The sequence below is a fragment of the Oryza sativa genome, chromosome 9 (genome assembly GCF_034140825.1).
Source record: "Oryza sativa Japonica Group chromosome 9, ASM3414082v1".
Taxonomy (NCBI): domain Eukaryota; kingdom Viridiplantae; phylum Streptophyta; class Magnoliopsida; order Poales; family Poaceae; genus Oryza; species Oryza sativa.
Window position 1 is genome coordinate 6,582,679 of NC_089043.1, and position 67,526 is coordinate 6,650,204.

General features: G+C 45.7%; 3 protein-coding genes across 7 annotated transcripts; 1 reads left to right on the plus strand and 2 right to left on the minus strand.

The window, feature by feature from the left end:
* Positions 1–570: 570 nt before the first annotated feature.
* LOC4346462 (WPP domain-associated protein) lies at positions 571–4,145 on the minus strand. 2 transcript variants are annotated; one of them, XM_015757119.2, is made up of 5 exons: positions 3,934–4,145; positions 1,860–3,572; positions 1,611–1,737; positions 1,397–1,498; positions 571–1,072 (listed from the first exon to the last, which is right to left on the minus strand). In XM_015757119.2, exons 2-5 carry the CDS (start codon positions 3,563–3,565, stop codon positions 1,022–1,024), a joined length of 1,986 nt encoding a protein of 661 aa, XP_015612605.1. In that variant the 5' UTR covers positions 3,566–3,572; positions 3,934–4,145; the 3' UTR covers positions 571–1,021. The 2 variants fall into 2 exon arrangements, with proteins under 2 accessions (XP_015612605.1, XP_015612603.1); XM_015757117.3 differs by having other exon boundaries at positions 3,872–4,145.
* Positions 4,146–35,985: 31,840 nt separating this feature from the next.
* LOC4346463 (PRA1 family protein H) lies at positions 35,986–39,447 on the plus strand. 3 transcript variants are annotated; one of them, XR_010735076.1, is made up of 4 exons: positions 35,986–36,501; positions 36,613–36,752; positions 38,533–38,801; positions 38,882–39,447. XR_010735076.1 is itself a non-coding variant. In XM_015757146.2 (4 exons), exons 1-4 carry the CDS (start codon positions 36,035–36,037, stop codon positions 38,974–38,976), a joined length of 774 nt encoding a protein of 257 aa, XP_015612632.1. In that variant the 5' UTR covers positions 35,986–36,034; the 3' UTR covers positions 38,977–39,447. The 3 variants fall into 3 exon arrangements, 2 of the variants coding, with proteins under 2 accessions (XP_015612632.1, XP_015612631.1); XM_015757146.2 differs by having other exon boundaries at positions 38,730–38,801; XM_015757145.3 differs by having other exon boundaries at positions 35,986–36,752; positions 38,730–38,801.
* Positions 39,448–40,372: 925 nt separating this feature from the next.
* Positions 40,373–54,654, minus strand: LOC4346464 (histone-lysine N-methyltransferase TRX1-like). Of its 2 annotated transcripts, XR_010734806.1 has the most exons (26): positions 53,963–54,654; positions 53,787–53,838; positions 53,628–53,702; positions 53,129–53,342; positions 52,239–52,362; positions 52,051–52,155; positions 51,749–51,945; positions 50,332–50,424; positions 50,127–50,224; positions 48,968–49,126; positions 48,370–48,495; positions 48,233–48,280; positions 48,037–48,154; positions 47,902–47,967; positions 47,754–47,815; positions 47,621–47,677; positions 47,440–47,508; positions 47,065–47,254; positions 46,275–46,538; positions 45,842–45,905; positions 45,424–45,485; positions 44,575–44,652; positions 42,901–42,996; positions 42,001–42,104; positions 41,784–41,926; positions 40,424–40,678 (listed from the first exon to the last, which is right to left on the minus strand). XR_010734806.1 is itself a non-coding variant. In NM_001422703.1 (25 exons), exons 1-24 carry the CDS (start codon positions 54,439–54,441, stop codon positions 41,794–41,796), a joined length of 3,069 nt encoding a protein of 1,022 aa, NP_001409632.1. In that variant the 5' UTR covers positions 54,442–54,654; the 3' UTR covers positions 40,373–40,678; positions 41,784–41,793. The 2 variants fall into 2 exon arrangements, 1 of the variants encoding a protein (NP_001409632.1); NM_001422703.1 differs by lacking the exon at positions 45,842–45,905 and having other exon boundaries at positions 40,373–40,678.
* Positions 54,655–67,526: the final 12,872 nt, after the last annotated feature.

Here is a 67,526-nt window from a genome sequence, read left to right on the forward strand (position 1 = left end):
ATAGAAAAAACATAGCAACATTTTTAACACAGAACATAGTATCAAAACATATTCAATGTAACATTCAATAAGACTAATTCTGTGATGTGGATGTTGCTAAATTTTGTTATAAACTTGGTCAACTTAAAAAAAGTTTGACCATAAAAATGATGTCGTTTATTATGAAAGAGAGGGAGTAATTGCATTGTTGACCGTATGTGATTTTACTCCCTCCGTACTCGTAAAGGAAGTCGTTTATGACAATGTTTAAGTCAAACATTGAGAATATAAATCATGAATAACTCTCAGGTTGTTGAGTTTGAAAATGTAAAAATTATATGAATAGATTCGTCTTGAAAAATATTTTCATAAAAGTATACATATATTACTTTTTAATAAATATTTTTATAGAAATAAGAAGTCAAAGTTGTGTTTTGGAGACCGTGTCGCTGTCCAAAACGACTTCTTTTATGAGTATGGAGGGAGTATATTAGACTGCAAAGTTCTGCCTGTCATTATATTTTACATCAGGTTCCGTAGACTGCCAACTGCAGATTTGAATGGCTAAAGAATTGCATATCAAAACATCTCTTGAGACACACAGTTTGTCACATTGCTCAATAGAAATACAATGCTCAGGTCGTGACATCATTAGACCATGACCAGTAAACCACACTTGGTCAAACTCATACATTAATCCCATACATCTTTCTCAATGTGGTTCAAAAACTCCACCAACATTCTTCCTAGTCCATCAAGTGGAAAAGTATTTCAGAATTCATCTTTTCCAGACCCATAGGATCAATAGCGCAATACAAGGACTAACTAATGTTGGCTCATTTACAAGCTGCCAAAGGCTACCAAATCTACTATCTAAAATGGGGAGCAAACTACTTTGCATCACCTAACCCTTGATTTGACATCAAAAGAAGGGCATGATCTACAAAAGTCACCTCATACTACTATAAATGCAGAGTCAAACCGTCAAGCTGTCAAGCCTTTGCTAACACTGTAGTAGCAGATATAAGTATGAAGGATAAGTTTATTTCGACATGTTTAAATGTTTCTTGATCATGTTCAAGATCTCCATAACCTGTTAAAGAGATAACACAATTGAGAACAAAGATATCAACTTAAAACGATATAGTAATTAGTAAAGAATAGAAACATCATAATTTATAACGCTATATTTGGATGGATGCTAGCAATTCCTAATCCAATAGCATGCTACGACCAGTAGTTAGACCTCAACATACATAAAACTCAATGTAAAGAAGCAGTTTTCATAGTTGTGGAAACAAAATAATGAAGTTCGGATTGAAATTCCTATTAGAAATTATGTTATATCAATTTTGTTTCTTTAGAGAGATTTCACTTCACTATCAAAACAGAGATGTACTAAGAACAGTATACTTACACCAGTGTAGTACTGCAAGACAGGAGAATAGTGATCGAGTGCAATATAAATTTTTGCAAGAAGATCTGTTAATGCCTCAACCTCATCACCAAGTAAATCTACCTGCAAAAAACAAGAAATCACACTCCTAATCCTCCTCATTTAAAGGCACTATCTAGGTAACTGACTGGTGCAGTTTCTAGGATAAGCAGTTGTTTGGAAACCAAAGATGTACCTCGAGCTCAGCTTTCTGAAGATTGGAGGCTCTTGTTTCAGATATTTCCTTGTATCTCAATGCCTTCTTTCTTAAAGTATTGCCTTCTTTTGCAAGGATTTTACATTGTTCTTTCAATAGACTAAACCTGTTTTGCATAAGTTCAACAAAGAAAAGTCATAGACAATAAGAATTGTAAATATAAATACAGCATAAGCAAACCCAAAATAAAGACAAAAGAAACTACTGGATGAATGGAAATACAGGCACCTTGATTCATTGTGCTGAACTTTGTGTGCAATGATAGTTTGTTGGTCTGTAACAAGCTTTTCAAAACCTCTCATAGATTCAACAACACATCTCATGCATTCTGTAAACTCCTTTTCTTTAGAAATGGATGATGAAAATCCCTTCTCCTTTTCTTTAATGATGGCATGTAAAACTTTATTTTGTTTCTCTACCTCCTTTTGAGAATCTGATACAGTCCTAAATCTATCATTTAACTCCTTCAGAGCAATCTCATTACGATGAACATGCTGCAGAGCTTGCTCCAACCTGCTAACAATGACATCAAAATCCCTGCACTTATCAGAAATGCCGGAATCTTGCTTTGCAACTTTGCCTCTTAGTGAATCAAGTTCATGGCGTAGAAAATCCAAATGATCCTCTATTGCTTTGAATTCAATCTGTGACAAATATTCCTCCTTCTCCCTTATCACTAAATTGAAGGTATCCACATTTAGCTTTAATTTGTCCATCTCTTGCATATGTAGAGATTGTGCTTCAGCACAGCTGTTTTCCTCGCTGTATTTTAACAAAAATGAATTAATGTTTGAAGCTGCTTCAGCTATGGCCTCTTTCTGAATAATTGACCAAAAGTCCAGATTCATATTAAACTCCATCTCATAACCATGCAATCCCATTTTTATTTCACTAATAAACTCTGTTACTAAAATCTTTTCTGTCTCTTCTCTAACTATGGTTACAATGCTGGCATCTTCAATATCAGATTCTAACCTCCTAATCTGATTCAGGTAATTTGTCTCAATGGGTGTGAAATGTGAAGCCTTAATTAGAGTAGTGCATTCTTCCTCTTCATTGTCAGTTGGAGCACCTTGCAACTGATGGTTGTGAGAATCTACAACCTTGATTTTGTCTTGTTGACCAGGAAATACATCACTCTTGATGCGGATGGTTCTTTTATTCTCCACAAGGACCTCATCCAATTTTGTAATAACTTCCCAAATTTTCTTCCTCATGAGCTCAAATTCTTTATTATTGCGTAAATGCCAGGGGTTAGGTCCTTCTTTTTTTAGGTTCTCCCGCTTTAGTCTAAATATCTCTTCCGTCTTCTCTTGCAAAGTCGAATCATGCTGCCGTTTCATTTGATTCATCATTTTATTGAAATGGGCTACCAACTCATCCCTATCCATGTGCTTCAGAACTGTTGGATCAATAAAAATATCTTCATTGGAGCCTTTAGAACCATTTTCCTTAGTTATACCATCTTTAGAGGATTTTTCATTCCCTCTATGCTTACTTTCATCTTCTGCGCCTTCAAAGTTGTTATAGTGTGATACTGAAAGCCCCCACTCAGAATTCAAGAGTGACTTAGAAAGAGTCACAAGCTGTTGGCGAAGGTTATAAATTTCTTCATAGAGTTTATCTCGGCCCTCAGATAAACTCAGGCCACTATTTCTGAATTGATGCAGCTTTTCGTTCAAGAATGCTATCTCTGCATCCTTAGATGCAATCTGGCGAGCTGATTCTTGCTCTACAGCACTTATAGTTCCCTTCATAACAGAGTCAGTAACATATCTTGAAACATGAAGACTGGTATTTAATTCATTCCAAATGGCGTCCAAGTCATCTACAATCAACTCATTTTCATCTGAAGGTTCTCCCTGGACAGTGGAGCTTCCATTCATATCGCTATGTGCTAATGGTACATCCAGGGTCTCCAGGCTCTCCGCCATGTTCCCACTGCAAAAAAGGGAAAAACAGAAAGGAGGATGACTAAAGCATCTCACTTCAACAGTATCCTATTTTATTAGAGTAATAACATGCATTGCCTCACTGCATCCTTAGAAATAGAACACCTCATCACCAAAGCTTCTAACATTGTACTCATATCTAAACACGAATTTGCCTTAAGCATATCAGTGGCAGATCTAACATGAGAGATGGGGGTTCAGTTGAACCCCCAAACATTTTTGGGAACCATCAAAACTGTTACTATTATTAAGGTTAAGGCAAAGTTCTAGAACAGAAGCTAGGGTTACCGCAAATTCGAGAAAAAGCGCGTGAGTAGATTGAGACGGGAAAGAGGATGTGAGTAACGGACGCGGCGGAAGCAGCAGGACGAGCGACGGCGAACCCTGCTCGCTCGCTCGCGCGATGGATGGGAATTGGCGGAGGCGGCGGTGGCGGAGGATGTGCGTAACGGACGCGGCGGAAGCAGAAGGACGAGCGACGCTCGCTCCTGGGATGGATGGGGATCGGCGGAGGCGGAGGCGGCGGCGGTGGTCAAGGGCAAACTCAGGATAACTCCCGCACGACGGAGGCGTCAAAATGGCGAGGGTAACTTGGTAATTTCGCCTAGCAATCAATCGACCCGGATTTTTTTTTTGACAGCAACTTTAGAACTTCATTAACCCACTGCTCCAGGCAAGTCGCCGGAGACAAGTTCAGTAACAAAGGCCGGGGCTTGGTTCTAGAAACACGGGGAGACAGAGGCCGCGGTCAGGGTTTACCTTACCACTACCTTACTGCCGGTAACCGCGCGATTACTACGGTTACCGGGCTTACCGCGGGGGTACGGTAATATATACCGCGGTAACCTCCTTATATTCAAATAAATTTAAAAAATAATTTGAATTTTTGATAAATTTTGCACGGTTTTGTACGGTTTTTCGCGGTTACCGCGGTTACCGCGCGGTAACCGTGCTTACCGCCGGGGCGCGGTAACCCCGGCCCCGGCGGTTTGGGAAACCCTGGCCGCGGTACAAACACCATAGGCGGCTAAACAGTCTGCCACCTTGTTACACAATCTAGGGCAAACAGAAATATTGACATGATCAAAATTCACCCGTAGAAATGCCCTGATCTGCCTGAACAAAGCCCCGTTCGGGTTGCGGTCGAACTCTTTAGATGTTAAGGCTCGGTGCAGGTTAGTAGCATCCATTTCGACAATAATGTCAGTCATGCCCAGTTGTGCCACCTGTTGCAAGCTGTTCAACAGATCCAGAGCTTCCGCTTGCAACGCGCTTGTCACCCGGACCAGACTACCAGCCCCGGCTTCTAGAAATTGTCTTGATGCATCCCTGGCAACAAAGCCTCATCCTCCCGCTTCAGTATTTATGAAAGAAAGATGCATCAATATTCACCTTATACACATTCGCTGGCGGGATCTATCGCTGCACAGTAGGTTGTTTGGCCTGAGAGTTCTTCTTTGATATCCTCTCTTGCTCCCCCAGATGAAACTCGACAGACTGGCAAATGTCCCAAGTTGACGACATTTTCTCCCCCACATTAACCTTGTTGCGAGCCAACCACCATCTCCACATGAAGGTGAGGATTTTTTGCTGTGTAGTTTCAGCAAAAGTCCAAAGCTTAGACATAGCTTCTTTCCCCGATTGGCATTGGACCATTATCTTCCTCTCCCTCTCCAGATTCAGAGCTAGCCAGCACGCCCTTGCATTTTTGCACTTAAAAAACAGATGTCCGTTGTCTTCGTCAAAACGTTTGCAAACAGGGCAGATCTTATCAATTTCAACTCCTTTCCTGGCCAGATTGCAACGAACAGCAAGGCTATTATGAGTAAACCACCACACAAACATCTGCACCTTATGTGCTACCTTGCACCTCCAGATTTTCAACCAATCAAAAGTGTGAGTTCCGTATACACTGCCGCTGGAGGAACTTGCATCCCGCCCGCTGCCCATATCACGCTTCCTGACAGCAACCTTATAGGCTGACTTTACAGAGAAAACTCCTTTTGGATCATAGCGCCAGGCAGCCCAGTCGTCCACACCATCATGCAAGGGGATCTTTTTTATCTCTTCAGCATCAACATTCCAGAAATTATCATCAATTAGAGCTTCATCCTATTCACCCAGGACCGGATCGATTAGTTCAGACACTTTAGTAAGTATCGAGCCAGCCCGCGGAGTGATTGGCTTTCGAGTACTACTCCGTGGGATCCATGGATCCTTCCATATTTTGAGCGAGTTAACATCACCAACACGCCAGATCAATCCTTCCTTCAACAGCTCCACCCCCTTCAGGATACTTCGCCAGGAATAAGAGATGACGTCCTTAGCCGAGCTATGCAGCACATCAGTATGAGGGTAGTACTTCGCCTTGAGGACCCTAGCACATAGAGTTCCTGGATTGGTGAGGAGGCGCCATGCTTGGCGGGCTAACATGGCAATATTAAAGAGATGTAGATCTCTGAACCCTAAGCCCCCATTCTCCTTCGACATTGTTAGCTTCTCCCAACTTAGCCAGTGTATTTTATTAGTCTTGTCCTGCTGACTCCACCACCATCTCGCTATCATCGAGCTCAGTTCATCACACAACCCCTTAGTCAGGTCAAAGCACGACATCGCATATGTAGGTATAGCTTGGGCTACTGCCTTGATCAAAACTTCTTTCCCAACCTTTGATAGTAGCTTCTCCTGCCATCCTTGGATGCGAAGCCAGACTTTTTGCTTTATATACTCAAAGGCCTGCTTCCTGGATTTACTCACCGAGATCGGCAACCCAAGATACCTTTCTGTTGTCGAAACGACAACCGCATACGTCGAAATACGTGGTTACTCAACAGTGGTTGGAAAAGAAGTAAAGTGTATTAATTTGAGAATTTTTACTTGGGGATCCCCCCATTACATGGCCCTATGGGGCTATTTATAACCCCCATTACAGGTCTTACTACTAGGGCTTTGGTTATACAGGGGAATTTACATAGTTGCCCTTATGAAAGGGACATTTACATGGGTACATTGCGTAATTGCGGTCCATGGACCCTTAGCGGGCCGACGGGTTATTGTCGACCCAATTAACCCCTAGGCTAGATGGGCCAGGATAGCCTCTTCGGCCCTCCCGGGGCCGAACTTGCTACGGCGAAGTCGTCCCCCTTCGGCATATGCTCTTCGCCTTGCGCCCTTCGCCCTGGAGGCCTATAGCCTGGCTGCGATTCCCTGCCTCTCGCCGTCCTTGCTCCATAGTCTTCGCCATGGGGAGGGTTCGCCTTGACTAACCCTGACGTCTCGGGCTTGAATCTTCGCCGGTCGCATGCTTTCGGCAGGTTTGATCGAAAGGCCTCATGCCATATCGCCAACAAGCCCCTCACGGGCAAGGGTGAGATAGGAGCTTCGGCCGAGACCATGCAAACCATGTGATATGGTATGTGACGCCCCCTTTCAACCGGTGCTCCTGCCGAAACCTACATCGTTCCTGCAAGTAAAGCTTGTTTGTTTCTATACTTAGAGAAAATTTCTTTGAGAAAAAACTCCTCTTCGCATTCGTTGCAAAGCGTCGAAGGGGGGTTATTTAGTCTCTTTTATTACTATGAATAGTAATGGGCCCTGTGGGCTTTTCCTTCTCCGTATTCGGGCTTTTTACTTTTCGGCATCGTCCCGATGGGAATTTACCGTTTCGTCTGCCCTTTGACACGTGTCAGAGCTCGATTAGTTGGCAGGCGAACGGTCTCGCTACGGGGTTATATATACCCCCAAACCGGCCTGCCATTTTTCACTCTTCCCGTGCCCTCCCCTTTTTTACCGCTTGACACGCTTCGAGTTCTCTTCCCTCTCCTGTTTTTTAGCTTTTTTGCCATCATCGTGCTCCTAGCCTTTCGGCTTTTTACCTCTCTTTTCTGTGCTACGAGCCTAATGGCTCCCCGCAAGCCTACCCAGGACGGGTCAACTGGCAAAGATCCTGGAAGCCTTGGCGAAGGATGGTCGTGCTTCCTTGGCAAATCGCTTGTCAAAGAGGCCGACTTGGGCGAATTGGTATCATCCGGTTCTCTCACAGAGGGCCAAGGATCGTGCAGGGGCGAGGCCGTTGTTCCCTCGCCTGGGGATGGGCGAACGGTTGTCTTTGCCGCATACTTCGCTGTTGGGCTTCGCCTCCCGTGCGACAACTTCTTGCCTTCGGTGCTTTCGACGTATGAGGCTAGGCTTCCCCAGCTTAGCCCGTCGGCATTCCCGAAGCTGGCGGTTTTCGCTTGGATGTGCCGGACCTGTGGGTTCGCCCCTACCGCCGAGCTTTTCGCCACTCTGTTTACTGCATGCGCCTCAACCAAAGACGTGCAGACACCGGCGGGTCCGAGGAAAACCGTTTTCGGCTGCGTGAACTTCATGCTATGGCCAGAGCGTTCAGATGCTTGGCCAGTGCTTGCATCGATGGCGAAATGGGACAGGAACTAGATGCAGAAATGGTTCTACATCAGCAACCCCTACTTCGCCGAAGATGCTCAGGCGAACTGGCTGCTTTTTGAGCGTTCTGCCGTCTCCATCAACGCGAAGCCAAACGTGGAGATTGACGGGACTCTCGAGTCCCGGTTCATTCTCCTTCGCAAGGTTGCTCGGCGGCTGAGCACCCGGGACCTTTGCGAGGAGTTTTGCCTCCTTCGGATTTCCCCTCTTGCCCATGTATTGGACATTTCCGTGAACGAGGGCGAAGAAGTTCTTGGGCTTCCCCGCCTAGTTCTCCCCGCCGGGGCCGAAAGTAAGGTTTTTGTTTTTGACTTAGGCCGCGTACTTCCTTCATGAAAGCGCATTTTAGGCTAAACTGTTGTGTTCCTCTCTTTTCGCAGTGCGGACTTTGGAAAACGCTGAAATTGAGGCGTCGAAGATGATCGGGGCCCTAACCACAGCCGAGTTCGCCTGCTTGCTCCAGCGCCAAGCCGACGGCCGAGTGAATCGTGTCTATACCGGCGAATTGCTGAGCTGATCGAACCCCTCTCAAGCCAGCGATGACCAGGTTGGCACTTCGAAAAAGTGCAAGCGTACGGTCGCAAAAGGCGGCCAAGTCCGAACTCGCCGTAGCGCGAAGGCCGCCGTGAAAGTGATGGGGAGGAGGAAGAGGAGGAGGATGCTGATGCCGGTTTGGAGGAGGATGGCTCTCATGGTTATACCCCCAGCCCTACCCCTGCGAAATATGGGGCAGGCTCTCATGTTTCGCCTACGCGACCACAAGAAATCGTCATGGCGAACACCCTTTTGGCGATCTCCAGCACAGCCGCGAAACCGGTGATGGCTGTCAGAAGAAAAAAGAAGAAGGGGAAGGTTGTGCAGGTCGGCCATGGCTTTTCGGACAGCGAAGGGTCCGACGGGACCCCTACTTCGCCGGTGTTGCGGCGCGCAACTTCCCGTGGCAGGCGCATGTCTCTGCCGCCTGCTAGCGATGCCGAAGCGGCGACGGGTGGAAGTGCCTCAGCCCCGGCCACTGGGGCTAACGTTGCTGAAGACGAACGGGTCGATGTGGTCCCTTTACCTATTCGTCAACGAGAGGGGAAGGCCCCGGCGGTTGAAGCGAGCATTTCGGACGTGACGCTTACCGCCCCACATTTCGTCCCCGCCGACTTCGCCACATTGTCGGAGATCACTCCGTTCGTGGATGGGGTGTGCCAGGTCATAGCGCCGACTGAAGGCCTTGGGCTCTTCACCGAACTGAACAAGTTCGGCGAAAGTTGCGCAGCTGTGGAGAGCCTATTTGTGCGAGTATGACTTATTTTTGCGTGCTGAATTTTGCTCTTTCGCTAACTCTCTGAAGTAATGTATGTTTTTTTTATCAGGGCCTTGCCGCGCATCTAAGTGCCAAGAAGTCCGCCTTAGAACGACTAGATGGGTACCGCCTTCGTCTTCGCAAGTCCGAAGAAGATCTTCGCCACAAGGAAGACGAAAGGCGTGTAGTGGAGGAGACTTTGAAGAAGGCGAATGCTGAAAACAGGTCTCTCCGCTCTGACCTTGAAGCAGCACGCAAGCGAGATGCCGATCAAGACCGACAACTTGCTTCGGCCGAGGAAAAGATTAAATCCCTCAAAGCCCGTCTAGCGCCGGCCGAAGCTACCTCCGCGACCCTGGTACCGGCCACAGAGTCCGCCAAAGAGGCCTGTTACACTCTCCGGCTGGCCCTTAACGACCTTGGGGCGCGGGCGGAAGGTTCTCCGAATGGACGCAGGAGGCGGCCGGCTCGGTTGTCGAAGTGGCAGGCGCCTACGGGGACTGTTGTGCTCATGTTTCGGCGGGATTCGTTCTCAGCCTCTTGCACGCGCACGGCTGTGACCACATCGGGAATTTTCCCGATTTTGTGAAGGAAGAATGGCCTAGCAACACGCAGTGCTCCGGGGCTGCGTTAAGGGCCTTCCGAAAGGGGTTTTGGGAGGATGGCGGCCGGGATTGTGCAAAGATTCGACTCCGCGAGAACCTTGAAAGGATCGCGAGGAATGAGGAGGCCGCTGCTGCCAACTCCGAAAAGGATCCCGGGCCGTCGAAACGGTCCCCCGGGCACGAGGGTGAAGGCGACGGAGGCCCAGATCACCCTGAGGTGTGAGGCCCTTCGCCCTCGTGTCTTTTTATTATTTTTATTTTTTTTCTTGATCCTTGCTGACCTTCTTGTAGCCTAAGTTTTTGTACATAGACTTTTGGTCTGTTCGGCTTTAAGCCGCATTTGCCATGTACTTAATATAATCTCTATTCTACTAGCAAAGTATAACCCTTTCGCCTATTTAATTGTTTCTGTTTGAAATCGGGGCTGATCTTCATCTATATTCCCCTCCCTTTTTTTTGTACTTCTCTTTTTTGGCGCTTTTCCAATAGGTGTGCGGCCGAAAGGTTTGCGTTTGACCTCCCGCTAAAAATTGGCGAAACAGCAACGAGAAGTTCGTGGCGTTGAAGGGTTTGCCGAAGGTGCGATGCCCATTTCGGCCTGTTTATCGCGAAATCGTGATAAATGGCCGCAGCTATAAGGTGTTCCAGGTCGCCAGCTGGATGCGGGCGCACCCCGGGCGGACCTTAGAAGACTACGACCTTGTTCGCACAAGACGGCTGGAAGATATGGTTCGCTTTTGGCGAAACCATCAGAAGAAGCGTCGTTACAGTCTAATCTGTATTTCGCCTCCTTCTCCTCTTAGGGTCGTGTATGATATTAGTAGTGATGACGAACCTAGTTCGCCTGATCATTCCTTAGAGAGAGAGAGTGATCGCAGGGGCGAAGATGTAATTTATCTGTAAGCTGGGCTTTAACGCCATTGCTCTTTTCTTTTCACTTGTACCATTGTGATGGGTTTGTATTCTTCGATACATTTTTATTTAAAATCAATAAAGGTGCGTTTTATTTCCTTTTCGCTATTTTTGCATTTTCACTTCGTGTGCTTTTCGTTGGGTCGGATTGTGTCGGCCCCTTTGCATATATTAGCGAAATAGGTTTTGACTTTTCAGCTTTCGGCTTCCGTTTTCGATCAGTTTCGCTATGTGTTGTAAGGAGCACTTTGTGCTTTCCTTTTGATCGAGTGTAACGGTGTTCGGTGAGTTGTTCCCCGAAACAAGCTGTTGTGGTTTCAACGTTCGGCGAGCGATGCTTCGACCGATTCGTTTCGCCCCCCTGGCCTTTTTCGCTGATCAGGCATTTGCCTTGGGGTTTTTCCACAAATTATCAATCACACAAAAATAAAAAGAAGGCGGAGGACACGGAGATTTTATACTGGTTCGGGCCTCCGTGGTGGATAATAGCCCTACATCTAGTTTTTTTTTGTCTTTTCTCGTTTTCCTCTTTTTTTTCTCTTTTTTTTTCTTGCCGAAAGGATTACATAGTGCCGAAGGGCTTACATAGTGCTGAAGGGCTTACATGACAATATGTACATTTTTACAAGTTGGCGATTTTGGTGCCACCCGTTCTAGACATAGAAGCGCTTGAGAGAGGCAGCGTTTTAGGAATAGTCGAACTCTTCACCTTCTAGTGTTGCCAGTCGAAAGGATCCCGTCCTGGACTTGTGCTTGATGAGGTATGGTCTTTCCCACTTTGAATCAAGCTTGCTAACATCAATCGGGTTCGCCTTCTTCCTTAGGACAAGATGACCAGGCAACAGCTCCGTTGGTCGAACTTTTTTGTTGTAAGTTGTCGAAGTGCCTGTGGCATACTTGCGCATGTGTTCGAGTGCTTCGACTCTTACCCCTTCCAAGAGTTTGAGCGACACCTCGCGCCCCTCTTCGCCCCCAGAGAACGTCACCCTTGTTGAGTTAGCCCCTAGTTCTGTCAAGGTCATTGCTTCATCACCATAAAGTAGCATGAACGGGCTGAACTTGGTTGGTCTTGTGGGGGTCGTTCGAAGGGCCCAGAGAACAGATAGCATTTCCTCTAGCCATTTGCCCTTCGCTGCCCCCTCAAGCCTTTTCTTTAGTGCTTCTAGGATTTTACCATTTGTGCGTTCGGCTGCCCCATTTGACTGTGGTTGTGCGACCGACGCGAACCTGATTTCCAGGTTAAGCCCTTCGCACATTTCCCTAAACTTGTCAGAGTCGAACTGCTTGCCGTTGTCAGTGATGAACTCTTTTGGCACTTCGAAACGGCAAACAATGTTTTTCCATACGAACTTCTGTACTGCTGCCGAAGTGATCGCTCCGAGGGGTTCGGCCTCAATCCATCGAGAGAAGTATTCAACGGCCACAATTGTGAACTTGTACCCATTTCGCGCCACCGGGAATGGCCCAATGATGTCCAGTCCCCATCTGGCGAAGGGCCAGATTGGTGTGATGGGTTGCAACTCATACTGGGGCGCGGTTTGGCTTCGGCCATGGCGCTGGCAGCTTTCGCACTTCTTGACTTGCTCAACACAGACTTTCAACACAGTGGGCCAGTAAACTCCTTGTCGAAACACTTTGGAGGCAACTATTCTCGCGGCCTGGTGCGTGCCACAGAGCCCCTGGTGTATCTCTTTTGCTATTTCTTTGCCTTCGGCCAAAGAGATGCATCGGAGCAAGGGTTGAAGTACCCCGGAGCGATATAGCTGGCCTGAGACCATCTTATACCTTGTGGCTCTGAGTTGCAAGCGCTTTGCTTCTGCTTCATCTTCCGGAAGCCAGCCAGTTTCAAGGTATTTCACGAACGGTGTTCGCCAGTCACATGGATCTTCGCCCAGTTTCGCCTGGTCGATTGCCATGACCTCTAGGCTCTTCACAGGCACACTTGGTGCATATAGGACTTCAAAAAAGATGTCTGGCGAATGTGGGCCTCCACAGGCAGCAGATTTCGCCAGGGCGTCTGCTTCCTCGTTCTGGCCTCTAGATAAATGTTCGACCGTTATGCCGGTGAAGCACTTTTCCATGGACTGAACGTCCTCCAAATACCTCTTCATTCCTTCTTCTTTTCTCTCGAAGGATTTGTCAACATGGCCTGCCACCAGCTTGGAGTTGGTTTGGATTAGCAAGCGTCGAATCCCCAATGCTTTCGCCTTTCTTAGGCCCAAAAGAATGGCTTCGTATTCTGCTGCGTTGTTGGTCGTGTCGAATTGCAACCTTGCAGCATACCGAATCGGCACACCATTCGGCGAAGTGAGTACTGTCGCAATGCCTGCCCCCCTGTGCGACCACGAACCATTGGAGTACATCACCCAGGGTAGTTCGACAGGCTCGGGCTCGGGGGCGAATGCTGGTGTCCATTCGGCTACAAAGTCAGCTAGCACTTGAGACTTGACAGCAGTGCGGGCAACAAAATGCAAGTCGAAAGGGGATAGCTCTGCCGCCCACTTGCTGAGCCGGCCAGTAACTTCCTTGCCTCGGAGTATTTCGCCCAAAGGGTATTGCGATGGCACTATGACTTTGTGGGCCTGGAAATAATGCTTGAGCTTGCGCGAAGCCATCACCAGGGCGTAAGAGAGCTTTTCCATTTCAATGTATCTTGTCTTCGCTCCTTCCAATGCTTCGGAGACGAAATAGACCGGTTTCTGGCCTGAATCTGTTTCTTGGACGAGGGCAGCACTGTCTAGCACTGGCGAAGCTGCTAGGTATAGTAGCAGTTCGCTTCCTGGTGCTGGGCTGATTAAAGCTGGCGGGCTTTGCAGGTATTGCTTCAGCTCGTCGAACGCTGCTTGGTATTCGGGTGTCCAGTTGAATTTTCCCGCGCCCCGGAGGGTCTTGAAGAAGGGCAAACCCCTTTCGGCTGTCTTTGAGAGGAATCGACTGAGTGCCGCAATTTGGTCCGCGAGCTTTTGTACTTCACGTACGCTCGACGGAGGCTTCATTTGCTGAATGGCATCGATTTTCTCCGGATTCGCCTCGATGCCTCTTTTAGAAACAAGGAAGCCCAACAACTTGCCTGAGCGAATCCCGAAAAAGCACTTCTCAGGATTCAGTTTCATACTCGCGGCGTGCAAGTTGTCGAAGGTCTCCTGTAGGTCGGACGGGTGGTCGAAAGCCTTACGGCTTTTTACGAGGATGTCGTCGACATAAGCCTCCACGTTTCGCCCCAACTGTTTGTACAGGACCTTGTACACCAGCCTGGCGAAGGTTGCTCCGGCATTCCTCAGGCCGAAAGGCATCCTGAGGTGGCAAAAGGTACCAAATGGTGTGATGAAGGCTGTCTTGGGGATGTCGGCCGGGTTCATGTAGATCTGGTGATAGCCGGAATATGCATCCAGGAAGCTCATGAGTTCGCAGCCAGCTGTTGAATCCACGAGCTGGTCGATCCGTGGTAAGGGGAAATCATCCTTCGGACATGCTTTGTTTAGGTCTATGAAATCGACACACATGCGCCATTTGCCGTTTGACTTCCGGACTAGGACTGGATTCACCAGCCACTCAGGATGGTCGATCTCTTGGATGACCCCAGCCTTGAGCAATTTTTGGACTTCGGCTTTTGCTGCTTCTTGGCGATCAGCGGACATCTTGCGCAGCTTCTGTTACCTTGGCTTGGCATCCGGCTTAACTGCCAGGTGATGCATGATGAGATCTGTCAAAACACCTCTCACCTAATCGGGGCCCCAGGCGAAGATATCACTGTTTTTCTTGAGTACTTCTAGGATGCTTGCTGCCACTTCTTCGCCCATGTCACCCCCCAGCGATACGAGCTTTGCGGGGTCGGCCTCATCAATCTGCATCTTGATTATCTTAATGTGAGGGGCAGGCTTTGGCGCGTGTTTCGCCCGGTCATGCAGTTCGGCCTCAACATTATGTACTGTTCTGTTGATTATGGCAAGATCGCCTTTAGAAGCGGACGAAGGCTGAAGCACCTTGACCACTATCACTCCCGCCGGGCCGGGCATCTTGAGCTTGAGATAACTGTGGTGGGAAATAGCTTCGAACTTGTTCAAGGTTGCACGGCCGAAGTTCTTGCTCTTCGTGCCTGTTTTCACCTGTGCCGAAAGCTACCAACAACTGTGCTTGGCCAAGAACTTGAACTGCTTCTCCGCCGAAACCACGGAGCGAGGCTGGCGCTGGGGTAAGGGCTAGGGTGGGCAACCCCATCTTGGCATATGCTTCTGCGAAAATGACATCGACCGAACTCCCTCCGTCGACTAGGATTTGCTGGACCTCGAAACCAGCTATCTCGGCTGAGATCACCAGAGGATCTTGATGCGGGAACATTACTCCTTCGGCATCTTCTGGCCCAAAAGAGATTTGCTGGTTTAGATACTTCGGAGCCCCTTCGCCTGCCGAAGTGATATTGTGGACCGTTCGTAACTGCATCTTCTTTTGTCACTTCGATAGTTGGATCAGCGGGTCGGCCCTTGTAATCACTTGGATTACTCTGTGCTGCGCATCTTGGCGCTGTTCGGCCGGGGGTGCTTGTTCTTGAGCTACTTCACGAGGTGCTTCGACCGCTGCTCCCTGCTACGGCCTTGGATCTTGCGCGTTGCCATGTTGCCGAATGTTTCGGCATTGCTCCGTGGTGTGCGAAGAGCGTCCGTGGAAGGCGCAATAGAGGTCTTTTCGGACCTTCTTGCAGACAGGCTGTTGATGGTTGCTTGCCTGCTGGGCGTCGAACTCCTTGCGGAGGGCTTGCACTTCTTCGACAGCCATCGCAGCCTTGCCCGCACGGTCGGTTCGGAACTTCCTACAAGTCATGGGGGCTTGACCTTGCCTTGGCGGTTGTCCTTGGATCGCCCGCTGGGGCTGGCGAACTGCGAGAGGAGGTGGTTCGGCAACTTGAACTTGTGCTTGGGCTTAAGCAGCGGCGACGGAAGCCTTATCATACTCAGCTTGTATAGCTTGCCGTCGCTTGGAATACTCCTCGCCCCTTGCGAACCCGTCAATGATGCGAAGTAGGTGCTCAAGTGTCTATGGCTCCTTGTTGGCGATTTTTCTTATGAGTTCGCCCTCGAGTAGACGAGCCGAAGCGGCGTTTATGACAGACGCCTCGGTTATGTCTTGAACTTGGCACCGGGTTTGCGAGAAGCGACGCATGTACTCCCTTATTGACTCCCCCGGACTCTGGCGAATGCCGAGTAGATGCTGCTGCGTCTTCCGCTCCTCATAGGTACCTCGAAAGTTAAGGACAAAGACATCGCGCAATTGCTCCCATGAGTAAATGCTATTGGCTAGCAAATAGAAATACAAAGAATGGGCGATGCCGTCTAGAGCGAGATGTATTACCTTTGCCTTGGTATTTTCGTCGCCATGAGTCACTTCGATCGCGGATTCATAAATGGAGAGGAATTCCTTTGGGTCAGTTTCGCCTGAGTAGCGTGGGACAGGTGGGAACTTGAACTAGGGTGGGATTGGACGGGTCTTAATTCCCCTACTAATGCGAACCCACTAGGGTTTGTGGCCCGATCTTTCGATGAGAGGTAGGGGATAACTCGATTGGATGAAGACGACATTCACGGCCCGACTACAACCGTCCAAAGACGCTGCGCCTTAGCAACCGATACACCGTCTCCAATGGTCGCCGCAAACTTGTGGTGCGCGTCAACCCGGCCACGAGGGCACTCGTCCTGCAAGCAATCGAAGAACAAGCAAGAACAAGTAGAACAAGCACTGAAATTGCTAGATAAAGATGAAAGTTTCACTATCAAAACACAATATGGTGGGGTTCCGATTACAGGCAGACGGGCGGTTTAGCCAACACGCGCGCTGCGAGCCGGTAGCAAGTAGCTATCTCTATCATCAAAACCTGAGTGTTCTTGGTGGCGACTAGAGGTATAAGAAGAGGGAAAGAACGACCATAGGGTCGTGCTCCAACCCTAGGACGCGCCCTAATGGGCCCAACTTGGATACACAGCCCATTGGGCCAAAAGAGGTGACGCAACGCCATGGATAGAAAACAGTCAGGAGTAAAATGACAATTGCGGCCGCTCCAGAATAGATATGGACATGTGGTTGGATCCATTTGAAAGTAGACTTGATAACTTTCCATGAAGTATGTGCACGCCCAAATCGGAGTTCGCATGAAGTCGGGGCGGCCGTCAGAAGTTGGCGCTGCCCTGCAGTCCGAATCCACCCCGCGCGAATCCTCTCCCCTTTGGATCCTCTCCATCGTTCCTGAGTAAAACACGAGTGCACACGTCTCCGGGGTATAAAGAAGAGGAATATGAACTCAAGAAAGAACTCACCTGATAATTTAGTTGACATGCATGAGCGCGGGTAATAGGACCATCATGCTGTACTTGGGGGGATGTGGATGTATCGATGGTGTTGATGTCCTCATCACCCACTCAGCGGTAGCCCCTTTTCGCCCCCCGCCCTGTTCACAGCACCTTGCTGCGGGTACAGCGTGGCGAAAGGCGAAATCACGGCTTGTGCATGAGGTTGGGCCATGGCATTCGGCTGCCCGGCTCTGACTGGTGATGCTTGCTGAGCCGCCATGGATGGGTCGAAAGTTGGCTGTGACCATGTCATGGCGACCTGGTTTGGTGCTAGGTTTGCTCTGAAGCCTGGCGTTGGTGCTTGCGGTCGAATGGTTAGCGCCTAAGCAGCATTGATGAAGTTGAACTGTAGTCCTTGACTCCACGGCGAAGCCCCCAGACCTGGCTAATTCGACGACAACCAACTAGGCGCACCTTGACTTGTATTCCCCTCCGGGCCAGTCGAAGGGGCTGTACTTGAAATGTTGTGGGGTTGGCTGAGCTGCTGAAGGAAAGCTTGGAGCTGCGCCTGCAGAGCCGAAGCCCCTTCTGCCATTGTTTGTGGCACTTGGCCAGGTGGTTGAGGGTGTACTTGGGTAGCGACCGGTTGAGCTTGCAGTTGCACGTGAGGGGCCAGATGTGCTGCTGCGGTCGATGGCTGCCCGACGAAGTACATTGGTGCTTGCACGACTTGTGGCGGAAGGGGCTGGGTCATCACTTGTGGATAGACTTGGGGTGGGACCTAGCCTGCCGAATACTGGAGGATTGGGGCCGAAGTGACCTTGGTCCGCCTTGCTGCCTCGTATGCTTGCTGTTGTTCTTGCATTTGGCAAAGCATGTCTGGGAGTCGTGTCATGTTTTGTCGCATGGCTTCCATGTTGGCTTCGGTTTGTGTTTCGGGGTCAGGGTTGACTTGGGCTTGCACAGCAGCGAGTGTAGTTGGGGCCGCTGCCGACTGCGACGGAGCGGCTTGGGGCACCAGCAGTTGGCTTGTCGAAAGGATCTTCGCCCTGGTCTGGAGCGCCCTTGCCGCCGAAGTCACCTTAGCCATGTCAGCCGCGTTCGGCCCCTGCATAGAGGTGGCAGGTGCCGAAGGCGGTAATGATGGCGCAGGTGCGGAAGCAGATGGCACTCCTCCATCTTCGGCGACGGGCGCCGAAGGCTCTGCTCCCTCTTCGGCGGCCATATCCGCCCCGGCGTCGCTTTCCTTTCACCTTGTAACCTTCTCCTTCACAACCTTCTTTGGTGGCATTCGCTCTCAGTGGTTTCGCTCGGAGGTCCCCACGGTTGGTGCCAGCTGTTGTCGAAACCACAACCGCATACGTCGAAAGACGTGGTTACTCAACAGCGGTTGGAAAAGAAGTAAAGTGTATTAATTTGAGAATTTTTACTTGGGGATCCCCCCATTACATGGCCCTATGGGGCTATTTATAATCCCTATTACAGGTCTTACTACTAGGGCTTTGGTTATACAGGGGAATTTACATGGTTGCCCTTATGAAAGCGACATTTACATCGGTACATTGCGTAATTGCGGTCCATGGGCCTTTAGCGGGCCAACGGGTTATTGTCAACCCAATTGACCCCTAGGCTAGATGGGCCAGGATAGCCTCTTCGGCCCTCCCGGGGCCGAACCTGCTACGGCTAAGTCGTCCCCCTTCGGCATATGCTCTTCGCCTTGCGCCCTTCGCCCAGGAGGCCTCTAGCCTGGCTGCGATTCCCTGCCTCTCGCTGTCCTTGCTCCATAGTCTTCGCCATGGGGAGGGTTCGCCTTGACTAACCCTGACGTCTCGGGCTTGAATCTTCGCCGGTCGCATGCTTTCGGCAGGTTTGGTTGAAAGGCCTCATGCCATATCACCAACACTTTCATTTCAAGCTTCACTCACAATCTCCAGAATGTTTCGAATCTGGCTCCTTACCCTTGGGCCAGAGTTGGGGCTAAACAAAACAGACGACTTCTCTTTATTGATCATCTGGCCCGACGCAACTTCATACACTCTTAGGATCTGTCTCAGCTCCTGTGCGGCACTGTCCTGTGCTTTCATCAAAATGAGAGAATCATCCGCAAAGAAGAGATGGTTGACTCGCGGAGCATTCCTGCACACCCTAATCCCTTCTATCTTCCCTTCCCGTTCCGCTTTCTGGAGCAACGAGGACAACCCCTCTGCACATAGGATGAAAAGATACGGGGAAAGAGGATCATCTTGTCTCAAACCCCGTTGAGGAGTGATGCGCGCTGTGTATTCTGTGTTCACCTTGATCCTATAAGAAACCGAAGCAACACACTGCATGATTAATTGCACCCATCTCTCATGGAATCCCATCTGGAACATGATTTTCTCCAAAAACCCCCACTCCACCCTATCATATGCTTTGCTCATATCCAACTTAATAGCCGCAACCCCTTCCCTTCCTCGACGCCTGGCTTGCAGGTAATGAGTCATCTCATAGGCTAGCAACACATTATTAGTAATCAACCGTCCCGGCACAAAAGCACTCTGGGAAGGAGATATAATCTCCGGTAGGATCTTCTTAAGCCGGTTTGCCAGCACTTTTGAGACCAATTTATATAATACGGTGCACAAGCTAATGGGTCGTAGATCCTTCAGCTTGTCCGGTGACTTGACCTTCGGGATTAGCACTATCACCGTGTCATTCCATCCCTGTGGCATGTTCCCCCCCATTTAAAACACCCAGAACTTCTGATTTAACCCGTTCACCAACCAGCGACCAAAACTTCTTATAGAAGATTACTGGGATACCATCTGCACCCGTTGCCTTGAGATCCCCCATCTCCTGTAAGGCCTCCCAAACGTCCTCACCCATGAACGGCTCAAGCAACTCCTGATTCATTTCAGTAGTCACACACCTTGAAACACTCTCCAACACCTCCTGAGCTGAATCGTGTGCAGAGGACTGAAAGAGCTGTTGATATTGATTGGCAACAAAATTTTTCAACTGTTCTCCCGTCACCTCCCTACCATCTTCGTCTTTCAAGCCTCTCACATAGTTTCTTTTCTTTCTCTCCGTCGCTTGGGCGTGAAAAATTTTTGTATTTCTGTCCCCTTTTATAAGCCAGGAAGAATGTGCCTGTTGCTTCCAGTATATATGATGTTGCTCTTCCAACCGCTCCAGCTTGAAGCGTAAGATATGCTCCCTATTCACCTGTTCCTGCGAGACATTCCTCAGTCTACACCTTTCTAGATCCGCTTTGGCCCGTCGAATCCGTTTCTCCAAATCTCCCAGAACCATTTTATCCCATGCCCAGAGGTCGGTCAACACCTTCCTTTCTATTTCTACCAACCTTTCACAGCCATCCTCCAACGCCGCCGTCCATGCTTCCTCCACCTTCATCCCACAGTCCTCCTCCTCAAGCCACCGCGCTTCGAACTTCTTGAGGATCTCCATCGGTCTCACCCATTCCTCCCTACCCCGACCTCCTGTTTCAAGGATAACAGGCATGTGGTCTGATTGTCTAGGATCTCCATTGATCACCCTAACCAGCGGGAAGCGACTCCTCCAAAGTCCATTAGCTACCGCCCTATCCAGCCTTTCCTTGATATACATTTGCACATCATGATGGTTGTTTCTCCAGGTGAAAGCATCTCCCACAAAACCTAAATCATGTAGGTCACATTCCTCCAGCGCATCTCGAAAGTTGTGCATCAGAGACTCACTCCTCTGGGAACCTCCTACCTTCTCGCAACTAAACAATATCTCATTGAAATCGCCACTAACCACCCACGGGAGCGCCATCTGTGTTTTCAGTGAACGCAGGAGCTCCCATGTATTTTTTCTATCCTCCTGTCTAGGCTCACCGTACACCCCAGTGTAGCGCCAAATAAAGCCATCGGCCTCCTTTACCACCGCATCAATGTGGTTCATGGACATACTTTGTACTGTAAGATTGAGATTTTTCTTCCAGAACAAAGCAAGGCTGCCACTAGCCCCGTCACTATCCACCGCCACCATCATCGTCATACCCATACGCCACCTCAACCATTCCAGCCTTCTACCTGCCTGCTTTGTCTCAGATAAAAACAGCACATCGGGATCCTCCTTCTTCTGGATATCCAGAAGACCACGAACTGTCGGGCCATTTCCCAAACCCCGGCAGTTCTAGGCTATAATCCTCATTTATCTCGGCGGGGTTGACTGAACAATCCCGCCGTTTCAAGAGACAGAGTCTCAGCATCACCCCCGTCAGCTCCTTGTATCCCAAACTTCGCTTTCTTCTCAACCCCCTCCTCCCTAGCTACCACCTCCAAACTCCTCTTCTCCCCACTGTGAGGCCCGGTGTAAGAGCAGTGCTCTTAGCCGACCGTGGACGTTTTTTATATGTAGAACCTCCTGTCTTGTTTCCCACAACAGCAGTAGGAGAAACCCCCGGGGCCAGCCCAGTCGACGATGCCTGCATGGCACTGCGGATAAGGGCGGGCGGCCTGCCCACCGTACCAGCACCTGTGGCAGTCTTTTCGCCTTGGACAGGGGTGCAATCCACCCGGATTGCTTGCACATCCCATCCCCACACTCTCCTCCTCCTCTCCCCCAACCCCACCGTCATCGCCGTCCTCCCGGTGCACCCATCCCTTCCTCCTCCATGCCACACCGCCTCCCCATCGTTGTAGCTGCCCCGTTGCCTCTGCTCGCACCGCATCCACATTCCACTGTGCCGCTTCCCTCCCCGGGTGCCCTACCCCCTTCTTCCCCCCCAACCGCACCCCCTGCCTCCCTCCCCATAATGCATACCATCCCCCTCGCCCTTGCTGTGCCGCCGCCCCCACCCCCGCCCGCATCCATGTTTGGGAACACAGGATCTCAGCGGTCCGCGTCGGCCAAGTAGTTATCTGTATTAAGTTGCATGCACCCGCCAATTGCACCTAAAAGCCTAAGCTGATAGGGAAAGGCGGGCAATTCACTTTATACACTCCAACACTCCCCCTCACGCGAGAACCCCTTAAGTCTCAAGCGTGGAATATTGGAGTGGGCTGCAATTATTTTATTTAATTGCGCGCCAGCCAGGATTCGAACTCGAGACCTCTGGTTCTGATACCAAATGATAACAATCTAGCCCAGGTGGGGTTGGCCGTGGCCCAATAACTTAAGGTTGCTCGGACCCCAACAGTTCATAGGCACACCCACTCAGGGAAAGGCCCAATCTCCCTAAAAGACTAGTCCAATAGGGGAAGGATGGCCCTCCCTTTTAAGGTGGCTTCCTCCTCCCAAGCTAAGCAAGGTGGGATTATTCAAAGGCTCACACGGTCGCCGCCCGACTTTGGCGTCTTTGCCAGCGGGTAATAGTGGAGGATGTCCTCATAATTCCCCCCCTCTTAACAAGGGCCCAGCTCTAATACCATATTAAGTTGCATGCACCAGCCAGTTGCACCTAAAAGTCTAAGCTGATAGGGAAAGGCGGGCAATTAACTTTATACACTCCAACAGTCTGGCTGTGCCACCCCCTCACTGTCGTTCGTCTTCTCAGCACAAATCCGGCAGCCGAAGCAGCAACACAAGGTCGTGGGACGAGCAGCCGCTGCCAATCCGTATGTAAGTCCTGAATCGATCTTCTTCTCCATTGTTGTCATCCTTGCTTCTATCCTCTGCATTGGACAATTTGGGTCACATATGTTGTGAGTCTGAGGTTAGGGTTTCAATACATAATGGACAAAGTGTTCCAGCCACTGCCATCGTTGCCTTCCACAGGGCATGACCTCCTCTTTAGGGTTTCGGTACGGAGTGGAGAAAGTGTGTTCCGGCCATTGCCGTCATTGCCTTCCGTGGGGCAGTCAGCTCCAGCAAGTGGATATAGGTAAGCTTCTACGCCCCTGTTATCTTCTCTCTGGATTAGGCCATAAATCTTGATTCCGATGCGTGCCTGCACTCTTCCAATAGCTCCCGGTCCTAGATAAAGTTTGGCCACTTCTCCGCTGTTGAAGCATTATTAATTTCAGGTATTAACATCTAACATTTTATTCTTTTCCTTGCATATCTGTATTTTCATCCACAACAGCGCTTCATCTGGTCTGCCTCTATTTATTTTTGAAAGTACATCTAGGACCCCTCATTTATTTTGGTGTTAATGACAACACAATTAGAGGGTAACTAATGCTTTTTGTTGAGATGTATGCAAAGATGAAAAAGGAGTGGAACTTAAGCATAGAAAGCTTTGTGGCAACTTTTGTGGTAATCACCTCTCTAAACCTTGTGTATCCTGTGTTCTTGAGTATTACGATGCCGTATTATTAAGAGGGATACCACATGCATATAATTGGTAGAACATTAGTGCTCAAAATTCTTTATTAGAAGTGTTCCTGTTTTATTCCTGTCGGACTATCCGATCCGGATCAGACTATCCGATGCTCAGACTATCCAAAATTTCACAGAACTTTGCCCTCTGTCTTTGGTCTGAGTGTTGGCTAAAAAATATCGGGCTATCCAATATAAGGTCGGATTGTCCAATACATCGGACTATCTGAAATTTCTCAGAACTTCACTCTCTTTCTTGAATTGTTTTTTATTCCTCTTGAGTGATTTTTCAAATCAGACTATCCGATGTGATCAGAGTATCTGATGACCCAGAGACTCCGAAATTCAATGGAACTTGAGTCTCTGTGAGAGGATGAAATTCTTGCTTCATAAATAACAGAATATCCGATCGATCGGATTGTCCGAAATTCTCTAGAATTTCGTTCTCTATCTCTGGCTTGCTTGGGTGTCAAAAACATCAGACTATCTGATGTCGCCTCGGGCTTTCCGAGGTGGGATGAAAAGATTCTCTCCCAACGGCCACATTTTGGGGATCTATAAATATAAATACCCCCACCTAACCCTTTTCTAGGGTTACCCAACTCATTCATTCACATTCACTTTGGGTTGAGCTTGGTGCTAAGGTGCTTTAGATCTTTGAGCTCTTTCTCCCTCTCTCAAATCCCTCCTCATTCTTTGTGTGGTGGATCTTGCTGGTTGTGGATTTGGTGTTTGGGGGTCTAGTGTGTGTTTCTCTCGATCTTGAGCACTAGGGTTTGATCAAGAGTTGTGTGGTGTTTGTTACTCTTGGAGGTTGAGGACTCCTAGACGGCTAGGTGTCACTCCCGAGCCACCAATCTACGTGTGGTTGGCCGGAAAAGTTTGTGAAGGCCGGATCTCGCCTCCGCAAGGAAAGAGATACCCCTTAGTGGAAGGAGGAGTGCTTAGTGCAACCTCTTGAGGAAAGGGTTAGCAAAGACCCGGCTCTTAGTGAGCTCCTCAACGGAGAGTAGAATCCCCTCAAGGATTTGAACTCCGGGAACAACTCCGTGAACTTCATCGTTGGTGATATCTCTTCATCCTCTCTTTCGCTTTGCTCAATTGAGCCGCTATAGATCTAGTCGCTGTTTGCGCTTTACTCTTGTTTGTGTGATAGATCTACTTGTTGTGACTCTTTAGTGGATCAGACAGTCTGATCCAACATCAGACTATCTGATATTTTCGGATAGTCCGACAGTGGATCAGACTTTCCGACCCTAATTCAGTTTTAGCTTTTGCTTAAAGTTTTAAATTAGCCTATTCACTCCCCCCCAAGGCTTAATTGACCCTTTCAATTTTGTTGTCAATTGGTTGGTTTTGCCATCCTTTACTCTACAAAAGATGATTTACAAGGATATTGTTTCATACGCAGGAAATTCATGGACGGTTTACAACGTAAATTTGATGTTGAGTGGTGTCTTATCTCGATTAAAGTTTGTCAAATTCGCTTGCCTGCTGCTGCGTTGTATTACTTGCAAGCTATTTCTCTTATAGTCATGCCATAAGCTTAGATGCACCTTCTACCCCCTTGCCTCACGTATGCAGCTGTGTTTTGGTATATATGTTACAGTGACTCTGTGAGCAGCTCAGTTTAATAGAACCAAGGTATGTTGTGCTCTTCTTCTTTTGTTTAAATATATTTGCAGATTTTCAGAATTCTTCAGTAGCTTCATTTGATTTCCTTACAATCTTATAGGTACGATGGTTGATCTCGATCATTGTTTCAAATCGATTGCCTACAACTCTTTGAAATATAAGGTAAATTAACCTGACACTCAGTCTACTATATATGTTTGTGTATACTTGATTTAATGTCATATACTTGATGAAATGCTTGATGGACAAGACCCGTAGGTATGCATTATTGGTTAAGTACTCAAAACTGCACAAGCTATTACTTAATTTTAGATTTCTGATCACGTTCAGTTATATAAGAGTCAAGCTTTAAATGATAAGGCACCTATTAACTGTACAATATTTTGACCCAAATAGTTCAGTTCAAAAGCACTTGAAGATGTCTATTGTAGGTATTAGAGGCCAACACAAACGTTATCTATGCTTTGTACTCAAGCTTTGTTAGGTAGTATCAGATTAGGGAGCACTAAATAATCAACTATTTTTTATCTTCTACTGACAGCTACCAAGTGAAAGGATAGTTACTGCCCTGGTGTCCATGTTGAGTATGACCAACATCGGCATCCTTTACATAGTTGTCAAGTGCTCTTTTCGATAAAACTAATTATATGACATATATATCCTCCGTGGGTTCTTTTTTTCCCATGAATCTTTTCTTATTACAAATCTGGGCAACCCAGTAGGCAGTAGCCAAGACAGTCATCATTACCTATGGTAAACATCTGATGCTATCTAAACAATCAACTTAATTACTCCCAACTAATAGAACTTGAAAAGGAGGATTAATGGTTGTTACTTGCAGTTGCTGGAATGGTCTACTTCATTGTCAGGGAGAAGAAGGTGGTGGAGTTGTCTCGGAGGCACTCCCTCAAGGCTGTTGAGACCACCCCCTTCAAGGGGCTGAATGTGAATATACTCTTGAGAAATTTGCAGTAAATTGGCTGCCATGGCACCAAGGATCAGAGAAAATACTACCATATTTTTTGCCGAGTCCAAGTTATGGTTTAGCACTAAAGACACATTTTAATTTTATTTTTGCGATATGTATTCAGCGTGTGGGTTGAGAATTTAGAGAGCTCTAAAACGATAGCGGAAAATCAAACAAAAATCTTACTAGGCACAAGTGCGACATAATGACAGGTCTTTCCAAAGAGATGCAAGATTGGTCCAAATGGATTGAGGCAAAGTCATGTTTCTAGGGACATGCAAGATTGGAATTGATGCATACTTTTTTCCCTTGCAACAAAATTGTGACAAAATTATTTGTTTGTGTTCTATTAATTAAGGTTTTTTTACAATAAACTTGTACACAATGATTATTCAATATATTTTCACCTGGTATGATTTGAAATTAATGGATATCTTTTTCCCCACTGCAACGCACGGGCATCTAACTAGTACATCTATAATTTGATAGAGTTAGAGAATCCCCAACGGTGCTCCTAATCCACTCTCAATCCATATTTTTTGGGGGATTATAATCTAAAATTCTGGTCCAATAGTTCCCTTCTTCTTAATTTTCGCTCTGGGCATATGAGAACGAGGCCTCGCTTCCAATCTCAGGTTTATGTCGTTGTAATCTCCTTCCCATGCATAGAGTGAAATGTTGTCGCCTAGCGGTTCTTGGCAATCGCGTCCAGCGGCATCTCGCCGTGTCCTGGCGATGGTGTCTTCATCCCTGCAGATGGCCGGGAATCGATTAGCACTCCCACAAGCTTTGTTACCATATGAATTCGTCTTGCCAACGATCCATGATTGATGAGAAAACACAGCGGATTAGGAGTTCTGCTTAGCTCCAGTGCAGGTTTAAATCTCGCTTTTGGGTTTAGGGCATGCCAGTTAGTTTGATACTGCAACCAACAAGAATAAACAGTACAATCATGTTAGAATACGATAGCCGATCGGCCGGTGGGCCGATGACGTATCGTACAGACCTAGCCGATGCGACTTGACTGAATCGGCTGTTAGGTATGAGATAATCAAGAATAAACAAACCCTAAATATGTTCCATCTACTATAGATGCAATCAAACATGTAATCCTTAATCTGATCTTTCTCTGAAATGTAAGCAAACGATATAGATCGAACCTAATCGAGACAGTATGGATTGCTTATAAATCAGATCAAATAGATTGGAGATTGCATGTGTTTTATATCATAGCCGATGACATAATGCTTAGGTTAAAAAGATACCGTATTAGCTATTACTCCAATACAACCTTATAGAAGTATATCATTCTAGGTAAATATATCAAGAGTAAGCTTGTTATATTTAAATAAAGTGACATACTCATCTAAGGGGCAGATACAACATGAAAAGCATGATGAAAGTAATTAAACAAAGAAAAACTGTCATATTAGGTAAGATCGGCTGAAACCCCGATTCTACCCCTATTGGCAATCAAGAGGTAGGTTAGTTTTTATAATTCTAAGCGCGACTTAGTAGATCAAACTTAACTGATGCAACACTAAGTATGAAAAGAAGCATAAAGTCTAACCAATGAAGCATTTGACTGATTTTCAGGGTGGTGGATACCTTAGCTAGATCGACAAAACAATTTAGTCGATTTCGGCAAAGCCCTAAGAAAAGGTTTGGCCGATATAAGTAAAATGGATCATCAAGTTAGATTAGTTTCAGATATATGATAACCAGCAATTATACAAGATGAATTAGAACATCTAAAACGACATCCTAATCCACCGATACAAACCGTTGTGTGGCAAGTCATGCCTCCTGCTAGAAGATCGAAGCCGATGCACTAACTCGAAGCAAGAACTCGTCGAGAAAACTGAAAACGAAAAAGGGTGGCGATGCACCTATATTATTATTGAACTATTGTTGTTTCTCTACAAGATCCTAGGCATATATTTATACCCGTAGTACAAAACTTGTCCATATCGGACACGACTCAAACTTTACAAAATAAACACACCAACCCATTACAGACTCTAACATATATTTCTAAAAATACAAAAGGAAAATAATTGACTTTTATCCTAATTAATAGAATAATTGAATTTTATCCTAATTAATAGATACAATTGTCCCCTTCCCAGACTTGGATCTTTACTTGGCAATATTACCAATCCCCTCCTCCGAATCCGACAGGAACACAACTTGCTTCTATCAGCAACACTTAGCCGACATGGTCCTGCTGATACCTGTTAGCTGATCCAATCCCTGTTTTCGCCAACCAAAATTACTCCGTTAATTTCGTTCATCCCTTATTCCTTTTTCAACGGAATATACCAAATTTTACTGTTAACACCCGCTGACGTTGTCTTTCCCCATGGCACGGGGGCATTCGTTGGCAAGCCTCGGGGAGTCAGCGCTTCGGCTAGCGTAGTCCCCGACAGTGGCAGAGGCGATGACGGTGCTCGTGGAATCGGCGATTTGGCCATACAGACCTCGATCTCCACCTTCGTGCTCCCTTCTTCTCTGGCTCGGACAGGAGCCGCTACCTTGACGCTTCCGTAGTGAGCTCACTTGAAACCTCCGACACCGTCTCCCATGAACTCGGCATAGCCCATGCCGCTTCGACTGCCATATCTAGAACAAGGCCAGGGTTCACGAGCTCCGCCACCACCCAGCTGCACGCCTCCTCAAGCTACGTGGAGACTAGTGGCGGTGGCTGGCAGGGCAAGAGGGATGGGTAGAGAAAGAAAAGGGAAGGAGGAAGAAGAGGGCACGGACATGGGGCTCCACATATGTTTGGTTTTTTTTTTAGCTGACTAGGCACGCCATATAAGCGTTTTAGTTCGTTGAAAACCATCTTGAGGGTAAATTAGATGGTTTTATACGAGGGGTGATACCGGTTTTAAGGTTTGAGGTGTGTTCTAGACCAACGTAATAGTTGAATGGGATTCAATGGACTTATCCCATAAATAAAACAGATGTCATGAGAAATGTCTTTTAATTAATGGAGTCCACGCTGGTAGCACCGGTGCTGAGATATTCCAACCTTTGGGTTTCGTCGATGTTCTGGTCCATTTTTGAAATTATTTCTCATACGGACCATGGCTCGACTAAGGCCATTCCTAGTGGGAGCTTTTATTTGTATGTTTCCAAGAGTTCCACATAAGCAACAAGATATTTAATTGATGGTTGAAATAGCCCATGTTTTATTTTTCTTGTTTCATAGACAACAGATGCATAGACAAGTCACATTGAAAACAATGCATCTCATTCATTCAGATGAAACTTATTTCACTTTTATTTCAATAATAATTAATTATTTTACCAAAAATATTGATACGATCAAAATTTTCTAGCGCATAAACCAGGAACCATGCAAGTATTAGATCATAGATCGTTACCATTCGACGCATTGCGCAGTGGAAGAAAATGCTAAGAAGGCGAAGGAACCCTCGCGAAGTAGCGCGCGTCGATGTAAAGGAAGTAGTCGATCGCATCGGCTCGACCTTCTCCTCCTCGTGCGTTCTCCTCATCGTGCTCCCACACCGATCAGCACCACAAAGCAGCGGCACCTCTACCGGTATCCACACGTACAGGGATGGAACGCCATGCGCAGATGTGCTAGCACCCGTGCGCGGCTAGGGTTTTGCTCGAGGAGGGGAGTGGCGGCTAGGGTTTCTCACGTGATCCAATCCATCCACCGGTCACACCCCTCACGACTATATAGGATCCATGACTCGGGCCTCCAAGGCCCGTAGGACTCCTATTCGGATCTCTATCCGAATTAAGCTCATATTGGATCTCTATCCAATCCCCTTATTCCGGCCCATTAAGCGTGTGACCGTGTAGGTTCATGCACACTCAGCTGTAACCCGAAAACTCATTTTCGGTCCACGTGTCAACAGCGGCCCCTAGCAGAACGTATTGACCAACCAGACATACACAAAGATCATATCGGTTGAACCTCTAGTGTATACTTGTATGAACCCCTTTGCCTCACGATATCGATTAAGCTCAAGGCTACATATGTGCCATCCTCTAATAGCTCAATCATTCACTTGAACCTGTGATAGATTATATAACTTGTGATTGACTCCTCAATAGCCTTTGGCATGGCCATACACTTCCATAATCTATAACATCGAGGGGCCCAGAGATATCTCTCCATAGGAGGGCCAAATCCCGTCTTGATTATTCATATTCCACTACATGTTTCATAGCATACCCGAAAACTACTTTTATAACTACCCAATTACGGAGCAGTGTTTAGCAGTCCCTAAGTACGCTATTACACATGTTGGGAACAATGATAATCTCAGGTCTAAGGATTCAACACCAACACTAAATGAGATCACTAACGACACAACACATATGGCTCTTGCAGTGTCTCATGTTGGGTCTATCCAACAACATGTGTCCACATTATTAATTTGGTATCTCTATACCATGATCCACGAGACATGATCATCAATTAATACATGTGCTGAACATTTAAACATATTTGTTTCACATATGATATTTGATCAGGGATCCTTTAGAAATAGTAACATACAACATAAATAGTCTCATGAAAGAATCACATATTCATTAACCAATAATGAGTTATCTATTTCAAGGAACAATGTCAGATAAATATGTAAACATAGTATATGATACAATCATCTATATGATTACCTCTAGGGCATATCAACAACAAATGACACATTCGTTGGAAGTGGCTAAGTTGTCTGGATGGTTCAATTAGTAAGGCCTTGTTTAGATCCAAAAAGTTTTGCCCAAAAGCGTCATATCAAATGTTTAGACACATGCATGGAGCATTAAATGTGAGAAAAAAACAATTGCACAGCTTGCATGTAAATTGCGAGACAAATCTTTTAAGCCTAATTACGCTATGATTTGACAACGTGATGGTACAGTAAACATTTGCTAATGACGGATTAATTAGGCTTAATAAATTGAGTCTTTTACCCCTATGCCATTAAAAAAGTTGATGCTTACCTGTGTGCCATAAAAAAGTTTGGAGTCACCTGTATGCCATGAGCCTAACTTTCATTGACCCATGTGCCATTTCGTCCGCCTTCTGTTAGAACTTAACGGTTCCATATCTCTGACATGTGGGACCCATGTATGAAAATGACTAATTTTCCCCTACTCTATTTTCAACTCTATACTCTCTCTCCTCTCCTGCTCTCTCCATGTTTTTGCCGCACGCCGCCGCACCCTAACCCTAGCCGCATGCCGCCGCCGCTGCCTCGCCTCGCCGCCGCCACCGCCGCCGCCTAGCCTCGCCGGTGCTGAGTTCTCAAGCCGCCGCGGGAGCCGAGGTCTTCCCCTTTCGCCGCCGCTTTCCACCACTACCCCCGTCGGAGCCGACGTCTTCCCCACCCCCATCCGCCGCGGCCGGAGCCGACGTCTTCCCCACCCTTATCCGCGGGGCCAGAGCCGACGTCATCCCCAGTCGTCGCCGGAGGCAAGGTCTTCCCCATCCGGTGCCGACGCCGCATGTCACGCCCAGAAATTTAACCCAAATTTCCAGACTATTTTGCGTATTGAATCCCTGTCCAGGACCAGCCAGGGTACACAAAACGACAAGTAATATACAGTTCCAAACGTAAATAAAGCGTAAAATACTTACAGAAGAGGCACTTAGTCCTCACACCGAAACAAAAGCAGCAGCAGCGGAAAAAGGCGATCCTAGCGGGGCTTCAGCTCCACTCCACAGGCAAAACTCAACTGGGGTCTGAGCCTTGGTCCTCTAATTCCATCTTCAGCTCAGAAGCACTACACTTCTGAAAAGGGGGAATAATAGCAAGGCTGAGTACAACCACCGTACTCAGTAAGCCACACCAACGATGCAGACGTGCAAGGGGATACAAGGAGGGGTTTGTGGCTATTTGCATAAAGGCAGTTGTAAAACACTTTATTGAGCAAAACAGTAAAACGGTTGGGTAATTAAAGTAATATTGAAATCTCCACTGATCAACGCTACACCACGTTGAACAGGCCCAACCAACCCACCTGAACCACAGTGTATTGGGTCGATTTATTAGGGGTGAGACTAATCACGATGAATCTGGTCGATCGCCCATAACCACGGGCACGGCTATTCGAATAGTTTTACTCTGGCCAGAGGTGCACAACTGTACCCACAAGACACAACCCACTGACATGTCACCGCGTCATCATGTGCCCATGATGCACACGTCACCATGTCGAGTGATTATGACGAGACTCTTCGCATAACCCTCCCCTAACCATCCACACCACGCTAAGGTTTCACCCCCACCCCTCAAAAGGCAGTGGGCGGTCCCCTCTTGCGCCGCGGTGAATCCGGCAGCTGGACAACCGGACACCCCGGCCGACCCAACTCCATCACGCCCACCCTCGCCACCGGTGCCTAGGAAAGGGTCGAGCTATACTTCAGATCAAGCAGTTACTCATTCCCGCTTGTGGCAAGCGCTGTAAGTCTTCCAGGGTTTCCCGTGAACCGGTCCTTAATTGCCATGGGTGCGACTCACAAAACCATGCACCCACAGCCCACCATTCAGTCGCATTTTAGTTGGATAATTACGACCATGAAACATGGCCAGATGTCTCGAGCACGCAGCTCAACAAGATACCAGAATGTCTAATACTGCAATTATCCCATCGACTGAGCTAGTAGTAATTAAGCATGGCTAAGCATATAGTTCTAGCTAGGTCACATAAGTAACACGAGCTAGACAATTTATCACCCAAGGTTGACAAAGGATAGATATCAAGTAAACATGGCACAAGCGAGCAGATAGGTAAACCCTAACCCAGTGTAATTAGCAAAACATGCATATTTATTTGTAAACGGTAAAACATTTATAAATTGGGATCAACATGCTCAAGAGGAATGTGTGACTTGCCTTGCTTCTTCACTTGGATTTTCCGAACTCTTTTCCTCGCGACCGCGGACTTCCGAAACGACGGAAACTACACGCTGGCACGCAAAACGAGGAAAAACTCTAATAAAAACCAAGAAAACAGTACATAAAAAGTAAACAAACATGTAGAGCTTAATTTTAGATGAATTTTGCAAGTTGAATGGCTCAATTCGGAGTTCGAATGAATTAGATATGAATTTTAGAAGTTTTGAGCCATTTAAATGAATTTCTAGAATTAAACTCGATTTATTGCGCAATTATTATTTATTTTTCCAAAGGAAAAGAGGGTTGCTGACGTCATCAACGGGGAGGGGCGGCGCCGGCAAGCGGGCCCCACCGGTCAGCGGCACAAGGGCGCCGGTCCACCGTGGACCGGGACCACCGAGGCGGTTCACCGCCGGTCCACGGGAACCGACGGCCCGGATCGGCCCAAAGCCGATCGGACGGCCACGAGGCGGCGCGGCTGGGGCACGGTCACGGCTCAAAGCCGGCCAGCCGAGTGATGGCGCACGGCCGCGCGGCCACCGGGGAGAGGCAGCGCATGCGGGCGGTGGCGGCGCACGCTAGGGAGCGGCGGCGCGGCGCGGTAAGGTGAAGCGGCAGCCGGCTGCCCGGCACAGCCGGCAGCGGCGCGGAGCGCGGCGGCGGCGACCCGGTCGGACGGCCACCGGCGACGGCGGCGCGTCGCGAGCAGGCACAGGAGGTGGCCGACGAAGGGGAGGAAGGGGAGAGGGAGGGGAGTGCTCACCGAGCGTCACGACGGCAAACGGGCGGCCGACGGCAAGGAACGGCGGCGGCGAGGCTCCTCGGGAAGACGGCGCGACGGAGCTCCGGCAACGGGCGTCGCTCAGGAAGGGGCGGACGGGCTCGGCCTCGGTCTGAGGAAAATCAAGGAGGGGCTAGGGAGGTGAGAACTGGTGCGAGGTAAACGGAAACGACTGCCGACCACGACAATACAAGGAGGAGCTCACCGGCGACGAGGGAGGTGGAGCTCGGGCGGATTTCCGGCGAAGAGGGCCAGTGGCCGAGGATCTCCCCGTCCCTGCGGAGCCGAGGGAGGCGACGACGCGGGTCGGCGAGGACCGAAGCGGCGTTGCGACGCGGCTGGAGGTGGCCATGGTGAGGGAGAGAGGTGGTGCGCGTGGCGGCGGCGTTCCGGAGGCGAAATGGGAAAATGGAGTAGGGACCGGGGTGGAGCTCGGCGGGGTGATGCCGGCGGTGGCGGCGGCACGGCGCGGTGGTGGCTGGAGCGGCGAGGAGCGGCGGCTGGAGCTCGTCGGTGAGTGGTGGAGAGAGGGAGCGCGGTGAGGAGGGGGTTCCGACGATGGAATGGGGAAAACGGAGCGGGGCCGAGGTGCGGCAAGGCACGGCGAAGCCGCAGGTGGCGGCGGAACAGCACGGCGACGGTTGTAGCGGCGGTGACGAGCGGATGGAGAGTCGCCGATGAGTGGCGGCGATGGGAGCAGCGAGGGGAGCTCGGGAGAGCGCGCGGGAGGGGGCGGCGAGTTGGGGAAATGGATGAGGGGAGGCCGGGGTACACTTTTATAGGCCCCGGAGGGGGAGATCGTGGCCGAGTGGGGCGGCAACGGCCGGCGAAGTGGCGAGGCATCGTGGGATCGTGGGGGGCCAAACTGGCGCCGGTTTTTGGGGAAAAACGGGGGAGGTGGAGGAGAGGTGTGGCTTCCGGTCCCACGCGAGAGAGGGCTCGAGGAGGCCGGGAATGGCGGCGACGTGGGCGGTTTTCGGCGGCCATGGCGGCAACGGCAGCTGCCGGCCTGAGGTTGGGGATGACAGGTGGGGTCCACGGGTCCCACCTGTCGGAAAGAGAGGGAGGGAGAGGCCGGCTGGGGAGGCAAAACAGACTTGAGGGAGAGAGAGAGCCGAGCGGGCCGAGGGAGGAGGCCGGCCCGAGAGGGAGAGAAAGGAGGGGTTGGGCCGAAAGGGGCCCAAAGAGAGGAAAGAGGATTTTAATTGTTTTCTTTTTATTTTAATTGATACAATGATCTTTGTGCTATTAAAACTATTTCTCGAGCTCCGAAAATTCACGGAAAATTCTGGAGAGTACATTAGGGCACAAAGAATATTACAAAATATTCCCGGCCATTGATTTTTAAGGGAAAATTTCAAATTCTCCCATTATTTTACTTGATTAAATTGATTTATCTTTTATTTAATCTCTAGAAAATGTATTATTAATTGATTTTTATTCCCGAACGAAAATCGGGGCGTTACACCGCAGTCCCCTTCCCCATCGCCATCCGCGGCGGCCGGAGCCGACACCATCCCCATCCTACGTCGTCGCCGCCGCCGAAGTCCACCGCCGCCGCAGGTCACCCCGTAGCCCCAGGCCGGCGCGCCCCGTCGCCCCGTCGCCCCAGGCCGGCGCACCCCTGCCTCCAAGCCGCCTTGTATGGTTTGATATGGATGCAATGGCCATGTATGGTTTGATATGAACTTGTTGCTATAGGTGCAATGGTCATGCCCTTGTTTTTTCATGTGATATATCGTTATTTGTCCGCATGCAATGGTCATGCACCTATTTTTTCCTTTTTAAAAAAATTATTTCCGATTTTTCCTTATTTTTTCCACCATTTCCTAATTTTTCCCACATTTTCCTAATTTTTCCCGGATTTTTAAACATTTTTTAAATTTATTCTCACTTTTTCTGATTTTTACCTTTTTCAAAAAATTATTTTCCCTTTTTTTGATTTTTAACGCCTTTTCTAAATTATTTTTCACTTTTCTGATTTTTTAAACTTATTATTGTACACAAGGGCAAAACTGTCTTTACACAGCCCCTAACACCTATGTTATGTCTCCATCCATCCAAAATGGCACATGGGTCAACGAAAGTTGGGCTCATGACATACAAGTAACTCTAAACTTTTTTTGTGACACATAAGTAAGCAGCAATTTTCTTAATGACATAGGGGTAAAAGACTCTAATAAATTTGTCTCGTAGTTTACAAATATTTATTTTATTATTAGTGTATGTTTAATACTTTTCAAATGAGTATTCGTATACTTTTTACATCCACACACTGACACACCCTAAACTGGAGTGTATTGGGCAGACACCAGGCCAGAGCACCCTCATCCCTATCCTCCAGACGGAATCCTCCCCAGTGACGCCATGTCGTCTTCGTCGTCGTCGTTCAAGCCCAACCCGCTGTCGCTGAGTGTGCCGGACCCTGCTCTCGACCGCTGGCTCCGCGACTCCGGCTACCTCGACATCCTCGACTCCTCAGCCTCAGCCTCCGCCTCCGCCTCCACCTCCTCCTCCCCCTCCGCAACGACCACCACCGCCGCCGCCTCATCCACATCCACTCTCATCAACCCCACCTCCGCCGCCGCCGCCGTCCTCGCCTTCGCCCGTACCCTCGCCTCGGTCCTCGCGCTCAACCCCTTCGCTCGGCTGTCTACTACCGACCTCGCCGCGCCCACTCCCTCTTGGTCCCTCGCCTTCCTCGGTCCGCCCGGAGCCGCGTCCTACTCCTGGCCCCCGACCTCGACCCAGGCCCGACTCCGCGTCCAGGAGAACGTCCGCCGCTACGCCCGCAATTACGCCGCGCTCTCCATCCTTGTCTTCGCTTGCTGCCTGTATCATATGCATTGCCACCTTCCTAGTTCGTTAATTGTTGCGCTTATTGCTTTTATCTGTTCCCAGTCTCTGCGTCTGAGAAATATTTCTGCTACTGCTGGTGTGTCCAGGTACCGGATGCCAATGGCGCTGTTGGGAATGTTAGCCATCCTCATCGTGTGGGAGAGTGTGAGGTACTGCCGGGAGCGTTGGGGACTCGCCACCCGGGCGCCCGGGGTTGGGCAGTTTCTCCTTCATTCTGCACAGATTGGTGAGGTTTCCATTGCAAATGTGTTCCTGCACAATAAATCTTTAGAAAGAAAAATTGAGGTGTAATTGGTAACTGAACTAGCTCATCACAAAGAAACTGTATTAGATTAACAGTCTTGCTGACGGGGGACACATTGATTCTTAATATTTGAATAAGACTAGCAGTGAAGACCTTAAGGTTCATAAGAAAATCATTTCTACTTCTATATTCACTTTTATGCAATTCATAGGGTAAAGAAAAAGCATTTCCAAGAAATTGAAACATGACAATATTTAGTGCAGGATCCCTTCGTATTGTTTACATTAAAATGACAATGTTGTTATGGGCATGTTATAGTTCTTCAATTGTTAAAGCTTAAAAAAGAAGTTTCTCCATGGATCCCTTCGTATATGCAAGCCTTGAGACAGACCGACATACCTAAGATAATATTCTTGTGATCATGTTTTGGGGCATCCTAGACCTCGTTTTAATAATGAACAACAATCCTAAAAGCATAAAGTAGGTTTGAAGGACAACCAATCAGAAAATCCAAGAACTCCTCTATCTCTTCCTCACGCCATGGTGCCACGGTGATAGGGGTATCACCCTATCGATCTTGGGCATTCTGTTTCTGTATTCCCAAAACACCTAAGCCTGTGGCAGGTGCTCAGCCAATCTGTATCCACCTGCCCACCCATGTATACTGACATGATCATTGTCCATCACTAGAAGCCAGTCTAAATAGAGCCCATATATATAGCAAAGCCATTCTTGCGTCAAACTAGGAGATTGCCCATTTGATTTTCTATGAAAACGCTGAACTTCTTTATGATTGCTGGTAGGTTACTAAGCAGTCCCTAGGCTAGTTTTCATTGGAAAATTCTGCTTTATGATAGAAGAATACATTTATTCAAATCACTTGATCCTGTAGTTAACATGTTGATTCCTGTAGTTCCAAATACATATTTGCTCACAAGTTTCTTATTAACTAACTGTTCGACATATGTATTTGCTCTTTGAACTTGTGGAGATATCTTCACAGCTGACAATTGCACCTAAATTTTCAGTTTTTTTTAAAAAAAATGAAACGTTAGTTGAATTCTAAAACTTAAACTTGTGGCAGCATTGAATCTTTATCTATTTTGCATAGAACTTGTTAAAAAAATAAATCCTGCAGAAAGGTCCAATAATGAGCAACCATGTATTTCTCTTCTACATCAGATCATTAGGTTAAACAAATAAACGTTGGGAGTGAGTTGAATTATCTTATTTGATCATCGGTGCATCTCATGAATTTCAAAAAATCAACATCTTCAAGCCCTTTTACTAGCCCTTTGTTTGTCTTCATCGCTGGTAGTCTTACTAAGGTTTTACTTGAATGTATCTTTGGTGGATGACTGTATAGTTCTATTAAACATCAACATTTTAATTCGAATAGAAAGGATTGTGGACACATCCAGAAGCAGTCAGCAGCAGCAAAGATGTACCCCATCCAGTAAAAGAATACTTGATGTTTGACTTTATTCATGGTTTTTGAGATGCGACTTTACTGGTTTGACCACACTTTTATATTAAATTTAATTCATAGTATCTAATAAGTTTATTATATTATGGAAGTACATTTCAAGACAGATCTATATATGCCATGTTTATGTTTTTCAAACTACCTTTAAAAGTCATTTGATAGTCACAGTTTGAAAAGTTTGACAGGACATTGTCTAAAACGTCAAGTATTTCTGACTGTATAGAGTGCTACAAAGTGTGATGTGGCATTGATTATTGTTTGTGAACTTGCCCATAGGACTTCTAATTGTGCACAACGCAATCTTTAATGACCATGCCTGCAAAGATGTGGCGCCACTGAAATAGCACTCAGGTGGATGTAGTTTGGTTTTGCGCTCTGGCCAGATTTGTGCTTGACACCAGAATTGTCTAGTTCAGTTTGGTGGTTTCGTACTGGGTTCTCCATCATTATCTAACTCGTTTTATCGTAACCAGCTACTGCTGTGCTGGTTTATGTGTGCAGTCTGCAGTTTGCTCTTGTATATGCCATTGGGTTGAGTTATGCAGGTGAGTAATCCTCTACGCTTTCTTTGCTTTCTCCCAGTCTCTCTTCTGATTCTTCAAAAAAATTGTGTTATGTTTTGCAGTGATGATGTTGCATGCTTCTTTTCGAAAATTGACTCCTTCAAGTCTACCTGATCCTGGGAACAGAAACAGGAGGTTGCAACCAAAACGAAGCTAATTGATTCATCAGAGAAAAATAATAAAAAGAAAGCCATAATTCATGACAGACTGCAGATGCACCAGACAGGTATAAGTTATAACAGCCCACATGGTGCGAATGCAAAGTAGTCACCTATATCAGCACTGGTTAGTGGGTACTGTTGGAGGCTCGAGACTGCATTTTGGACTCGTTCAAGAGTTAGTCGTGGTCGAAGTTTGTTGACGAAACGGAATATGACGGTAGCGTCATTTTGATCCAATTTGATCTGATCTAATGGCATGAGAGCAAATGGTTAATTTTTATAGGTGTTCAACTAGAATATACCTTCGTGGCAAATATTAGCTGAGCTCTCCTAAAAGTGCGGCAAACGAACAGAGTCTTGTCGTGCTTGGTTTTCATTTTTCATTGTGGCTTGTGTTTTGTTTTATGGTTGATACAATGATACTTTACTTTTATGGTTGATTGTGTATATACATATTAATTAAGCTACGTACCCTCCCGCCGTTTCAAGTTACTTGCGTTTATTTGAAGTCAACATTTTAATCTATCTTTGGTCATCAAAACTCGTACAGCATAAGATTTCATTTTAATCTATTTTTTACCATCAATTTATATAAACTCGTATATCGTCAGATTTATATTTTTTTGGTTCATGGAAAATTCTTTTATAATATATAGTTCAGAAAATATTAAACTATATAGATTTTTATAAATTAATAATCAACGATATGTTTTAAATTAGGACAGGCATAAAAATTTGAAACGGAGGAAATACTTTTTCCTCAGCAGAAAATTGTGCCATGTGTAAAGTTGGGACTTGGGTGAATGACTCCAACTTGTTCATGTGCCTTGCACGGGTTCGGACTATTTGTAGTACCCACTACACGATTACTCTTACCAACACATTTGACCTTTTGATTTGAGCGAACTAAACAAGTCCGTGCACTAGCCTGGAGCCCTGGACAAATTGTATACCCACCCAGTTAAAGCAAACATTTTGTTTTGTTGTACATTTATGTAGGGCAGAGCTTTAGCCTTTACTACATCAGTTCTAAAATAAGTGCAGCAAGTTCTAAAATAAGTGCACCCATAAATTTTCATGACTAGTTTTGATCTTACGTCTTATTTAAAACTTTTTTATGATTAGTATTTTTTTTATTATTGTTAGATTATAAAACATGAATAGTAATTTATGTTTGACTTATGTATTTTAATTTTTTTAAAAAAATTAAATAAGATGGATGATTAAAGTTGGAGACAGAAAATTAAGATGGTGGGAGTAGCCATTAGGTCCGTCGGATGATCCAGATGCACAATCGTTCTACTATGGACGGCTGATAAGCAAAATGTGATTCAGAAGCTGCATCTCCATTGAACTATTGTTAACAGGACTTCTCAATCACGCACATGATTTCGACTCATTTGGTTGATAGGGCCAACATATAACTGATGACAAATGGACAAATTACATGAGAAGATCTGAATATTTTGATTATGCCACCACAAAGTAAGTTCCAATTATGGTACCAATAACAAATGGAATGCCAGACCTATGTCAGAATAGATGTACAATTACGATGGCATTCTTGTGTAAATGTGAGCAAAGAATAATTAGCATTTCTCACATGAAAAACTGAGGCAAATTTTTGCAATTTTGCCACTAGCCCCGAAGGAGCACAGTTCGCAATCCAGTACCCTGGGGCAATTCTAAATACGATCCCTGCAAATATTAAAGCTAACATTATAGTTTCAACTGTAGATCAAAATATCTTTTTGGCTTCAAGGAGACAGGATAAACATTAACGACAAGGCAAACAAATACACATCATGCCATGTGTACTTAAATGTACTTCTCTACAATTATGGGCTAATTAATGCGTAGAGATTAGATATCTGGCTACACAAATATTTCAATGTAAACTAATTATACATACATCAAATGTTTGCGCAAGTTTTTACCAGAATTAGCAAACTAGTAACCAAACACCCATATATTGTAACTACAAAACTAGAATAATAATTTATCTATATTTCCATAAATGAGTTGACTATATGATTTACCTTTATCTTCGATTATTCTTGTACTAGTTTGACAAAAGGCTAACTTTTGAGAATTAAGATTTTTTTTTTGCAAAGCAGAATGTGTCTATAATTGCTTGGCTCACGGCACTAATCTAGCTAACCTCTCACATTAGTGTTGTCAATTTTGATTGTATAAATCATAAAATTTAAACATACAACGATGTTATATGTGCTTGTTATGATCTATCGTTAGACTTGCCCGTGCTCAAGAAATATTTTAGATCCGCCACTGTTTTGACGTGAAACTGTAGGAGAGGCTCCTACCGTGCTATATATAGTATACAGATAAAATAATTTACAGGGAACTTTTGAGAATTATGGTGGTGGCATAATCTTCCTACCCTTGTAGGTTTTAAGTGTCACCACCATTTGCTTCTTTTTAAAGGGTTTTAAAACTAAAGGTAACTTCGGGGAGAAAAAATCAATCTACAATCTGTTCAAAAACCCATAGGTTGGAGATCCAGCTCAAAAGATCAACGGAACTAACAAACAAATCTATTTGTCCTTTAAAATTGGCAATATATGGCAAGAAACTTAAATTAATATCAACCAATTATAAGCAGGGCACAATAGAATTTAGGGGAAAAAAACACATGATTTTTACACAAAATTTTTTTTCCAACATCCTGAATGAACATTTTCAAGTTTCTCAATTAGAGGGTGCATCCATAAAATTTTTACAGGAGCGTACAACATATTACACGTCAGAATAGCACGCAAGGTAGATATGTGTATACACTGACCTCAGTCTGATCATTGTTGAAATAATTCACTTCTATTGACCCTTATTTTGGCTGATTGCCCCTCTGCTTCAACATCGTTAACAACTCCACGGCATTTTGGGAATCCACAATAACAAGGAAGTCGCTGATCACTCGAAACAAACCTGAATGAAGCACCATCTTATTATTGTAAGACTTGTTTTAAAAAGGTTGCAAGCAATTGATATTTCATTCTTACCTATAATCATAAGTCAACTCTTCCCATGGATTTATATCCCGCTTTGCAAAAATGATGATATGCTCATCCCCGAGAACACTTATGACGCGTGAATAACAATTCGGCTGCAATGGTAAAAAGAATTGTTACAACAACTGCATGTAAGAAAAAATTATTCCAAACATAGTCTTGACTTATGTATTCTTGTATCTACTAGTACTAAGTAAACCAGTAAAACATCATGAAGTACCATAATATCTGAACCCCCGTGCTAAAATGCCAAAGAATATTGCCAAATGTAGGGAATGAAAGCTATTTGGTTCCTTTCTTTTCATGGAGGTGCTGGTGTGTTTGCATGTGTTTTGAGGCTCTTTTTTGGGTTGGTGCTGGGGGGAGGAGAAAAGAGGGGGGGGGGGGGGGGGGGGGGGCGCGGTCACAAGTACAACAGATCAATCAATAATTGTATTGTCAATAGTCATTGATTGCTTCACTTTACAAAAAGAGTTCATTACTTCACAACTCACTGAGGAATTATTATTTCTATTGCTTGGTAAGAGACTGCTCACTTCAAGTTTTTGGCAGAAAAGGATAAATTTCCGTAGTTATTGTGAACTTTAGCCTATTGCTTCATTAGATCCAGCATTGCCTCGAGCATATTGTATTGCATTTTTCCTTTTGTCTTCACATTACGAGGAAAAAAGAGCAACATGTCCAGAATAGACACATAGGTGGTTATCATGCCAGTGGTGAAAATTTATGTCCAACTATCCAATGTGCAGAGTAACATAGATACAAGGATGTACCAAACTAAGGTTATGCAATGATCATCACCATGTGTTTTCAATAAGACAGCAGATGAAGCAATATTAGCTGCAAACAAAAACTGGAAAGCACTTTCATAAGGAGTGCATGTTTCCTTACCTCACAAGAATGATTAATTAAATGGGCAATGCTTCCTGCCCGCGTAGCATCTATAACACGCTCATCATCTATCCTGAACATGTACGTCCCAGCACCCTGCAGAAGTGATTTACTCTAAATAATTAGCAGACTGATTAAATGCATTGCAGCATATTCTTGTGCTTTCTTTTATTTTCATGAGAACTTACAACAATTGATTTGTCTAAAATATAATCTATAAAAATGATTCATTTATTTTCCCCCACGGGAATGATTGTCTAAAGAACACAGAAAGCATATCAGTTGGGCTACAAAAGGTGGACAAGAGCAAATTGTACTGTCATCTAATTATCTTTGCATATACTACAAATCAAGCATATCTTTTAAAATCAACACCCTAGTCACTAAGCTCACTGTATAAACAACAGGGTTTACTAGCCAAACAACTGGGAGAGTTCTGATGCCATGTTCCAATAGCACCCCCGTGAAATGACCTTCTCCTTGCTGCCTAATCAAGTTCATGCAGGCATGTCACAGGTTGCTCACAAGGAATGTCGTGATGATGACCCCCATCAAAGCTTTAAGGTTGAACTCCATGAACAAACCAATTACTTAACAATGAAAAGGTACACAAGTTAAACTTCACTTACCAAGCAAAAAACATTGATTTTTTTTTGGAAACTTACACTTTACCAGAGTTTTCCACATATAACCTTCAGGCTATTAGAAATTAGACAGTCATAAGATCACAGTTGAGTTAATAAGCTATCCTGTCAAGACGGGTACATTTGATCATATTTGCATACAAAGATATGCCATTGAACATCAGTTTTGCAGGACTGTACATCAAAATTTTCAAATAAGAAGACGTTAATTGGATAGAAATCATCAAAACCTTACCTCTATCCCATAACTTCAGAACTGATAGATTAGGTAGTCTTTCTAAAAAAGATAGACTAGGTAGGCAGGCAGAAAAAAAGTTAGTTAAATGGACAAATCCTTGTTTTTGGAAATTATGCATCATGGTAATATTACTGTTTTCTGTATCGGTGATACAAAGCATGTATTGTAAACCAATATTTTCATGGCACTCAACACCTCATGGTCAGTGTATACACAAATAAAAGAATAAAAATGGATAATAGATGGTAGATGGGACAATACTAAGCCATCCCACAACTCACTCAAGAAAAGGTCACCTAAGTTAGTCATTCCCTCCTCCCATATCACCAGATGTCCCTCCAGCAGCAGAGGAGAGAGGCAGTATTATGAGCATCAGGGAAGACAGTAAAGCAATAAAGCACACAGTACCAGAGTGGACTCCTCCCTCACTTATAAAAGAGAGGCGAATGAGCTATCATGAGCATTAGGGAAGACAGTAAAGCACAACAAAGCAGAGAGAAGGCAAACAGAGGTGGGGCAGTAGAGAACCGAGAAAGCACACAGTAAGTGTGAAGATACAACCGAATCCAGACGACAGAGGGGCTGGATGCAAGCTGCACTCTCCTTCCTCTTCCATGGTCAACCAGAGGCCAGATCCAAGCCACACCACCCCCCCCCCCCCCCCCCCAAGAATGCTGCTATTCATGGTACTAACCAAATACATGACATGCCATTGACTTGACAACACCATGAAGACCTTCATACCAACAATGGAATGACCAAAAAACTGAAAAACAAACTAACAGAACATACCACTAAAGAGTTGTATATGCGCCGCTCTCTAATGTCTGATATTGGTGGCCTGACGAGCTCTCCGATGTACTCAATCATCTGAACATGTAGATAGAAAAATAATTCATTAGCATCACAACAGTGAAATAATATTCAAAACTAACTTCTAATCAATTTATCTAATAAGTAGATATCAATAGGAATAATAAGCTGAGCAGCAACACAAATATTGCAAAATAGTTTTGCTATTGTCCTGGAGTCCATTAACAACACAATCAACATAAACTCTGCAAAGTATCGTCATTAGTTTTGTCATTAGGTCAAATTTCTACCCATATCATCTCTGCAACCTCTACCAAGAACTCTCATCAAGATTTCACCAAAGACTAAGACAGCAGATGGCTATCAGCAGGCATTGAGTCACTACAGTTAGCCACAACTGCTTCTGGGTCAATTTTAAGAAAATTATCTAACTGCTCACAGCCATTACAAACTAACAAAGAAGCTACTCTGCACTTCCTGCTGTTTACAGTACCATGGGGCAATCATGGATCATTATATATCTCCATATTTGTTACTTATTTCCACTGTAATGTTACTGAAAGTTCTCCCTACAAGACACTTAAGTTCCTTACAGAAAAGGAACACAATCCTTCTTTGGTTATGTTTGGCACTGCAATGCTGTGATGTGGACCTAGTTAGACAGGGGACTCTTTCCAATGTCCAGACAGGTTTTCCTAATACAACTACAGGAGAATAGCTCTCACCTCTCAACCAACTTCTACATCCGAAAATAGAAATAAATAAGTGATTTTCAAAATCCGCATAATGCCAAACGGAGGCTTTACAATGAAAAATAAATAAACATACCATGTCGCCTGCCTTGTGCGAAACCTTTGCAAAGACACCAAATCCATGAATTCTTGACTTTCCTGTCACAAATAATTAAAAAAAAGTTAAATAAAACGATATTCACAGAAACAGCCATTAGAACAGCACAAAATCACATATATGCCAATGTTTCAAAAACAACACAATCAAAATTTGCAATGCCATAGTTATGATGCACATGTCCAGGAATGACATTGATATTGATTCCTTAGGAAAGTGGACTCCGTTAATCCATTTCAGCTAATGCCCAAAACCAGTAAATCCTATTCCACTCCAAATCATGAGAATCGACAAGCTCATATATATGTATGTTTTCTTTACCAGGTGGATTTTACACAAAATATCTTATTTAACTTCTATAGATTCTACTTTTTGAAACCAAGGGCAGGAGCTATACCATTCATTTCATGAAGAGATTACACCAGCCCCAAAGGGAAAAAGCCAATGGACACCAACATATCCTGGTAGGCCACACCAAACAGGTCACCTCAACTCCTCACACAACACTAACACATAAGAGCACAACTGGGACAAACCACACCATTGATTCTACTGTTACTACAGAAAAGTATATACCACATTCACATCAAAGTTTGGTCGCAGCATGAAGGCAAAGGAAATTGACAAGTACTATAAAGTAAATGATATGTAAAATAGCAACATATTATGATCACAAAAGTAATATCATGTACTTCTCCTGAAAGCATTATTATTATTGCAACAATGTTAAGGATTTGGTCAGCTTTACAACATAAAATGATAGTTCTATTTTCAGTCCACAAAAACGATAATTCCATGGAGATGCTACTGGTACAGATTAATGGACTTACCAAAAGCTAGTCTCCTCCTGAATGTAGCCTTCATGCTTTTATACTTTTCAATCATAGAAGACACGTTGCCAACAGCTTCTTGATGTGCAACATCCAAAAAGCCAACTGATTGAATTGGTTCACTGATAGCATCATGGCCTACTCTATTTTGGCAGAAACCACTAACAATATAAGGCATATTCTCTACATATAAACGTTTTACAGAAGCGGTAGCCATAACTTGAGGTTGCTTTTGGCCCCTTCTCCCATGGATATTATAAGGTTCTGAAAAGGAAGGCAAGTAATGGAGAAATGAAACATGATCAGAGAACTGGTTGTGCAATAACAAAAGCAGGAAAATATATGCTTAAACTAGCAAAATGCTCGTGTTGGAACGGATTTTTTTTTAAAAAAATACATCAAAAGTTTAAAACTAAAAAAGCTATACATATTTCTCATGGAAAAACATATATGATCTGCAAGCAAACAACAATACACAGATAGCCAAACAAAGTGCACAAAAGATCTATTTATCCACGCTTAGAAAGATCCCACCAACTCTAGAGGCCATGGTGAGATGGCACTGGCAGACTCACTACCACCACAACTACTAGGTTCTTTTATGTAGTAGAGGATAAACAATACAGCATTTGCATAACTAATTAGCTCAATCCCATAAGATTGCAAGGATTAATTGTCAAACACAAATAGCAGAAAAAAAAATGGATACTTTAAATAAACAACCAAATTTATTATGCAGAAAACTTGACAAAACTTGCTCTTAGCCTCAAGTAAACATTTGCTCTCTTACCAGTCCTTGCACAACCGGATGGTGGAACTGCATCTGTCTGAACTACCACAGCAGGCTTAGCAAGGTTACTTTCAAGAGATGGACGTTCAGTCGATGGTTGTCTGTGCTTCTTGCAGTATGAAAGTAGACGAATACATGGGTCCTCATCCTCATCAAGTAACATGAGGTGGATTTTGTCATCATCTTCAAGCTAAAATTAACAAAATGGTTGCACATGAATACAAATACTTAATTAGGAAACAGAATAAGTTATCAAGTACCCCCTCCGTCCCAAAATAGCACCCCTCTAGTTCAAATTTGAACTAGAAGAGCGCACTTATTTTGGGAGGGAGTAGGAGTAAATAATATGCCACATCATAAAGATCAAGAGGATACCTCAACACAAAGATCAGCAGCACGTGCACAAAGAGGGTGATATGCAACACGACAGGTAGGATGAGAACACTATATTGAGGAAGGAAAAGTATCATGATCTCTTTCAAGGAAAGAAAAGGAAATGAGCAAATAATATGTTATGATGACCCAATCACAGGTTTAAAAACGGTTGCAAAAGTACCTGTATGCAAGCTCCATAAGCAACTCCGCAAATGCTGCATAGAAGTTTCCAGCGGTCCTGCATAGACAACATCAGTGACACTCTGACAAAAATAGGATCACACCAAAATCAACAGCAGAAAGGAAAAATGAACCTTGTTGATTCTGCTCAATCCATCAATCGGTTCCATTCTCTTCACATCTTTTAAGCAAGTTTCTGTACCAAAGTTAGGATTAATATAATTAAAAGCATGTCCTGGCAAAACATCACTAAGATATGTGGATCAATAAAAGTCATTATACCAGGAATCCATATAGCACATGCAAGATGAGCCCAACGACCATCTGTTGTTGGTTTCATTGCGCCCCCTAAATAAAGGGAATCATCACATAAGTTTATAGCCTTGTTATGCAAGAAACTGCAACATGATTCTATACCTGTTACTGGACAAAGACAGCATCGTGGAGAAACACGAGGCGCCTCAGGTCGACACAGGTTGCAAAGCCAAAGGACTCCATTCAATGGTTCGAGTTCACCATAGCATCTAGCATGTACCTGTATCATGTTTAACACTTATGTAAACAACTCCATATTTAACATCTTCAAGGAGCTAGTCAATGAAAGCATGCCTACCATCATACGGCACTTATCACATTGCAAGAACAAATTGTCTTCGTATTCCTGCAATTCAAAAGAGTATAAATAATAATCCATTTGGTTATTCACCCTTTGAATAGCTTATGTATGAGAACAGAGTAAAGATCATTTACCTCATCCATATCACAAACACTACAATAGTCTAGATCTTTCCAATTTACATGAACAGCTCTATACCCACGAAAGGTGTCTCCAGCATTTTCAAAATACTTTAAGCATGACCTTGCATTGGGTAACTCCTAAAATACACAGTTGAATTAGTTTTTAAAAAGGAATGGAATGCATTTCTAGGCATAAAAATGTCAATATGGGAAACAAAGGCAAGTATCACCAAACAATCAGACATAGCACAACACACTGCAGACAGTGCAGGGGCACTAGCAATTATCATGAAACCTTTTTTTCTCTTTGATAAACTTCCAGAAACCAATAGCTTGACAGTAGAACTATACAACCATCAGACAATCATACATTCATAAAAACATATAAACTCTTAGTCTGCACGAATTCACTACAAAAACATGAATGGTAATGAAATGAAATACCAATGACAAAAGGCTTTAGATGATTATGCAGATATAAGGAAGTTTTCAGACAGAAAATAGTATAAAAAGACACTATGGTTAAAAAGAATTGATTTGATTGTCCATCACCAATGCACTACCAAAACAAAAGAAAAACTAAAACTTGAAGAGTTATTTGTTCAAAAACCTGAATAAGTTGCCGTATTTGTGGATTTGAAAAGCCAAACATATAGGAACCAGATCCCTGACAAACATCTCTGTCCAATCCAGAGGCCACATTGCGCTGTTTTTCCTTTAATCTACAATATATCTCCTTCCAACATGTATTTGGGGTAGAGCCATCAATCTGGTCATCAGAATGCATTAGATCAAGACAACGTACAGAGTTCAAAATAAATTTGTACACATACATACAAAGAGATACTTGCTGGTCATCCTCACAAATTGCTCCTTTTCCATGAAATAACTAGTGATAACTGATAGTGATATGTAACCCAACTGGTTTGAAAATACAAGAAAAGATTCTATATGCCATTCTGGAAATGTAATAATTGATACTAGACATATGGAAACATATGAGATCAAATAATCACTTATTCAAATGCCTATTCCTACAAGAATATCTCATTGTTTAATAGACGGAGCTGGGGGCTTATGGTTATGTCTTGCACCCGTTCGCCCTCCAGATCGTTGGCTACAATTATGCAGCCATTTATGTGCTATTCAAAGAAATTAATAGAAAAATATTGTATCTCTGTTGGAGATGAGTATGTACAGGTGGTTAATCAGTCTCATTCGCATATATCATGTATATACAGTTTATATTTGAAGATAATAAATTATTTATTGCATTTTATATATTAGACTAATAGCATACTTGGTTGTGATTCATTGCAATGCACATACATATTGCTGATTTTGGATAAAAATGGTGACAACAATCAAGCGAGAAGATGACGCAACCAGGAATGATAGGACGGTCAGTAATTACTGGAGTATGAAGTCCATTTAATTACAACAACACCTTTAAAAGCTCATTATTAAAATTCGAAACATTTCCATCACATCAGATACACAATGACATTTGATTCTAGATATTTCATCAAATGGAAAGACTGAACTTAAGCAAGTGAGAGTGTGAGACAACCAGCAATCTCAACTGTGATAAGACAATTAGATTGATAATAAATGTCAATAGAGTATGTGTTTTCAGTTTACGATAATCATTCCAAACATATCGATGATACAATATCTCATGATAAACTATATTCTGAAAAGGTAAAATTCAACTAAAACACATGTTTTCAATGGTAAAAAAAAATCAGTAAAATTGTTAAACTGCTTACCTGTGTTCCATCTTCTGATGTGACCCTAAACAATGGCCGAGCTTTTATATCTGAATTCCTCAGTACCTCCATTTTGTAAAGTATTACTACATGTGGATCTGCAACAATAATAATGTACTGATTCTGAAACTACTGAAGTGAATTTAACAATGGTTTATTACATTTGCTATAAGCTTGACAACAAAATTCTCAAACAGATAACTACCTTTCACTGATCTGAACTTCCTGAAAGCAGTATACCCTTCAGGCCATATATGCTTTTTGTTATGGAAATAGTCTGAGTCAGTTACTATCCTACCTGAAAAGCTCAGAGAGGAGTACAATAATGGAAGGGTTAAACTTAGATACACTAGGACCAAAAGTATCAACATGAAAAATTCAGGCTGCACCAAAAGAAGCACTCATCAAATGCTCTACAAATAAATTTTTGATAAGTTCAACACAGACAAATAATGGCTGTACATATTATCCAATCAAGTGCCTTCTATATGTAAAGGTCAGGGCAATGGCTGTGTGTTGAAACCAATTTGTTTCAACAGAAATGTAATCAAACTGCCTTGCTGTTGGTAACTAGGTATGATTCTTTTGCAACCATAAAATTAGAAATTCGACAATCATGTTAAGAATGTAGCGAGTAACAAAGCCTTTCAAAAAGTGCAGGAGAAACGTAGTTCAAATTTCAGTGACAAGAAGCATACAAGAAATCTGCAGGAAAAAACTAAAACAGGAATCACTTATGTCTTTCAGGGGTTTTGGGTTAGGTCAATAAACTAAATCGTGCAAATAAAATATATTTTTAAGGATCTATTATCTAAAAGTTTAGGACTCCTGCACAAACTAAACTTCTAATCTGTACCCAGAACAAAAATGATGAGATTAGGAGGGCTCTTTTCCAGATGGATCCCACAAAGGCTGGAACAGGTACTGATGGATTCCCAGCATTGTTCTATCAGACACACTGGGAGATTATTGGAGATGAGATTAGTGATGTGGTTCGCAGCTAAATGGTGCGGAGGTCCCTGAGGGGTTTGTGACAATATAAATGTATTTATCCTAAAAGTGTCAAAGCCTGATCTCCTAACCAATTTCCGCCCATCAGTTTGTGTAACGTGCTGTACAAAATTGCTTCAAAGGTACTAGCAAACCGACTTAAAATCTTTCTGAATGATGTGTTTGATTATCAAAGTGCTTTTGTACCAGGGTGTCTTATTACTAACAATGCCCTAATTGCTCTTGAGTGTCTGCATACCATAAGAAGAACAAAATGGGACCCACTTATTAAGCTGGTCTAGCCTGACAGAACAAATTGGCCTTTAGCATTCTTCAGCACCATAGCTCATAGATAGTGCAAAATTATATTTCACAAAAAAAAGTGTGGTATCCTTCAACTTGGTAGGAACAAGAAGGCTGTCATTTCCACAAAAGAAAAGGATATTCATGCTTGCGCCATATTTCTAACTTATTTTTGTAATAATATGCAAATATGTGACTTCGCTCTTGTTATGTTTCTCTACTTCTCTGTTGATATTATTGACAATCTATAAAGCCTGAAACTTTGCTTCTTGGTATACTTAGAAAAAGAAATAAAATTTTCTCTATTCATATTATTTGTTAAAACATACCTAATTTGCTCACACGAAGATTTCCTAGTTCTATTGGAGTCATCTCATCATAATCCCCTCCGCTTTCAGCTGTTTTATCTTCAGATAAATTGTCACAAGAATGTACATCTTTATTGGAATTAGCATCAGAACTGCCCTTTTCCATGGATTTCTGTAGTTGCAACATATTTTCTGGGAGAAGCTGTGTGCAGAGAAACCTATAAAGTATAAAATGGAATCTGAATACTGTACTGAGCACCTCGCAGTATAAGATTAAAAAAATATGCTGGATTAGTTCTAAAAAAGAGGCTTTGGACACATACTCCTTGGCTTCTTCTAAACTCCGATAGAAGCGTGCTTGCTTGCATTTAAGATGCAAAGAAGAAAGAAGGCCATTCAGAAAGGGCACCGCTTGCTTCAACTTAATCCTGAGGTAAAAAAAACATAACTTCTAGGGTACCTTTCTAAGAAAAATGAAGATTATCTTAGATATCCTTTTACAGAATCAAACCTGGCAAAATCATGAGTACCAAAGAATTGAACAAGTATCGACTGATCTAGTCGGCCTGGCTTCAAAGCCCTGTTAGCAGGAACATTTGATTCATCCACCACAACAGCTGGCCACATGGCATGACCTGTTGAAACAAATGACAAATTAATTTCAGGTCTCCTAAAAGATGAACACCTCACAAGGGTGTGCATCAATCACTTCTCACTGAATTAAACAAAGAACAAAACTCCATGCCCCTAGCTTTTAGTACGTGTAATTAATAATTTATCACACAGGAAAGTATGAACTAAAGAAACTTCAAATTCAAAGAATAAACACTCCACAGGCAAATAAAGCACAAGAGACTAACTTACATTGGTTACAAACCAATGTCAGTCAATTTAAGAGAAAAACATGAAAACATCATAGAAAACCATAAAGGTCACACCAGCTTATAACTATCTGTACAACGAAACCTTAAAACCTCTGGGAACTAATATGCACAAAAACTACTTTCGATGCAATAATTTTTGTAAAATAAATGTAGCATATGATTAGAAAAGGTAATGGTCAAATGTGGAGACCGTGCCAATGTCCCAATGTGCATATTGGAGATCGTGCCAATGTCCTAAACATCAACTCATTGAGTAAAATCAAAATTCTGCAGAAGTGAAATCATGTGGCATTTGTAATGGAGCTCACGATACAAAGTGCATTAGTGGGTTAACACAAACTTCCGTCAACAATGCAATAAATTAATACAGCTAAAAATAATTGGAATCTGCGTCATAGGAATACATTGCTATTATAAATTCTAGTGACATGCTACAAAAAAAATATAACCATGAAATTAATAATATTCAGCTGAAAACACCAGAAGTCAGAGGTACAAAACACAATAGGATGAGTACCTGTAAGTTTAGCCCACACAAGATCACCTGGATCAAGACCTTGGTAATCATGAAGGCTAACAGCAAGGGCAAGCAACTCATCATAGCCCCTCTTGTTCAGATTGGAAATTCCAAATTTCAAGTTCCTGCACTTCATTTCTTCAGATGAAATAGAAAATTTTATCCTTTCATCAGCTAGGTTAAGGTCCTCTGATTCGCCATCATCATACTTTACCTGCAGTAAGTACGTTTAAACCGAGTTCTTAATAATTTTCTTTCAAATCGTGTACTTTCATAATTCAGACATAGAGGGGTTGAATTTAAATTAAAGAAACAACAAACGTAAAATGTATCTAGCATCTGGCATTAAAAATTGAATTTTGATAGTGAGAAAATCCAGTACGAAATTAGCAAAAGCAAGCATTATCAATCAACTAAGAAACAATGGAGAATTTGCTGAACTAAACAATGATTTAAGGGGAAAAAACATCTTCACACTGGGAAGGATCAGAGATCATACGGAATGTTTCTTAGTCGCTTCATTGTACCCTGTGATAGAACCCTTGTACCAATCCTCATCGAGGGGCCAGAAAACCTACATACACTGCAAGGTTCAGGTCCCAGCCTCTTACATTCCCCTAAAAAGAAGCTAATAAAAATCTTTGTCAAGAACTTTTGCCTTGCATCCTAATCCCACAAAGGCCAGTGGATCCGCAGCCTCAATTTCCAACCTGCGACAGAACCAGCGTCAGGAACAAATCACATTTTTGACAGTTCCTTTTAAATGAAGTACTTCCACTGAAGGCCATGAGGGAAGATATTATTCCGAGGCAAGCGTAGACAGATCCAACTCACTCCAACCATCTCCTCCCAGCCGAGGAGGCAGCTTCCTTGTGCACGCCCTGCCGCTGCCGCCTCTTGGGTTCAGAGAAGTAACCCCTCCTCTCAGCCCCTCCGCTACGCCTCAGGCAGCGCCGCCGCGCGGGCTCCTCCCCATCCCCGCCTAATGCGGGCGGGGCTTGCCCCAGGCTCAGCAGCTCGTACTTGAGAGAACCCTTCCGCCGTGTAACCTCCTCATCCTCGTCGTCCTCCCGGGGGTGCAGCATCGGTGGTGCTGTGGCAGGCGAGGGAGGTGGCCCCTCGACCCGCGGCTTCTTACGGCGGCGGCGGTAGTAGACGATCACGGGGGGCTTGCCGTCCTCGGCGGAGCGGGGCTTCTTGGGGAGAGGGCACGGAGCAGAGGAGGAGTAGACGCGGCCAAGTGGGAGGTAGCGAATTGGGTGGTCCACCTCCTCCTCCTCGTGCACGAAGCCCCCCTCCACCGCGATCACCATGGCTGGGCTGGCTAGGGTTTCGGCTCTAGGGCTTCGCCACTGGAGGGGTTTAGGGATTTGGGGTTCCGGGGGAGGGAAGTTTTGGGGGCCCTGAGGCCCTCGCGAAAATTTTTTGCCGTTTCCCGCCGGAGGACGCCCCTCGCCCCCCTCCTCACTCCGGTCGGCCCCCGGAGGCTTGGGGGACGATGGGGATTGATTTCCCGATTTCCTTTTATTTTTCCTTTTTTTTCCCTCGCCGCTTTTTGGGCTACCGGCCGTGGCGGCCTCCATCCGCGCCAGTAGACTACTGTCGTCGCCTACTGCGTTTCTCCTATAACGTACAATGGTGGTTGTTAATAGTGGTCTTTTAGCGTTGCTAATTAGGAATACTTAATGATATGGAGGAAAGAGAAAGAGGAGAAACAAAACATCGTTGTTATGCATGACAACGGCTTAACAATGACTTTTAGTCACTATAATATGAAAATATGGTTGCACGAGGATAAAAATATGGAAATAATATTAACAAAAGGAATATTTTTTGAGTTAATGATTAGAGCCTTTGTCGTCTCAACTATTGTAAAGATATGGTCTCTAAATAATCTTGTATTGTTTAAGAGACCATACCCGTCTCTACCATTGAACATGCCTAAAAAATGAATAATCGGATATGATATACTCCCTCCATTCCTAATTGATCTACATATTACATGAGTGCACCCAAATACCAATAAACTTGATGCATGCACAATCCCCACTATTTTCTAGCCAATAGCAAATCAAAGCACTTGTGTGTATGGATGCATGCATCAATGCTCATTTACCCAATGCACAAATAACGAATAGATTTAATAAATAAACACAAATATGAAGATCATTTAGGAATATATGTAGATCAATTAAGAATGGAGGGAGTAATATTTAGATTTATAGTAATAGGTTGTGTCATATGTGGTACTAGGTTAATTTTTTATGGAACGGAGGGAGTACTCGCCTTTGAGGGAATTTTCTATTACTTGCAAGGGCGTGCGTTGCAACGGGATTTAAAAAATATATATGGTAACAGTTTCACCCTGTGAATAAGTATATTTGAAACTACTACGTTGTCATCCGATTGTTGTCCGACCATGTTACGGTATGGGCGTAGCTAACAGGCGTACGCCAAGATTTATAGCGGCATGAATCATCTATTGTGTGTGAGGCTTTCATCGTTGCTTTGGTCGTACACTGGGGTTGGACAGCAATGTCGTATGTATATTATTTTCAATCGGAAACTCATCTTCTAAAGGAACAATTCATATGTATGTATATTGTGCAGGTACTTACGGTGATGGTGGCCGGCCCTAGATGAAACCAAAAATTAGATGACAAGCAAAATCAGGATAACCTAACGGACCGATGGTATAGCTTAATATATTTTAAATAAGTGAGATCTTAATATAAATAGCAGATTTAGTATATCAAGTAACATATAAAGAACGAGATAACTAAACCAAGTAGAATCGGCTGAAACTCCGATGATATCTCTATTAGCGATCATAAGACAAGCTAGATATTATAATTCAGAGCATTACTTAATAGATCAAACCTAACTGATGCAGCATTAAGCATGAAGAGAAATATAAAATCTAAACAAGTTAATGATAGCCTTTTTAAGATGGTAGATACACCATATAATCTACCTCAGCATTAATATCTAACCCTATCGGCTATTTTCAATGATAGAGGCTAGCCGATGAAGTTAGATAGTAATATCGATCTAGATTATAGCATATATGATAACTCAACGATTTACATAGACAAGATTAAAGTGTCATGGAGATATAAGCACTAATCCTGAGAACGCAAACCACCATAACAAGTTTTACCTTTTCGCCAGAGATCAAAACCGATGTAGCCCAACTCAAAAGCAAGAACTCGTCGAAACAATTGAAATAGAAAAAGGTGGTGATGCGCCGAGAGTATTATTGAACTGGTGTTATCTGTTTTAGGGTCATATTTATACCCAAAGTACCTGATATGTCCTTGCCGGACACGACTCTATCTCTATTACAATTTAAAATACGAACAAGTCCCTTAAGCGGACTCTTACCAAAAATATCTCTAAAAAAACTACCAGAATATCCTAATTAATAGATACAATTGCCTTCTTTGGACTCAATCCATACATGGCAATGCTTGTGCGGCGCCTCAACCGATCCCAACAATGATTCTAGAACCATCTTCCTGAGATCGGCTACATCGGCTTCTCCTTGTCCGATTCAGTATTAGCCGATGCAGACAACAGTCGATGCTGTTCATAGCCGATGTGCACTCTGTTTCCAAGGAACGAACCCTTTCCAGATCCGCTTCGACTTTAACTCCAAATCCGATCTATGATTTACCAAATTTGGTCGTTAACACATGCCCCCCCAAGTCCACTATATTTGTAATGTTACGGATTTGCTCAATCCTATCTCCGCCCGTATCTAGGGTTTCTTTTCTGTTTTGGCCGTTATCGCGCTTCTTTTAAATAGCAACCATTGCTTTGAAATTTTCACGCTGTCACTTCCGTTTTCAATGTTTTTAGCCAAAACATTCCCCAATCTTTCCGGCGATTTCCTCGAGACCTTCGGCGAGCTCACAGGCGACCTCCTGGTTCGGCGGTGATCCCAACTCCGACAATGTCGACCTCCACCAATCCCTCAAGCGCTCCAATGGCCGAGTTTCCCGAGGTAAGCCCGTCGGCTAAAGCATTATATTTTCTTGTTGCAATCTAATTTTCTCTTCATAATCCTCCTTTTCTTCCTTCTTTACTCTAGCATCTTTCCCATCAGATCGCAATTCCTAGTCTGTGCTATCCAAATCAGTTTTTCTTAGGCCCAATCGGCAATCCAGATCCCACTCTATTTACTAATGCTGAAACCAACAGAAATCCCCTTTAGATAGACCAACCCTAGCCTTGGTCATTGGAGTGGAACCTTTAAATCTTGGCCTTCTAGTGTAAAACCCTGGCCAGATTGGTACATAAGGGTATCAGCTAGCAAACAAACCCACTGGGAAGAACTTGGGATTTTCACAGTGCTTAGCCCTCACTATAGCCAATACGAACAAAGATGAATCTATGCTATCGGCTGCAACCTACTTCTGGTCAGATACCTTCAATGCTTTCTTATTCGGCCAAGGGCAGATGACACCAACTCTCTTAGATATTACCATGCTCACAGGCTTGGATATCACTTCATCGGCTAACCCAGTCAGCTTAAACACCAAAAGCAAATTTTCCTACAAGACTAGAAGTATTGGGGGTTGGATTGGTTATATCAAAATGAACATGGGAAATGGGCCTGTAACCCTGCAGGAACATGTAACTTTTCTGATGATGTGGCTGGAGAAGTTCCTGTTTTGTGGTCCTAGCTGTAGTCCTACCACCAATTGGCAACACCTAGCCGAAGCCTTAGTCGACGAGAGACAATTTCCTCTAGGCAAATATCTCCTAGGGGCAATTTACCAAACTTTGAGCTCAGCAACGACTAGAATTGCTTCAGACGTTGTTATCTGTCACGCCCTAAAGTTTCCTCTCTCTTGCTTTAAAATTGGTTAAATAAATCATCCGAAGAAATGGTTTCAATTAACCTAGAGCTAATTCCTTAATTAATAAACGCAATCAATAATTGGAAATGGCATTGTGGGATTTTTCTTGGGTCCCACATGTCACAATACATTAACAGGATTTTTAGCGAAATTTTTAGAGCCCTATAAATAATTTTAACCAATTAAAATTGATTTATCCGCAATATTTAATCCATGGAAATCATTTTCCCTTTTTTCCTTTTTCCCTTTTCCTCCTTTTCCCTTTGTTGGGCCGTCAGCCCATTTCCTCCTGCGCTCGGCCTCCTCTTCGTTGGGCCAGCCCGCGCCCCACTTATCAGGTCCCAAAACTAATGACTTGGATCCGACAATGATTAATCTATCAAGGCCTAGATAAATATTGATACATATAATATAGTTGGTTCTTCATTGCATATGTAAAGTTTACAATACTTGGGATTTACAAAGATGGTTGCTTAACTAATTATACATAGGGTTACTATTATACAGCGGAAGTCTATTGTAGTTTGACTAGGAAGGAACAAACTCTAAGGGTTCTCTAAATTATCGGGGTCGTCATAGTAGTAGTCATAAGGGTCCTCCTCTTGACCTAGATCTGAAAAAGGGTTAAATTGAGCAAGGGTGACTATTCACAATACTCAGCAAGATATTGCGGAAATATGTTATGCATGGATATATAGTGGGGTTGTTTGCATAAAGCAAATATAGGCAATTTGGTAGATTAAGCAAGAATTTAACAAGATACAATTATCAAGTTTCTAAGCAAATACTATATGAGTCCCAATGCTCAAAACCGTGAGCACGACTATTCGAATAGATTCATTTATACTTTACTGCAGTAAATGTACGCTTTACCCACAGCCCACAACGTGTTGATAATCATCAGCTTCAGTCATGGCCCAGCATTAGGTTACTAACAGTAGTGGCACCTGTTCCATGAACTCTAGTCCTCATACGCTCTGAACGTACGTTATCAGCAGCGTGAGGAGTTCTGGCGTTCCCGGGGTATTTAGAGAGGACTAATTGTATGACACCATGTCATCGCAATCAGGGTGTATAAAATAAATCACGTGATATAATAATTCATCTCAAATAGTTACTTGCGCCTCGGTAAATATCACCATTGTCCTACTTGGCATAAGTTCACCTCCTGCGCGAGGACTTAAAAATAGAACCACTATACAGAGGTACCACATTGTTAAATAACATAATAACTAGGTCTGTTCGCATCCTAGAACTGTGGTCGTACTCATTTGTTCTTCACAAGTATTTGGGCAGTCTTATGTTGGTTGGAACAGTACTAGCCACCCGAAAATCAACCAATTCTAGCGTACCGTTCCAATCTAAGTATAGAGCATTTTAACTTGATTGTAAGAAAAAAAAGCATAACTATGTTATCTGGTTTCTATGGTTAAATTATGCATATAAAAGAGATATTTGAAAGAAAGGGCATAAATATAATTTATTGAAATATGGGCTTAAATGATCAAGAGGTGAACAATAACTTGCCTTGCTCGATGTCCTGAGATTGATTGGTATTATTCAAAATTTCAGAAGAGTCATCAAGAACTAGGGTTAGCCATTCAAAAATTCAAGTTTAAAAAGAATTCAAAGACAATCCAAAAATGGGAAAAATAAAATAAAATGAGAAAATAGCAAAAATAGACTCAGAAGGTAGAGAATGAATTTAGAGGAATTTTGGTCCAAGTTTCACTGGATTTGGATCTATATTTTTAAATTTATGTGCTTCTAAAGTCTGAGATTCAAATTAAATTGAGAAAAAGTTAAAAACTATTGTGCATGGTCCCACCAGTCATGGTCCCACCAGTCAGTCTCTCTCTCTTCTCTTCTTCTTCTTCCTCCAGCCGTTCCACATTTGTGACCGGCGGCACTAGGGTTAGGGATTGCGGCGGCGATTGGAGGGGAAAGTGCTTGCGGGCGGAGGGGAGGTTGCTAGGGTTCTCCGGCGATGGTGAGTGGTGGCGGAGGGGTTAATTTACTGTGTAAGTGGCATGACGGCTAGGGTGGCGGCGGTATAGATGAGTCGTAAGGGCGATTGGGATTGTGGAGGGTAGGCATGGGTCGGAGAGTGTATTACGAGTATGTCTAGTGTGCCTAGAAGGGTTTAGGAAACTTAACAACTATTGACAAGGTGTGGAAGGCATGCGGCCGTGAGTGCCTCCATTGGCGGCGGTCGAGCTCACGTCGGCAGCCGAGTAGGGGTTAAATTAGTGCTAAAGGAATGCAAAAAGGGAATCTAGGTAGTATGTAGATGCTTGAAACAAAAGAGCTCACCGAGTTAGCTTGAAACGGCGAGATGCGGTCGGAAAATCTTCACGGCGGCAAAAACAGGGCACGACGGTGGTGGCGGAGCTCAGTCAAACGCAGCGAGGTGAAAGTCATCGCAGAGCTTTGGCTTGGCTTTGGAATGATGGAACACGACTAGGAGAAGGTGTTCGGGTAGTTGGGGTATATGTATAGGTGTGGAGGTGATCGTACACTAGGTGTTCGATCGACGAACAGCGGTTGTGGGTATGGTGTATGGGTGGAACAGGGCTTGGGTGTAGGATGGTTGTGGTCGATGATGATTGATGATGAATGAGAAGGGGTCTGGGGTCCTATTTATAGGGCCTTGCCGATCGGATGAGCTCGGGTGTGGTGATCGCCATTGATGAGCTCAAAAGCCGAGCTTGGCAGAGATGGCAGGGGTTGTGAGAGGGAAGGGAATGCCAATTTGGGAGGCGGGAGAGAATGTTTGAATGTTTGATAGTGGCGGCGCGGCTTTACCGGGGGTGAAAATGGTTGGCGGCGTGCTGGCGCCGTTCCGGGCTCGACGCGCGGCGGCGGTGAAGGAGGAAACAGTTGGCTCAACAGTGTTTGGCTCAACAGTCGGCGTTGGAATTAGGTGGGCGCGCACGGCGGCAGGCGATGGCGAGGCTGCGGCACCGGCTGTCCCGGGTTCCATGGCGTCGAGATTGGTGTGGCGGTGGCGAATTAGGGTGCACTGGACGGTTGGTGGCGCACCAAGGCGATCGGACGCGCGTGGTTGGCCGTGAGACCGACGCGCGGCGACTCAGCGTGCGTGACGCGCGGGGCGCCAAAGTCGAGCGGCAAAGGGTGGAAAGGTGATGCAAAGTCACAGTTTTTAGAGGGTTGTGGTCCCTAGGATCTAATCTAGACTTTGCAAAAGTTGGGGTGGAGATTGGGCTACTCGGGCTGGGCTAGACATTTCATCGAGCACTTTGTGTGCGATGAACAGTTCTTTTCAGAAATTTGAATATATTTGGCTAAAAAGAGAAGAATTTACCTAGGGTCTTTGGACAAGTTTTGCTAGGTTTTTGAACTAGGGAATGGTTCTACTAATAGAGGAGTAAATAGAGGGGTTTTCTAAGTTTCAAAATTTGGAAGACTTTTACGAGAAACACTAGGGTTTAGGTTAGGACAATTATTCTAAAGTTTTAGAAATAAAATAAATTGGAGGGCTTCTAGGGATAATTCTTGAACCAAAATTAAGAATAAAAAGGGGATCTTTAAGGAAGATTTTGAATTGTTATATCAAGATTAATTCAAGTCAAAAGCCAGCATGATGCAGTCAAATTTTAAACTAGTTTAAAATTTGAGGATGTTATACCACTCCCTCCTCTCTAGGACACCGACAGGTGGGGCCCACCTGTCGGGTCGTCCCCTACCTCCAGCCGGCCAGCAACCGCCGCCGAAACCGCCCACGTCGCCGCCGTTCCCGCCCCTCCCGGGCCCCACACCCATATCGCCGCCCACGCCCTGTCTTTCCCTCTTGTGCGCGCGCCACAAATGGGTGGGATTCAATTTTGAATCCCTCTCTCTCTCCCCCCTCCCCACCTTCCCACGTCACCGGCCAAATAGAGGTCCCTCCCGGCCTCGTCCGCCTCTCGCTCGCCCATAAAAAGCCTCCCCCGAGCCCCCCATCTCGTTTTCCGCTCTCGCCGCTCCCTCCCGTGCCTCCTACCGCCGCTGCGCCGCTCTCCTGAGCTCCACCGCCCGCCGCTAACCTCCGACACCGCTAACAGCCGCTAGGGCCACCTCCTAGCCACGCCGCCGTCGCGTGGGTCATCTCGGCCGCCGCCTCGCATCGCCGGAATCCCATCGGAGCGCCTTTCCCCTTGCGCGCCGATGAGTTATCCATCCCCCTCCATCTTGTAGCGCCCGTTCCGTCGTGGCGCCTAGCGGGAAAATTATCTCTTAAAAACCCTAATTGCGAAATTTGTTTCTTTGCTTGTTGTCTAGTGTCCGTGCCATCTCAAGATCTCAATCCCCGATCTATCGTCGAGTTCATTTCCGAATCCAAATCCTTCCAAATCAAATTCCTCCGCAAAAGTCTATTTTGCCTCCCCCGGGTTCGATGGGCCGAATTCCGCTCGGCCCATCTCTCCCCCGGCCCCCTCTCTCCCGGCGCGCTCTCTTCCTCTCCCTCCGCTCCGCTCCGCCCTGCCCGCGCGCCGCGCGCGGGTGTGCGCGAGCGCCGCGCCGAGCGCCCCTCCTCCGCTCCCTCCGCTCTGCCCGCGCGTGCGTGAGCCACCGCGCCGAGCGCCCCCTTCCCCCTCCGCTCCGCCGCGCGCCCCGCGCGCGAGCGCGAGAGTCGCCCGCGCCGAGCCGAGCCCTCCTTTCCGCACCTTCGCTGCGGCTCCCGCGCGCCGCTGTTCGCACGCGCGCCCACGTGGTTCCCTCGCCCGAGCCGCGTCGTCTGCGCCGTCCGCGTCGCCCAGTCCCGCTGCCCAGCCGCGCAGCCGCTCGGCCCCGCAAGCAAGCGCGCATGCCGAGCCGCGCCACTCCATCCGCCGCGCCAGCCCGTTGTTTCCCGCGCGCGCGTGCCGAGTGGCCGACCGCCTGGTCGCCGCCGCCGTCACTCTCTGCCGCGCCAGCGCGCGCCTGTCACCAGTGTCGCCGCTCCGCTCCAAACCGCCCCGCCGTCATCACTGTCGTCATCGCCCGGCCCCCGCCACTCCGCGCGCAAGCCGCCAAGGGACGGAGGCAGCGTCCCCTCTCCCTTTGCCGAGTCGCCTCGCTCTCCTCCTCCTTTTTCCCAAAGGAGAAAGGGGTGAGCTCCCCTTTTCCCTCCCTCTTTTCCCCTTTTTCCCCCTCACCGGCGTCACCTCCTGTCGCCGTTTGGCCGCAAGCGCCGAGCGCCAGCTCGCGCCTTGACCGTCCAATGTCGGTTCCCCTCTCCAAAACCGACATTGCCGCCCATTTAAACCCAAGCCCTCCCCCTCCAATCTCCCTCGTTTTCGCCTCCACACCATTGCTATCGCCCCTGTTCGCCGTCGCCGTTCGTCGTCGCGTGTGTGCCGGAGGAGCCGGTGCGTTCGAGGACGCGGAAGGGGACTTCGGCCGCGCCCTCTCCTTCCTCTTCCTCGGCCCGAGGCCGGAGAGATTACTCCCGCGCCGTCGGCCTCTCGTCACAGCGCCCCTCCTCACCTCGGTAGTGCCTCTCTCCGTTCTTCCGCCTCGCTCCATCTCCTCCCCCTAGCTTTCGGTAGTAGCTTGAGTAGCCTCCCCGTAGTTAGCCGGCGCCGCCCCGACCGTTGGCGTCGCTCGCCGTGTGCTCGCCGCCGTCGCCGCCCGAGCTCGGAAGCGCCGCTCGTCGCCAGCCTCGCTTGGCGTAGCTCCGCCCAATCCGACGCTAGCGTCGAGTTCTCGAAGCAGTATAGATGCTCTTACCGCCGGGAATCGACCCCTCGTGGCCTCGTCGCCGTTTCCCTCTTCTCCCGCCGCCGGTTGCCGCCGCCGCAATCCGCCGCCGTCGAGCAACCTCCGGCGAATCCGAGCCGTTGGCTCGTCTCCCCTCATCATGAACAACCACCCGGTGTGCTCGCTTTTGCCCGTATCACCGTGGTTCGCTCCGCCGCTCGCCGCCGCCGCCCGCCGTCTATTCGCGGCTGGGTCGTCGTCTACCTCCCGCCAGCCCACGTGGCCGCCACGTAGGCGCCACGTCGGCGCCAGCTCAGCCGAGGTCGGGACGGGCCGACCCCGGTCAGCCCATCCCCGTGCGCGCGTTTCACCGCGAGCCGTGAGGCTGCGCGTGGGCCCGCCGCATCTGCATTCACCGCGAGCCGCGCGCGTGTACCGCGTCCCTTCCCCGCCCGCGCGCGTGCGCCGCGTGCTCCCTCCGCACGGTGAGCCGAGCCGCTGACAAGCGGGTCCCACCCGGGACCGCGCGTGGTGAGCCCGGTCCACCGGCCCCCTCACTCCTCCCCTCCCGCGCGCGCTCTGGGCCGCCTTTTGGGCCGGCCGGCCCATTAAGCTCGGCCGAGCCGCCCCAAATCTCTTGGGCCGCACCCTAACCGCCCGAGAAAAGTCTATTTTCCCTCCCTCTTCCATTTTCTTTTCTTTTCTTTTTCTAAAAGGATTTAATTAAATCCTTTTCCTTTAGACCAAAAATCCGATAATCTTAGAAATTCAATATCTTCCCAACTGTAAATCCGTTTGACTCCGTTCAACTTCCATAATTCCTCAAATCTCGAGATCTATCTAATGGCACGCTTAGAGGTCATTAATAGGGCTTTATTTTCGCCGTTTGTTGAGTTGTCCCGTTTCGCGTGTAGTTTCGGAGCCCGAAGACTCGCAGTGCGAGGATTTCGAGGATCAAGCTCCAGATCTCGAGCAAGGCAAGCCACCTTTGAACATCTTGAGCCTATATTTGAAATTTAATTATATTGCTTGCAAAATATTATGCATTGATAGGATCGCACTAAATCTGTTGTCCCGTCTGCAAGGCAGATTGGCGGACTTACCTAACTTGTTGCATTTAATCCTTCCATTGTTAATTGCTATACTAAGTCCCCTTGTAACCACCCAGTTGCACCTCGATATTCGTGCACTCTGTACGAGTATCGGCGGACGCCTTCAAACTTAAAACCTGAAAAATAACTTGGGAAAAACTGGAGTTTTACAAAAGGCTTGGAAAACCCGACACCTGGGTCGGTGCTTGCGAACTAAATGAATTTCCAAAACTGCGGACCGGGGAACATACTGGGTGTACGGTTTCCCGCTCTCGCACTTAAGGACCGATTCCTTGGAATTTCATCCAAACATAAGACAAGTACGACCACATGGGTGGAATGGGACACCCCTGGCTGAGTAACTAGCTTATCAGGGGAGCCTTGATGCCGAGAGACATGTGGATTCGCCGGGGTGGTGTCGGGGAGGACCCCTGGGCTTCCTGGCACAGTATGGTCTGGGACCTAACCTGTTGTTGGTCTGGGACCCCTCTCGTCGGCAAATGGTAAACCTGTGTCGGCTTTGGAAATGCCTTGTCATGAAAGCTTGGAGGTCTCCCGACGTGGTTGATCCCCACGGGCCGGGTGATCCGGGTTAGTAATGTCATGTGGGTAAAGTGTACCCCCCTCTGCAGAGGTTAACAAACTGTTCGAACAGCCGTGCCCACGGTCATGGGCAGATGTGAGGTGATTCCTAGCGTAGTTTTGTTTGACTACTGCTTGTGAAATTGCTGTTGTGAAAATGGGTTCGATGTTTGAAAAATCTGCAGCTGATGGGATCAGCTAGGCCCGGTGGCCGTTTGAAAAGTTGTTGGCCCAGGTGGCCGTTTGAAAAGCTGTTGGCCGGGTGCCAACCTTGTTTCAATTCTAAAGATTGATACATTGCACATACTCCGACCGGACGAGACGCACTGTCTCATCCGTGTCGTTTGAGAAGCACTCACCTAGATGTTTATAGAAAAGAGTTCAAATAAAATCGATTACGAAAACAACAGCCTTTCCTTGAAGCCTGCATTAAACACTTACTTCCCCTGGCTTGCTGAGTACCCCCGTACTCACCCTTGCTCTATATAAATAATTCCCCCCCCAGTTGCTGAAGAAGATGAAGCGGATCCTGCTGATGAGGAGTTCTTCCAAGAGCAAGCCGGCTACGATGAGTTTTAGGGTTTCGGCCTAGTTCCCAAGTCGCGCCTGTGTGCTTGGTCCAAGTCCTGGCTTCCGTTTCCCTTTCGTAATGCAGTTGTGAGCTCGGGATCTGTCCGCAGCCCAACATGACTGTACTTCTACTCTATAATAAAGAGACCTCTGTTGCTGTGATATTCTGTCTCCCTGTGATACCAGCACTGTTTCCTGGGACTGGTATCGATTAACAGGTTAATTTGGAGCGTCACGGGCTAGTTCCGGTCTGGACTAGTTCGGGGCGTGACACATCTCTGGCCAACAATGGTGGCCATCGTGGTCACCTTCCCTCCGCCCTAACCCCTCTCAGCTCTCTCCTTAGGTGTCGACGCCGCCCGTCCGCCCCTTCGAATCGCCGGGCCATCGCCGCCACCTTCATCCTCCGCTCCGGCCGCCATACTCGCCGGTGAGGATCCCCTCTCCTCCTTCCTTCCCTCTCTCCCGTGAGCGCCGCCGTCTCCGGCTGACGCTGCCACCTTTCGCACCGTCCGCCGCAGCCTCTCGCGCCGCCGGTTGCCGTCGCCCGTGACCGCGTGCCGCCGTCACACCACCATAGCCGAACGGCCGGCTTGAAGCCGAGCCGAGCCCGGTAGCCACCGCCCGCGCTGTCCGATCGGCCTCGGGGCCAATCTGGACCGTCGGTCCCGTGGACCGGCGGTGGACCACCCGCGTGGTCCCGGTCCACGGTGGACCGGCCCCCTTTGAGACGCTGCAGGTAGGGCCCGCATGCCGGCGCCTCTCCCTCTCCCTTTACCAGCTGACCCGTGGGGCCCGCATGTCGGCGCCGCCCCCCCTCCTTGGATGACGTCAGGCTGGGATATATTGCGCAATAAATAATTAAGGCATTTTCTTTTACAATAAAAACACAGAGAATCTTCTAAAATTCATAACTAATTCATCCGAGGTTCGTTTAAGTCTTTCATCTAGGAACTTCTCTAAAATTGCTAAGCCAACAACCCAACTATTGAAAAAGGAAGAAAAGTTTATCTGGTCTGTTGAATGCAACAGGAGTTTTGAAGAACTTAAATGACGGTTGGTATCTACACCAGTTCTAATTTTGCCAGATCAGATGTAAGACTTCCAGGTCTATTGTAATGCAACCCGCCAAGGATTGGGGTGTGTGTTGATGCAAGATGGCAGAGTGGTTGCTTATGTTTCACGACAGTTGCGTCCTCATGAAGGCAACTACCCGACCCACGATCTGGAATTGGCCACAGTTGTTCATGCTCTAAAGATTTGGCGGCACTATCTCATCGGTAACCGTTGTGAGGTATATACAGATCACAAAAGCCTAAAGTACATCTTCGCCCAACCTGATTTGAATCTCCGACAACGAAGATGGTTGGAGCTAATCAAAGATTATGATATGGGAATACAATACCATCCCGGTAAGGTGTAACAGCCCTAAAATTTGACAACTGTTTAAAACCGATTTAGTTTGCTTTGATTCTCTAAAAATATAACCGTCGAGTTAGACTTTATTTAAAATTTTATTTTCCATGCTTATTTTTGATGTTTCTTTTCTCGTTTAATTTTGTCGCAAAGTGCATATCATCCCTCAAATAATTCCTTTGATCCGATTTA

What these genes read in the sequence shown, in the direction of transcription:
- LOC4346464 (NM_001422703.1), bottom strand. Translation starts at nt 54,441, where the DNA reads ATGGTGATCGCGGTGGAGGGGGGCTTCGTGCACGAGGAGGAGGAGGTG. An exon ending in TCTTCGTGTGAGCAAATTAG is followed by an intron (nt 50,425 to 51,748) that starts GTATGTTTTAAC and finishes TGAGCTTTTCAG; the next exon opens with GTAGGATAGTAACTGACTCA. An exon ending in GTGTTTGTGATATGGATGAG is followed by an intron (nt 48,281 to 48,369) that starts GTAAATGATCTT and finishes TTTGAATTGCAG; the next exon opens with GAATACGAAGACAATTTGTT.
- LOC4346463 (XM_015757145.3), top strand. Translation starts at nt 36,035, where the DNA reads ATGTCGTCTTCGTCGTCGTCGTTCAAGCCCAACCCGCTGTCGCTGAGT. An exon ending in CCTTCATTCTGCACAGATTG is followed by an intron (nt 36,753 to 38,729) that starts GTGAGGTTTCCA and finishes TATCGTAACCAG; the next exon opens with CTACTGCTGTGCTGGTTTAT. An exon ending in CATTGGGTTGAGTTATGCAG is followed by an intron (nt 38,802 to 38,881) that starts GTGAGTAATCCT and finishes TATGTTTTGCAG; the next exon opens with TGATGATGTTGCATGCTTCT.
- LOC4346462 (XM_015757119.2), bottom strand. Translation starts at nt 3,565, where the DNA reads ATGGCGGAGAGCCTGGAGACCCTGGATGTACCATTAGCACATAGCGAT. An exon ending in GTTCAGCACAATGAATCAAG is followed by an intron (nt 1,738 to 1,859) that starts GTGCCTGTATTT and finishes TATGCAAAACAG; the next exon opens with GTTTAGTCTATTGAAAGAAC. An exon ending in TCTTGCAGTACTACACTGGT is followed by an intron (nt 1,073 to 1,396) that starts GTAAGTATACTG and finishes TCTCTTTAACAG; the next exon opens with GTTATGGAGATCTTGAACAT.